Source organism: Xyrauchen texanus, chromosome 1, assembly GCF_025860055.1.
Source record: "Xyrauchen texanus isolate HMW12.3.18 chromosome 1, RBS_HiC_50CHRs, whole genome shotgun sequence".
In the NCBI taxonomy this organism is placed as follows: domain Eukaryota; kingdom Metazoa; phylum Chordata; class Actinopteri; order Cypriniformes; family Catostomidae; genus Xyrauchen; species Xyrauchen texanus.
In genome coordinates, this window is record NC_068276.1 from 17086417 (window position 1) to 17157941 (window position 71525).

Below are 71525 nucleotides of genomic sequence, written 5' to 3' on the forward strand. Positions count from 1 at the left end.
CTAACTCGTCCTAGAGCTTTCAAGCTAGATCCACTAAACTTACGATTTTCACAGACAAATCGGGGCCTGGGTAGCTCAGCAAGAAAAGATGCTGACTACCACCCCTGTAGTTTGCAAGTTCGAATCCAGGGTGTGCTGAGTGACTCCAGCCAGGTCTCCTAAGCAAAGAAATTGGCCCGGTTGCTAGGGAGGGTATTAGTCAAATGGGGTAACCCTTGTGGTTGCTATAATGTGGTTCTCACTCTCAATGTTGGTGAGTTGTGCATGGATGCCGCGGAGAATAACGTAAAGCCTCCACACGCACTGTCTCCATGGTAATGCGCTCAGCAAGCCACGTTATAAGATGCGCGGATTGACTCAGACATGAAGGCAACTGAGATTCGTCCTCCACCACCTGGATTGAGGCGAGTCACTATGTCTCCATGAGGACTTGGAGCGCATTGGGATTTGGGCATTCCAAATTGAGGAGAAATGGGGAGAAATTTCTGAAAAATTCCATACACTCACATTAATAGAACGTTCAAACAGGGCAATGGAATGCAATTCAAAATCCAACTGTCAGAAATTCAAATGTAAACAATCCAACAAAATGCTTTAAGTTCATCAAACTTGACACTTTAAAAATTAGACTTGAACTTTCAACAAGGCTTTGTCATGCCAAATAATTCATCTTGACAAACTTCACCTATCTAGTAACAAACTGTAATTGCTGAGCCGTTAGGTAGATACAGCACTCATTGTTTAGTTCCCATGGCAGTAACTGTAGGATTTGTATTGTTGTAGTTGTTTGACAATTAGTTTTAGAAGTCATAAACCAACATAGTTTTCCTCCTTCCCTAGCCAGCTACTCCTTGTAGAGTGTAAAAAAGGGGTATGGCCAAAATCATTGGCCCCTGAAGCATTGTTCTGTGCTGAAGCAAAACACTTATTAATATTTTGCACTTTATCAATTGACTCTGTTATTAATTTTATCTGACTCCAAGTTACGTTGAACCTCTAATTTAGCTTTAAGCTCTAATTGATTCTGATCATTCTTTTTGTGTAATCTTTTTAAGTTATTGATTACTCTGAATCGTCCTAACATTCATTATCCTTTCATTCGGGTCCCAATTGTCTCTCAGAGTCATATGCTGGCTGATTAATTGCATAGATCTAATGGACACAAAATCGCCAGTACCTTTCATAGTCAGCGGTTGCAGGGTTTACTAATGTCATTTGGTTCGGCCGCCTACTGCTTGCTCATAACCAGATGACCGGTTTTATTTAGTCATGTTTCATACAACTTGCTATGATGATGATAAGCATTGACTGGTAGTCCTACGTGGTTTTCTCCTATTAATAAGCTCCAGTAATGATCATTATCCTGGACATAAGTTTGCAGTAACAAAAGGCATCCCTCGAATCTACCGGTGATAAATTATTTTAGATTTTGCATTTAAAACGTAAGATATAAAATCAATCAAAGCTAATTTTTCACACATGATCAGAATGAACAAACATTCCTAAATATAAAAGACAAGTCAAAGAAACATACCTGGCAATGGAAAACTACACACAGCAATTGTGTGGGATATCTGACTACAGACTCCCCAATCTCCATCTCTCCTTAAGCACCAAATGATTCTATTGTTATTTCAGATGTGTTGATGCTATCCAGGATTTGATGTGCAATTTAGAGAGTTGTAAGTAGACCTTCGAAACTTGTGATTGAGTAGGTAATTTGATGTTTACAAAGAATGCACGTAATCTAATGGTTCCTGTGAGAGATCTGGGAGGAGGGCATGCCCCTGATAGAATACAGTATTTTGAAATCTTACTTGTGATTTGAAAAATAGACCATTTTACCAGTTGCACTGAGACCTCATCTTGAATGATCCCAAACATGTCTGATCAGAAAACCTTTTACATTAGAGAACTAGTCATAAATTAGTTTTCTGTGACCCGAAAGTGACCTAAGGTGTGAGAGGGGGCGGATGTGAGTGAGATTTGCATTTTATGGTCCTTAATCAGTAGGGTGGGTTGTCTCAGGTGGAGATGCTCTTCTGTGTGAGAGTTTTTTGACAATATCTTCTTCTTTGACAGTACTACATCAATTTGATTAATATTTCAGATGTCCATATTTTACATTGATTATTTAGCCATCCATTTTTATATTGTTCTTGAGTGATGATAGAATGATATTTGCATCAGCCAATACTTTGCCTTTTTTTTTGATCAGCCAATTAACAGCTGATGTATGCTCTCTCTATTTTTTCCATAGAGCTCACTTCATTCAAATGCTTTTATTCCTCTATTTTATATTAGCACATACCACCCTGAATTCCTCAGTCGGGATGGGCATCGCAGAAAGCTGGGAAGGAAGGCATGGCGCTCTTCCTGCATGAAACTGTGTAATGTGTTGTGGCAGTCTGGACCAGAAGCTATTGGAGAAGAAGCCACCTGCCGTCTACTTAGGACAGGCATGACTTTTGCAGCCATACTGTTTTGAGATAAAGTGTGCATACCTTTTTCTTGAATCACTCTTGAAAATGGATGCAAAGAAGCTCAAATGATTGAAATCACCAAGCCAAATGTCTCAAATGTGTGTTTCAGTGTTGGACTGGGAGGTGGATCAGGGTCTTGGAAGTAAACATCCAGTAGAGGAATACAGTCACTGTTATAAGAGGATCATCACAGACCTTCTGTACAATCTGAGGAGTGAATACGCCTCTCAGTTTATAGACCTACACAAAGGAAGACCTGAAATCAATCAAAACTTGCATCAAGCTCAGCAGCGCTTTATTCACAACATCCACCTCAAGGTGTGTGTCTTTGTATGTGTATATTTTCTCGTAAAAAACTGTTGTTACTGGCATTCATAAAAAGTAGTGATTGACTGGTATTCCTGCCTACCTCCCGGCCTATTATATAATGAATGCCAGTCTATTTCTTACTGTGGCAACTCAAAAACAAACACAAAGACAATGTTAAGCTTCATTTAACGAACCATATAGTTTTCAACTGTGTTTGATATAACGGAAAGTGATTTTCTAGAACCAATTTAGCAATTTATCATGATTACTCAAGGATAAGGTGTTGGAGTGATGGCTTCTGGAAATGGGGTCTGTCTAGAGTTGATCAAAAAATGACTTTTCAAATAGTGATGGTGCTGCTTTACATCAGTAATGTCCTGACTATACTTTGTGATCAGTTGAAGGCCACTGTGGTGAATTAAAGTACCAATTTCCTTCCGAAACAGCAAAATCTGTACATTATTCAAATTTTTGGGCTGTCAGTGTATATAATTCAATTTAGAACACTTGATTATCTAATTAAAATAATAAGTGAGGGATAAAATGTGGAAGAATACTGACAGCAATGAGAGATTCAGATACAGCAAATTCCAATGAGGTGTCAGTGATTGTTTTTGTTGCACTTATAGAGGTCGCTGTTATTCTATAAACCAAAGCATTCTAACTGTACAATCCTTAAGTGCCTTCCACAGAGGAAAGAGAAAACTATAGGCAACAATCGGCATAGATTTCTTTTCCAATGAATGAAAAAAGCTAAAATAATATCATAAACATCCCAAAAAGCAACTATCGTCACAGATGAATCGATAAAACCAATATATCTCTAAGCACAACTAGCTTCATTTTAGAAAATATTTATGACTTGTGACTAATTAAGGGACAAAACTTATCTTTAAATGTGAATGTATAAGGCATAATTAATGAAAATTATTGTGTACATATGTAAACATGCTTTTCAAGCTGAGACACACTAATATACATGAGAGAAACGTCAGCTGGGGAAGAAAAGGCTTGAGTGCGAAACACAACAGATCACATCAGTTCTACGCTGAACGCCTCTGTGCTCATTTCCAACGCACTGTCACTGCAGCCGTCAACAGGTAAGAAAACTATATAGCCCCTCTATTCCCCTCATCTCATGTTACTTTGTCACTGTCTGTCAAGTTAGAATAATAAAGTGTGGCTTCAGAGTTATGCAGGTCAGTCTGCCTAAAGGCTCCTTTGATATGAAGAGGAGGGAGGTCTCTAGAAATCAAGTTGAAGAAGAAATTCAGTGTCATGCCAGATTTGCGAAAGCATTGTGAGTTACACATCCAAATGTGATTTTATATTCATCAGTTTTTCAAAATTGTTAAAGGAATAGTTCAACCAAAAATGTTATTTTCTCATCATTTACTCACCCTCATGCCATCCTAGATGTGTATGACTGTCGTTCTTCAGTAGAAAACACACGAAAAGATTTTTAAAAGAATATTTCAGCTCTGTAGGTCCATACAATGCAAGTCAACAAGGTCCAACACTTTGAAGCTTAAAAACATATAAAGGCAGCATAAAAGTAAACCTTACAACTCCAGTGTTTAAATCCAAGTCTTTAGAAGTGATATGATAGGTGTGGGTGAAAAACAGATCAATATTTAAGTCCTTTTTTACTGTTAATATCCACTTGCAAACAGCCCTCCTAAGCGCTTTGCTGTCCTAAGAGTTCTTCTTCTGTTTTTGACGATTCACATTGTTCATGCATATGCACCCCCTACTGGGCAGGGAGGAGAAATTATAGTAAAAAAGGACTTAAATATAATTATTTATTTTCTGATATGGATTTAATCACTGGAGTCATATTTATACTTTTATGCTGCATTTATGTGCTTTTTGGAGCTTCAAAGTTTTGTTTCTGTTCTGCAGAATAGAGTCATACACATCTGGGATGGCATGAGGGTGAGTAAATGATGAGAGGATTATAATTTTTGGGTGAACTTTTCCTTTAGAAATTGATCCTTTTCTAATGGTTGTTCAAGTTTGTTAGACTAAAATATCTGTTTATTTTTATAATAATGTAACTTTTTTCTTTCTTTCTTTTCAGAGTACAGGGTTATGCATTCAGACAGGACTTTCTGATGGAAGTGAAGCGTGTACTTGAAGCGTCCTCCTACTCCAGGAGATCTGTGCTGTTACTGGGGGAACCAGGGTCTGGAAAGAGCACCACACTTGCAAAAGTAGCACAACTCCTACCCACCTGGATATCTGGGTAGGCAAACAAATGGAACCTGAATGTAAACATTGTACGGTAGTTTAAAAAACTGAAACATATGTTATTGTAATGTTTTGGGGTTTGGTCTAGTTTAACCTGGATTTAATCAAACATTATATGTAAAGAGATTCTTTTGTGGGAAAGATTAGTAGTAATATTGGGGGAAGACAAAGCATTAAGTGGTCTAGATCTGTTTTTTTTTTATATGCCAATTTGGTTCATTCTTAGGGATGGGAAAGTGCTGACTTGCTTTGTGGGTCTGACAGCTGACAGCAGAAACGTACGTCTGCTTCTCCAAACCCTGTGTCTGCAGTTAGCCAACATCTGTAACCTCAAAACAGAGATATCTGAGGTACATGATTACTGATTAATCAAATATTCATAAGGTCTTTTACACCGTATTGGATACATGATATTGTGTGTTTGCTTATCTATCTCACAGATAGTGTTGCACTATGAAAAAAACAGCAGTCTCTGTTTCACAGCAATTTTTTCTCCCACAGTCGCTGTCAGAGCTGTCCAGTGAACTGTACTCATTGCTGGGTCTGGTGACAGAGGACCGGCCCTTGACTTTAGTGCTGGATGGCCTGGATAATCTGAGTGAGGAGCATGAGGCTGATCTCTCCTGGCTTTGTCATATTCTACTGCCACACGTCTTCACCATCCTCTCTGCCAGCACAAATTCTATATGCGCTCATGTACTTCAGGTAAACCAGGGATGATCCTCAAACTGGTGCAGTTTAAGCATGAATCTCACAAAATTATCTTGAGGTCATATTTCACCCCAAAATCTAAAGAAAAAAAAAACTATAATATTTGGTACAAAGAAAATGAAGCCTATTTTTTAGGAACATTTAAGGAGTAGTTCACCCAAAAATGAATATTCTCTTTTCATTTACTCACCCTCAGGCCATCCCAGATGTGTATGACTTTCTTTCTTTTGCAGAACACAATTTAAGATTTTTAGAAGAATATCTCAGCTCTGTAGGACCAGATATTGCACACATTACAGTCCAGACAGGGTCCAAAACTTTGAAGCTCCAAAAAGCACATAAAGGCAGCATAAAATAAAGCCATACAACTCCAGCAGTTAAATACATATCTTCAGTGATATGATAATGTGTGTGAGAAAGAGAACAATACTGTATTCAAGTCCTTTTTACTGTAAATCTCCACTTTCGTTTTCACATTCTTCTTTTGTTTTTTTGGCGATTCACATTCTTCATTCATATCGCCACCTACTGATCGTTACTTTTCAAAATTGGAGATTTATAGTAATAATAGGCTTAAATATTGATCTGTTTCTCACCCACACTTATCATATTGCTTCTGAAGACATGGATTTAAATACTGGAGTCATATGGATTACATTTATGTTCTTTTTGGAGCTTTTATTTAAAAAAAGCAGAATAAATTAAATTCAGTACAATAAGTACGGCAACGATGTTTAAATGCTACACAATTTAAATGAGATTTTGCACACAAAAAATGCATTAAATTACTGAGAATGAGATTTTTTTGCATTGCGGTAAAGAGAATTTGTTGGAAGATACAGTAAATGTGCCCGATTGTCATGAAAATAATGTCACAATGCAAAAATTCTTAATAGTCATAAACTAGGATTTATTTTCTTAAAGCAAAATATTATTATTTATTTAATTTGACTTTGTCTTGTCTCGCTTTGTTCTCTCTATCTCTCTCTCCACCCTTTCAGTCCCAGGTTGAAGTCTCTGTCGTTTCACTACCTGCTCTTAGCAGTGAGGACATCACATCAGGACTGCAGTCCAGGCTAGCATCAGACTTTCGTCGACTAACAGAATACCAGTATAACCACTTATTCCAGTCCTGTCTGTCCTGTCCATCCCCTCTCTACCTAAACCTAGCCTATGCCGAGAGCAAGCAATGGAGTTCCTTTACTCCCAAAGAGAGTCTCAGCATCCCAACGGACCTACAGCAACTCTTCGTGGGCATCCTGGTTCGTCTGGAGCAAGAGCATGGGGCATGTTTGGTGCGACGTATGTCTTTGCTAATATCACTCTCCCGTGCTGGTGTGACTGAGGAGGAACTTCTAGTGCTGTTGGGGCAGGATGATCATGTCACTCGAGAGATGGCGGTTTTGCATCATCAGACAATACCTGTTTCCGAATACTCCCCAGTGCCTTATGTGTTTGTGGCACGACTGTTGCGTGGTCTGAGGGATTACATTACAGAAGTGGAAAGTGATGGTACATGGGTGCTGCGCTGGACTCACACAGAGTTCGGCTGCATCACTCTAGAACGATACGCACCAACAGAGGACTCGAGGAAAGCTATCCATGCAGACTTTGCAGATTACTTTAATGGGAATGTTCCGAATAACCAGGTTTTTCAGCCACTAGCCTGGATCAGGAAGGAGAAGGGCAGGAGGATCTACTTATTTAATTTGCGCAAACTCCACTGTTTGCCTTATCATTACATTCACTCAGAGCAGATTGTCCCTTTACTCAGTCAGTGTCTGTTTAACTATGAGTTCCTGCTGCATAAACTGTGGGGTCTGTCCATCTACCATGTGGAGGAGGACCTTAAAGCTGCCGTCTTACCGGATAAGTATGATCACCAGACAAGTGTGTGTTGGTGCCTAGGCATACGCTGCAAAAATCATTTTCTTAATTAGATTTTTGTTTTATTTGCCAGTAAAAATATTTAAACATTCTTAAAACAAGATTAATTTACTTGAAAAGCAAAATGGCACTAGGTTATTTGTCTTGTTTTCAAATAAATCAAACTACATTTAGTGCAATTTATGCTTAATACAAGAAAAAAACTATTTGCCAATGGGTTAAGAATTTTTCTTTGCTTGCTTTAAGCATAAAGTTTATAAAATGTTCTCAGATTTGTCTGAAAATTGACAAAGGAATAGTTCACCGAAATGTTTAATTCTCTCATCATTTACTCTCCCTCATGCCATGCCAGATGTGAATATCTCAGCTCTGTTGGTCCTCACAATGCAAGTGAATGGTGACCAGAACTTTGAAGCTCACAAAGCACATAAATGCAGCATAAAAGTAACTATGTAAAAGTGACTCTGGTGGTTAAATCCATGTCTTCAGAAGTGATATTACAGGTGTGGATGAGAAACGGATCAATATTTAAGTCCTATTTTACTATAAATTTTCAGTTTCACTTTCTTCTTTTGTTTTTGTTGATTCACATTCTGTATGCATATCGCCACATACTGGGCAGGGAGGAGAATTTATAGTAAAAAAGGACTTAAATATTGATCTGTTTCTCACCCACACCTATCATATCACTTCTGAAGACATGGATTTAACCACTGGAGTCTTATGGATTACGTTTATGCTGCCTTTATGTGCTTTTTGGAGCTTTAATTTTCTCTATATCATTCACTTGCATTGAATGGACCTACAATGCTTAAATATTCTCCTGAAAAATCTTAATTTGTGTTCTGCAGAAGAAAGATAGTCTGGGATAGCATGAGGGTGAGTAAATGTTGAGTTACATTTTGGGTTGAACTATCCCTTTAAAATCTTATGCCATTTTGCTTGTCATGTATATATCTTGTTTTGAGACTGTTTAGATACTTTTACTTGAAAACAAGACTAAAATACTAATTTAGAAAATTATTATTATTATTTGCAGTGTAGCTTTTAGGGGCATAGAAATATGTATATCTGAGGTTTAAGGAATAGTTTACCCAAACATTACTATTCTGTTCATTTACTGACACTCAAGCTGTTCCAAATTTTCCATGACACACAAAAAGCAACATTTCAAATTATGTTCATGCTGTGCTTTCCCATACAATGAAAGCTTATAGTGACCTAAGGCTGTCAAGCTTTAAAAAGGACAAAAACAAACAAGAAAATAACATCATAAAAGTAATCGATGTGTACTGTAGCAGTCCAAAGCATGCAGCATATATTATCCAGGGGCTGTCAGGGTCCAAAAAGCACCTTAAAAATAGTCCATGCCTTCAAATTGAGATTTGACAGCTACAGTGGAGGGCAAGTTTTCAATGTGATTTCAGGTTGTTCCTTTCACAAAGCTATCGTATGTTTTCAGAAGACTTTTGATTTAACCCACTAGTCTTATAGGCTACTTTTATGGTACTTTTTATCCTTTTTGGAGCTTGACAGCCCCTGGTCACTGTTTGCTTTCATTGAATGTAAAAGAGAGGCCTGTTTATTCTGCTAAATCTCACCTTTTGTTTTCCACTGAAGAAAGATAGTCATGTATTTTTGAGTAAATGATGATTGATTTTTAATTTCCAGCTCTAAAAGTGTTTATTTGTAAATTAGATTGTATCCAAAATTGCTTAATTCGTATTAGAAAGCAGTGATTTCTTATGCAGGTTTCAGCGTAGACATGCTGAGACAGTGGATCTGTAAGTGTGTGTGTTTTTGTGTATGTTACAGAGAGCTGCTGGATGTAAAAGTGCTGGCTCAGGTTTTGTGTCTCTCTCGTTCTGTTCTCCTGAATGATCCCTGTCAGTTGGCCTCTCAGCTCCTGGGTCGTCTGCAACAGATCATTGACCAAGATAAGCCTGTTACTTCAGGTATACACACACATCGCAAGACTTGAGACATCTGCAGTTGAACAACACATGAAACAAATGTCTGAAGACAGATATTAGGCCTGACTCAATGCTGGATATAATAACTAAGTAATAAGGTAGGAGAGGCCTTGCTTTGTTGTGAATATGGTTACAGCTAAAGGGTGTTGTTAGACATGGTGTGCCGTGCCTGCATCCGCTTCAACTGTGATTATGTTCACAATATGTCACAGCATTGATCATTTATATAATACTGTAGTTCACCCAAAAATTCCCACCCTCATGTTGTTGACAATAGACAAAAAAGTTTTTTTACAGTGAAAATCTTAACTTCTGCCATGGCTCCCGTTTGTGCGTTTATGAGTCTGCAAATGGAAAATCCTTTAAAATTACTCCTTTGTGTTTTCAGACAGATTTGGAATAACATGTGGGTGATTAAATTATGACAGTATTTTCATTTTTGGCTGAACTATTCCTTTATGGACTTAATTTTCTTTTTAAAATGTGATTTAAGCTAATTTAATGTATTAAGTGCCTTCTGATTAGAAAACATGCCTCCTGACATGTAAACCTAGTTTACTTTGTCCCTATAGTGTGCTGCAGAATAATATTCACAGTAGGTGGGTAAAGGGGTGTATCACATACTAAACGTATGGTTACGGTTGCCAACCATCCTGTATAATATGAAATCATCCTGTTTTAAAGGGATAGTTCACCCAAAAATTTAAATACTCTCATAATTTACTCACTCATGCCATTGCAGATGTGCATTATTTTCTTTCTTCTGTTGAACACAAACAATTAATTCTAGAAGAATATTTCAGCTCTGAAAGTCCTCACAATGCAACTGAATTGTGACCAGAACTTTGAAACTCAAAAAAGCACATAAAGGCAGCATAAAAGTAAACCTTTTGACTGTAGTTAAACCCGTGTCTTTAGAAGCGATATGATAGGTGTGGGTGGGAAACAAGTACATTTTAAGTCCTTTTTTACTATACATTTTTACTATAAAATGTGCACGAAGAATACTAATCGCCAAAGTGAAGTTTTATAGTAGAAAAGGACTTAAATATTGATTTGTTTCTCACACACACCTATCATATCTTTTCTAAAACATGGATTTAACCACTGGAGTCTATTGGATTACTTTTATGCTGCATTTATGTGATGTTTGGTGCTTCAAAGTTCTGGGCACCATTCACTTGCATTGTATGGACCTACAGAGCTAAAATATTCTTTTAAAAACCTTAATCTGTGTTCAACAGAAAGTCATACACATCTGGGATGGCATGAGTAAATAATGACAGAATTTAAGGTTTTGGGTGAACTACTCCTTTATGGGTTTAGAATTGATTTCCATCTTAAATCCATAGAGTTTGTCCTGTATTTTAAAAAGCTGAGAACATACCTGTATTGTTTTTACAAATATAATTTTTTGTTTATTTTTATTTATTTTTTTGTTTCATCATAATCATTTTCACATACAGTTGTCAAGAGAGTAACCCGTATATGGTTGGTGGAAAGTTGGCAACCCTAAACATAGTGTGTGTTTTGTTCTAGGTGACCCAAGACAATATTCCTTTCTGCATGCTCTGTTAGTACAATGCAAGAGCTCATCTCTGCCAGTTCTCGTGCCCTCTTACACCTGCCTGCTTCCTCCAGGTGGACTTGTACACACATACCTTTCAGGTATGTGTATTTCAATTCTAGGACTCTGATTCCAAACGTCAACATTCAGTCAATGATTTTTGGTTCATCTCCATCTAAGACCTGCTTCTTATAGTAATAAGTATGAAGTACTACTGTATGCTATGCATGCAGGGTTGGGGAGTAATGAAATACATGTAACGGGATTACATATTTAAAATACAAATATAAGTAACTGTATTCCACTACAGTTACATTTTAAATCATTGGTAATTAGAATGCAGTTACATTCAAAAGTATTTTAATTACTGAAGAGATTACTTTCCATTTTATTGTCATTTGTTTCATTTAATATTTAGTCCTTTCAGATGGAAATCGAAATGCGATCCAAAGTGCATTTGAACAGCAGTGAAACAATTTCTTATGATGTTTTACATTCATACGAGCAGACAGAGAAGTACGTTTGCAGTAAGTTTGGTGCAGAAGAAATAGAAGTAAACTGTCAGCTTTATGCTAAGCTAAAATGCTTTTTCTAGCCATTTTACATGCACATGTGACCAGACACGATCATATTTTTTTATCAAGAAAATCCACATTGGATCATAATTTCTTTTTTCCAGTAAGACCTTTAATATTAGGGCAAAAATCATATTCTTGATAATAATTTTTGTATTGTTTTCTTGTAAAAATCTAAAGAAATCCTTAAAACAAGATACATTTGATTTAAATTGTTTTAGAAACAACACTGCACAAGATATTTAGTTTTTTCAGAGAATGTATTTTTAACATGTATATTTTCTCTTCCATGAACCGGCAGAGTTTTTGTAGTCAAAACAAGTGAAAAAAAATCTTATTGACCTTGCGTAATCTAACGTAATACATTATTAATTACATTTTAAAGCATGTATTGTGTAATCTGTAGTGGAATACATTTCAAAAGTAACCCTCCCAAACTTGTATGTATGTAAAAGTTAACTGCTGTGTATAAAATCATACATAACTTTATTATTTTAATGACCTGCAATGGATTTTGGCAAAAGTACATAACGTTCAAATAAGATGTTCTTTAACACATAATTACCAAATGGTATTGCCTTTACATCCTGGCACATATTTAATGGAATAGTTTTTCAATATTCACTTCCAAAAAGAATAGATGTAATGAAAGTGAATGGTGACTGAGGCTAACATTCTGCCTAACATTTTCTGTTCTGTTCCACTGAAGAAACTTAAGTCATACAGGTTTGTAACAAAAGGAGGGTGAGAAAATGATAACTTAATTTAGATTTTTGGGTGAATTATCCCTTTAACCAGGTCACATGAGTGCTGTGACAGCCCTGGCTCATAGTCGACACCACATAGTTTCCTGTTCTTCTGATGGAACGCTGAATCTATGGCATCTGGACAACCTAAGCAGGCCAGTGCAATCTTTACCCAGAGCTCAGGGCTCTGCAGCAGACTGGGCAGCTGACTCACTCTTGCTCTGTCTGGAGGACAGTGTGCTGGTGCTACAGATGGGCCACTGGCTGCAGATGAGAGAGGTGAATTCTGGGAAGGTGCTCTACATGGAGAAGGAGGCTTTGGATGTTCCTGTGGTTACATCTGCCTGTGAGGGCCGGTTGCTGGCGGTGTTTTATGATGGAAGTCACCTGGTTAAGGTGAGACATCAGGCAGACATGTACTGTTAATTCCTACATAGATATTGTGAATGCATTTAATCAGATTTATCTTCGTGCATGTATTTGTACAGCGTTTAAAGGAATATTTTAGGTTTAATACAAGTTAAGCTCGATCATAATGTTGAATACCACAAAAAGTTATTTCAACCTGTCCCTCCTTTTCTTGAAAGAAATGAAAAATCTGGGTTCCAGTGAGGCACTTACAATGGAAGTGAATGAGACCAATCGTTCATATACTCACTGTTTCAAAATTAAAGCCACAAGACATAAACAATATGTGATGACATGATTTTAGTATGATAAACATTTTCTGTCTAAAGTTATATAAACCGTAAAATTGCTGTAAAAATGACACTTTGAAAAACTTTACAGCTCAAATAATACTCGAGTTTAACAGAAGAATTAATGAAAATGCTTTTATAAAATTATAAGCTTCACATTTCTGTTTAAGCCCTTCAAAAACTAGCCCCATTCACTTCCATTGTAAGTGCATCAATGTAACCTCAATTTCTGCTTATTATAAAGAAAAGGAGGAACAAAAAATTAAAAAATTACATTCAATGATAAATATTCCTTTTAAGCAAATTACCAGTTATTTGTCCATTAATTTCCTCTCTCTCTTTGTTTCTTTCACTTTGTTCCTCTGTTAGGTGTTTGATCTTGTGGCCTCCTGTTCGCTGTTGTGTTTGGTAAAGATTGCCCTTGAGTTTGAGCCCATTCACAAAGATCACTCCATATTGGTCTCTCACCACTCTGTTAAAGACTATGTTCTCTTCGCTTACAGGTTCATTTGTATTATTTATAATAGTTTGTTCTTAAATAATATTAGCATTTTTTAATTATAAGATGGTTTATATCCAGTTGCCAGCTATGTGAGAAAACTATGCTGCTGTTCCTGGACTGATTTCCAATATCTGGTCACACAATGACCTATTGTATTATTTAAGAGTTGGCTTCTCACCCAGTGTGTGTGTGTGTGTGCTTTACTAGCTACTGGCATTCTCATGATGGTTTCGTGTAACTCTGTAACTTAAAAACAAAAGAAGAAGAAACGAGCAGCCTTTCCAAGGAATTTTTCTCTCGTTTCAGTGCATGATTAAAAAGCTGAGATTATTCAGGAATGATGATTGAAGGGAGTAATGAACCTTTCCTCTTAATGTGATTAAACAGGACAGAACACATTTGCACAACCTAACTATACCTTGAAAATTACATTAAATGAAAATATGTAGTACTTTTATTTTCTACAGAAGGTCATATTATGTGACTTTTGTTTGTCAGTTTATGTCATTTCTGCCAGTGCAGCTGTTTTATATGAGATGCATTCTAATGAACAAAAGCTAAAGTAGTGAAGTGAAAGTGAAGGATTGCGAAACACTCCCAGGCTGGTTTGTGTTAATGTTGTGAGCTGCTGTGGTAACAGAGACACTAACAGACCGTTAACAGACCACAGAGACAGCACTGCAACAATCAGGGTCTGAATGAAACTAGCTCTCATGCTATTTCTTGTTTTTGTTTTTTCCATTATTTCTCATTGTTAGGGATGGCGGAGAGGCAGCAGTGTTCAATGTGAAGGGTGGAGCTGTGTTGTCCACTCTGAAAGCACAGCACCCTGCAGCATCTATACAAGCTGTTGAAATTAGCTCTCAGTATTTACTGCTATTTTGCAGGTAATATTAAATATTGACTTATCGCACAGTCACAAGTTGCCCATTATCCCTATACATGTTAAATGTGCATTTCTAACAACAGAAAGACTGATAGAAAGACAGACAGACATACAGATGGATAGGTAGGCTGACAGATAAATAAATAGACCGACAGTCAGACAGGTAGGTACTGTAGACAGACAGTAGGTAGGTAGGAAGGTAGATAAACCGATAGATTGATAGATTGACAGGTAGTTAGACAGACAGGTATGTAGGTAGGTAGGTAGGTAGGTAGACAAACAGACAGATGGGTAGATAAAAAGACAGATTGGTAGATGGATAGATAGAAAGGTAGGTAGGTAGACAAACAGACAGACAGGTAGACAAACAGACAGATGGGTAGATAAAAAGACAGACAGGTAGATGGATAGATAGAAAGGTAGGTAGGTAGACAGACAGACAGGTAGGTAGATAAACAGACAGGTAGACAAACAGACAGATGGATAGATAGACAGACGGGTAGTTACTGTACAGTAGGTAGACAGGCAGATGGATAGATAGACAGTTAGGTAGGTAGACAATCAGACAGATGAATAGACAGACATTTTTGCAATTTTACTGCAATTTACCAGGTAGCATGTGTGAAAGGGGCTATTGACCATCATTATATCTATGTCTTATTTTACAGATATCCCTATAAGAGACATAATGAAATCATTCACATCGAACTCTTCAGCGCAGCATCATTTCAGTACCTACGCTCTTTATTGGGTTGCAGTCAAGACTACATTTCCCAGGTCACCATTGCTGGGGGAGGTTCCCACACTGTGGCCTTTTGCCCCACCCCTCAGAGCGGCACAACAGAGATTATTACTTGGAACCTTGAGACTGAAGACCATAAACACATTGCACGCTTCCCTGGCCTGCTGGCTGCTGGTTAGTCAACAAATCTGTTGAGCATTATTGCCGCCAGCATTGAACAGCTTTGTGACACTTTAGTCAAAACAAACTCACATGACTTTCATGATAGTTGATTTGCATGATAGCATGATAGATGCACTGTGGAGCACACTTGGATATTTCACATTTAATATGTAAAGAACATGTCCAAGTCATACTTTGCCCCAAAATCAAAAGATTAAAATAAGAAGTTATATTTTGCATTAACAAAATTAAGCCTATTGTAGAGCCATTGCTTGTGTATTTTTTTGCATTGTGACATTATTTTCACATAGCATATTAGAACAGTTTTGGCCATGTCCATCCATTCTTTATGATTTTAATTAATTCAGCCATAAGCAATTATATGTTTATTTGTTTTAGTTTTTTGCCTGCTTCTTCATTATGTATTAGGTGTGTGTTCTGACCTGCAGTACTGTGTGGGGTTCTGTGCCGGGGAGCAATACTTGCGAAAGTGGAACTTGGCCTCCAAAATAAATGACCAAACACTTACATTCAACGTGCACAAAGTACACAGTGATGGCACAGAAGAGATCACGCCCATGCACAAATACCCTAGGTACAAAGTCCACTGAAAAGCATGCACACGGCTAGTCCATCAGCAGTTTACAGTCTGGTAATTTGGGTTTGAAACAACATTACAGTGACTAATTGATGACGGATTTGTTTTTTGGTGAACTATCCCTTTTAATAAAACAGAACTGTCTCCCCCGTTTGTTATCTTTCAATTGAATTCAATTGTATTTGTATAGCACTTTTCACTTACTGTACAAAGTGTATTATATCTGTCTGTGAATTAAATTAAAGGTTTTTATTGTAGAAAATAAAATAAAACATTCCTCTGAATCAGGTATGTTGTGTGTCGAAGCACCCGGCCCGGTACTGTGAGAATATGGAATGTGGCGCGGATGCGATTCAAGGGTCGTCCTGTACAGGTGGAGCATGGTCTGTTCTCAAGTGCAGACATTACTCTGGTACGAGACCTGAAACTCTATATACTGTCTGATCGCGGTACCACCAACTTCACTGATACTCCTACATCTGTCTATCAGGTACACACTGTTCACGCTGGAAATACCTATTGTATTACTATATGTAAAGTGATTTGATTAGTGGGCTTATATTTAATTATGTCTAAACCAAGATAGGGTCCTTCCTATCCAAATGAAAATTTGAAGAAATTTGTCAACATTAAAAATATATAAAGAACATTGTAATTCAAAAAATTATCTTAAAAATGTGTTAAATTATCATTTTTATTCCTTTATTTTCTGGATGTGTTATAGACATTGCTTGTGTATGACCTTCTTAAAAAGAGTTACATTAAGAAACAGACTGGGCTGTTCATCGTGCCCTGCCCTCAGCAAGACTATCACCTCTTGGAAGGTCAAATACTGTTGGGCCTGTCAGAAACACGGTATGAACTGAGCAATATTTTGTTGCTTCCTCATTCAGGAAATAGAAATGGAAAATTACTGTATTGCTTAGTCCAGTTTGAGTAATCATAAAGTTGCATGGAAATGGTAAGGTGACGGTTATTTGAATGTTATGTTTGAATGCTTTGGTATATTCTTTAGGGATCATTTGATATTATGGGATCTGGACTCTGGCTATATTAAAGGACGGATCAAGACATCCTACAAAGAGTCCCTGCTCTCCAGTATGGACAAAAATTCTCATATTATGTCCACCAGTGAGAAGACAGGTATTAAAATAGTACATGAGCCTAAATCATGAAACTTGAGCTTGCTAGTACATTTAGTGAACAGACCATTTTTTATTTGTTTTTATTTTGTTCACTCAAAAATTTAAAAGTCTCCCATCATTTACTCACTCTCATGCCATCCCAGATGTTTATGACTTTCTTTCTTCCGCTTAACACAAATTAAGGTTTTTAGAAGAATGTCTCAGCTCTGTAGGTCCATTCAATGGAAGTGAATGGTGACCAAAATTTTAAAGCTCCAAAAAGTGCATAAAGGAAGCATAAAGGTAATCCATTATACTCCAGTGGTTAAATCCATGTTTTCAGAAGTGATATGATAGCTGTGGGTGAGAAACATTATTAATATTATTACAAATATTCAAGTCAGTTTTTACTGTAAATCTCCATTTTCACTTTCACATTCTTCATTTGTATTTGACGATTCACATTCTTCATGCACATCACCACCAACTGGGTAGGGAGCAGAATTTATAGTAAAAAAGACCTTAAATATTGATCTGTTTATTGATCTACACACCTATCATATCACTCCTGAAGTCCAGTCTAATGGGATACTTTTATGCTGCCTTTATGTGCTTTTTGAACTTCAAAGTTTTAGACCATGTTGACTTGCATTCTAAGGTCCTACAGAGCTGAGACATTCTTCTAAAATGTTTGTTTCTGTTCAGCTGGAGAGAGAAAGTTGTGCACATCTGGGATGGCATGAGGGTAGAATTTATTTTCATTTTTGTGTGAACTATCCCTTTAAATAAGCATATACCTCCATATGCGTTGCAAACTAAAACAAGCGATCCTCAAAGGTGAAGTATGTATATCTGCGAGAAGGTATTTTAGGTATCAAGAAACATTTCACCTTTAATTTAATTTGTGTAGGCCTGATTATGCCATGGGACAAGCGCACTGAGACCCAGACAGCAAAAAGGAGGCGACAGGAGCGTGAGCTGAGGCGAGAAAGAGATGAACAACAACGCTTTGAAAGAGACAAGTTCAACTCCATAGACCAATATCTTCTCAGTGGAGATGAGCAGGTATCGAGAAATCGAATTGAATTCAAGAGACTCTCGCTCCTTGCTGATTCTGTCTTTGAATCAGTCTCCCTCTCCTCCCCTTCAGGTGATCATATGCTCATATTTTGCCCATCATCTCAACGTTTTCAGTGTGGTTTCTGAAGAGCACTTGCACACACTTGAGGACCGTTGGTCCCTCTTGAGCCTCCGTACTGCAGCGCTCACTCACACTGGAGGGTACTTGGTTGTGTCCAACTACAGTGAGGCCCAACATGCTCCATACGTCACTCTCTGGGACACACAACAAGGCCGGGTATGCTAACATCAGGGGCTAAACTGTTCGAGCTGATGTGTATAATTGTCTCTACATTCAAATTCTTTCTTATATCCCAACATAATTTATAAAGTAGAGCCGTCAAATTCATTTAGAATGTTAAGAAAAAACAGGATTTGTGCACAAATGCACATGTACTGAATGGCCACACACACAATGAAGATGGCATAAAGAAATAAACCTTCCTAATCCCCTGAAACACTGCAACAGATTGTTTGATATAAGTGGGGAGGAATGGATTTGTTGCAATGGACGTGCAAATTGGGCCATTTTGACTGCTTGAAAAGGCGATAGAGATTCATTTGTACACTGTTGCATTTCTACAAGCATAATAAATTATAATTTGTTGGAATATAGTTGGAATATTCTAAAATGGCAAAAGTGATTAAAAAAATAAATAAACCGCCTCGTGCCGCCCTCCCGCAAGATGCCGCCCTGGCCGAATGCCCATGTCGCCCATGCCTAAATCCGCCGCTGGTTGTTCTGATTATATCATATGAAATTAAAACATTTGCATTCATTCATAACAGAGTTTTCACTGTGGCGTGAAGAATCATTTTCACTAGTGAATCCCTCTGTATATGGGTCATTCCAGAATTGGAGGACAATTTAGAATAAACATGTCAACAAGACATGAGATCAAAACAATCAGATCAAATATTCAATGGACAAACTTATAAAATAGTCATATTACAGTAGGCTGACAACCTGGCATTAAAATGATTGAGCATATCAAAAATAGTCATGAACTGATCAATATTTTAGAAAGCTGATGTTGTAATGTTCAGATTTAATTTTCGTGGCTGGCCAGAGTATCCCATACCCAGGGCCATAGCTAGTGGTAATGATTCTAGGGGCCCAAAGGTCCAGGGGGCCCCACAACAAATTCTAAACTGTATTCTTTTATAGGAATGGGGCCCAGCAATGTACAGTCAGGAGGCCCAGATTACCTGCCCATACCTCTCTTGCGATGGCCATGTGGCGTGAGGTAACGTTCTTTGGGGGAGGAATGAGGGTCAGCACATCCTCGAAGGGATACCAAAGGAGATTGTCCCTCAACGGCCAGAGAAAAAATAGTTTACCCCCACTCTATTCGTATATTTCACCTGGCAGTGGGTCTCATTCACCTCGTGGATGATCCCACGGTAGATGGTGTGGTCGTACACCAGGGCACACCATTTCCCCACAACATCTGGACTGTGTCACTGCACTTCTTCTGCTGTGCTGTGTATGGGGTCATATGTGGGATTAAAGCTGAAGCACTTGCTGTTTTGGCAATCACACTCCAGATTCCCTGTTGCAGAACACATGCAGCTGACGTTGCGGTAGAGAATTTTCCCAGGTGAAAGAGTGACCACCTGGTGAATCCTCATTGTGGACGGTACGGCTGGAAGGTCAGCTACATTTCTTTTAGCTTGCTCCTGAATGTAAAACAATTTCAGATTTGATTGTCCCTCACTCAGAGCTTGGTACAGGGACAGTGCCGTGGGGATATCAACTCCCTGGCTGACAAGCCTGTCGGCCTTCCTCTTCAATGTGCCACCCACACCATCTGGGGCACCTTTGCCATGGGTGCCTTCAAAGTAGTTCCAGGTTCCTCATGTACTGTAAACACCTTCTTGACAATTTCAGTACAAAAGAGGTACAAATGAGCACTCTGCCTGTACTGTGTGCAGAGACCGTCACTCAAAAAATGTAAGGTTGTCACATCTGTGGATATCTCTCAGATTTCTCTAAAGATCGGCTCCAGGTGTTGCTATATGGTAGGTGGTCCCTTCAATCTGGTCCTGATACAGTGCAGAAGGAGGTAGGGATAGAATTCTCCCTATCATGCTTAGACTACCTGGTGGCAATAAAATAAATAAAAATGGCAATTAATATTCTGGACAATATGGTAAAAATAGAGGATAAATAAAGAGAGGACTTACCTTTGCTCTACCCATGGTGTTAGCAAATGGCTTGATGATGTCCTTTCCTCTGTGTCATGTGACTCACTGGTTTTTTTCTGTGGAACACAACTTCAGTGCATAATTACTATTATTTAAAATATGCTGATGATTAAACAAATTATTTTAACAATTAATATCAACAAAATCGTACCAAAGAAAGTTGATATAAAACATATTTTAACTGTTATATTTGATATGCAACTTGGTCATCAAGAAGGTGGGAAAAGAGAAAAATGCCATTTTAGGAGGTGCTCGAGAGCTTGGTGTTTTAAATAATATTTTGGAACATCTTTTTTTCTGCAGCTATATTTAAATTTTTGGCTCAGTACAAGTATAATTTACACAACAAGTGCATGTTTTAGTATTTTGTGCATGGATTATTAGAAATTTCATGTGTGTGACAGAAAATGTCCTCCAATTCTAGAATGTCCCATATTTGCTAGAAATCTTTTTTAAAACAACAGTTCTGGAAGATCTGGAAATAAAGCGAAGCAATACAGAATAATATTGCAGTCTTCCTCGAATGTCATGTTTGTTATTTACACAAGTGTTGTAGGGAAATTACGCTGCTGTATAAAAAGCTGCTTACTGACCGAGCCGGGCGTATACAGAAGTGAAAGCCGTGAACACATCTTATGTAAACCGATTTCAAAGCAGTTCTCTCACAATAAAAGTCTTTCTGGTGTCCATTTAAATGAGCTCAGTGACTATTATTGCAGTTCTGTTTGTTGATGTTAGAGGCACAAAAATTACACACTTCAGCTTTAAATAAAATGTCAGACAGTTCTTCTCGATCATGTTCTCTTTCGTGAAAAGGACGTGGACACGTTGCTTCCATAAGTTCAGTAGTTACAGTAAAAGCTTATAATTTCATGAATATTTACTCTTAAGATGCAATTCATGTCAGAGCATCTCATTCTTGTATGTACTCTTGATGCTGAATATGTTCTTTGTATTTAAAGGTGCGGAAAAGATTGAAAAATGAACCTGGAATCTGTTGCATCGCTATTACTGCAGATGCCTGTAGAGTGGTTTTCGGCATTGCAGGATTCAACAAGTATGCGACAGCCCAACTTCAAAGTTCAAGACCTGCTAATTCAACCTTCATCCTTAAAGGAACAGTTTGCACAAAAATGAAAATTCTGACATTATTTACTCACCCTGATGTTGCTCCAAACCTGTATAATTTTCTCTCTTCTGTGGAACCAAAAATGTAGATTTAATAAAAAGTCTTCACATGGTTTATTTGGGCCATAATGCAACGGAATTGTCTATCAAGCTTGCAAAAGGACAACAACAACAACAAAAAACTAAACAAAATACCACCAAAAAACCCTAATTAAAGGTGTACTCGGTAGTTTTTTGAATATGTCATCGTGGACACTGACACCTAGGGGTGTGGATGCAGCATCATTCAAATACAATCATTTTCAGGTACAGCTGGCATTGTAGAAATTTGCTATTCATAGTCAGCCATGATTATTTTAACCATGAGTGAAAATGTCCAACAGCAGGGTGTTTACTGAGATTAAGCAAGAATTGTATGGCTGGTCATGTGATCCTAACATGGTTGCCCCATGAAGTGAACAGCTGTTAAAAGTTTAATGATATGACTGGAGTCTTCATCTCATGTGAGTGGTCATGATTATATATATATATATATATATATATATATATATATATATATATATATATATATATATATATATATATGTTTCAAAATGACCCAATGTTCATTTCTTTGGTAATAAATCTTTTACAATTTATAAATGACTGATTACACCTTTAAAGTAACCACTATGGCTGTCTGAAGCGGCACGATTACTTTATTTGATGAACCGAATAAAAAAGTAAGTCTTTATTTACTCTCAAATCAAATATTGCGGCTTCGTTGATAACATCAAACCTCATTGGTTCTCATGACGACTTATGTGTTCCAAAGAAGAAGTAAGTGGTTTGGAGCGACAGTAAATAAGTAAATAAATGGGGTGAGTAAATAATGAAATAAATTTCATTTCTGGGAGAACTATTCTTTTAAAGTGACATTACAGTAGAATATTAACATTGAAATGTGTTTCTATTTCAGTCTGTATTTATTTAAAATAGCAAGTGGTAATTAACTTTTTGCTAAAACTTAGATTGAAAGTGTGGGAGCCATTCAGGAGGAAACACAAAACCATCTCAGGTTATGGAAGTTTAAGTCTCAACTGGTCCAGCCTGCTTTTTATCACCGAAGGACAATCCAAGGCTATTTTATTAGCAGGTACAGTAAACCTCTGCGCATACCAGTGCTGGTTTGCCCTAGATTCTATCAATTAAATCTGGGCTGAGAAAAATACGAAACTTTGGTGACGTCTTAAAATTATAGTGTCAGAAAGGCCTTTACCTCTGCAAAGTGGGACTGAAACTTCTTAAGTTGAATGAAGACAGCGTTAACATAGAATTAAACTTTTCAATACTTTGAATAATTTCTTCAACAGATGAGGTGAGCATGTGGGACCTTGACGTAGGAACAGTATTGTCTGTCTTCACACCTGACTCCAAGATCCAGACCCTCTCAGTACTTGGACTAGACAACAGTACCCTGGTTTTGGGCTTCAGTGATATGCCCACCTTAATTAAAATGACAGTCAGCAAGCAGAATGCAAGCACTAAATCCAGCACTGCTAAAGGAGAGGACATGTTTGGGGAATCCAGCAGTAGTGAAGAAGAAGATGATCAAAAAGAATCAATAACAACACTATTGGCCAGAGACACATAAAATAGATATAGAGTCTTTTTGAAAAGATAATTCACGTGATTTAGGTTTTGATCAGAAACGCAACATATCAGTCATAATTTCCCAATTGTTTTTCCACATAGGCTACCAACAAATTACCAGAACTTCCCCGCCTTCCCCTTTAGAAGTCATGAGATCAAGAGGTCACAATAAAGCAACAGGTCTCAGCAAGCATGTGTCATCATTTGTTATATTATATATATATATATATATATATATATATATATATATATATATATATATATATATATTATTAGACCTTTTGAATGTATATTGACCGGACGGGTGTAGTAGCATGTTTATATCCGACTGTCAGTCCGGTTTTTAGTAAGGCATGTCTGAACAGCCTTCTTCAACTGTCATGCATGAATAGCGCAAAGCACTTTTTCACTTCATGCTTTTTTGTCACATGAATGCTGAGCAAAATATTAACAACTTCCTGTTTATTTCAATCTGTAAGGAGTTTTGACAGTTAAATGTGCATTATGAAGACAAATAAAAACGCATCGATGTTATTTTTATCATTAACTCTTTTCATCACATTTTCTTATTTTAAAAAAAATAAAATAAAAAAAACGTGCGGACATTTAGGCCTACAGGGCTCTAACATAGTCGAAGTGGACTACAAATCTCAGTAAACAATAAATGACCAAAATAATAATAATAATAATAAAATATTAGAAAGTATGTGGTAGAAAATGTCCCATAAAAGATTTCCAAATTTTCCAACAAGAAATGCAGAAACAAATACAAATTGCTAACGCGTCATTTTCGTTTTCTACAAAACGAGACTTTGGGGGCCGTTTGAATCAAACGCGTTTTTGCGGTTTGAACTCTGGCTTAATAACACACACACATTGCATTGTGATTGGGCAGTCTCTCAAGGCTAGTGTGGAAACTTCCTTTATCAGTGCAGCGCTTTCGTTTCTGAAGAATAAACGAGCGAGAGAGCGCCACACTTTCACCAGCAGACATTTGCGTTGTTTTACAGTTGACAATTTTGAATACAGTTGAGTTTTTGAAGGCAGTGCCAGCTCATCGGAATAAATGCGAAAATGAGAAACGGATTACTATTAATGATTGCACTTTTCATTGCTGCAACAGGTAACGTATTTAATATATCCATTAGCATGCTGTGAACACTAACTTCAGATATAACCTTCAGAAAGATATTTGTAAGGTAAACCCATGATACGGAAGGCCTTGTGTGTCTGTTTTCATTTAAATTGTTTGAAAGTTGCTGTTTAAATTAATGAGCATTCTGTTGGACCCTTTTGAACGTTCTGTCCATTTTAAGTCTATGGAATTGTTTTATGCAATATACCTTTTTTCAGACTGTGATGACGCGTTCACGACTTATTTAGCAGCGTAAATCTCGCATTTTTTTATATTATAATTTTTTTAAATACTGAGTGTAAATTTATAACATTACGCTTCGTGCTATATTACCCTGGAATTACTTTAAAAAATAAAAATAAAATTACCACAGCTGCGAAGGGGTTTCTATTGCAGCTGCTGAGAGAGTGACAGTAAATTTGGCAACTTCTACCACTTCACTGTCTCTATCCACCGCTTAAGTTTTTTCCTCTTCTGGAAAGTCGTTCGAACGTAAGATTTTTTTTTTTTTTTCCTTTTGGTCTTGGAGCGAACGGGTAAGAGAAAATACATTTACTGTGATTTCCCATTCTCTATCATTCACTGCTGTCGATGTTAACCCTGCAAACGTTTACTTCCGTGTTCCAAAACCCTAGAGTATGAAATAGGTCTGTATTCTCGTTTACCAAAATGTTTGTACATGCGCAGTAAGTGGTTACAGTGTGAGTGTTCCCATTGATAATGGTATAAATATTTGGGGGGTTGTACGTGCTTGTTTTTATTATTTTATTATTTACCACCCCTGGTTGAAATTATCTCCTCAGTATAGATTTAGAAAAATCCCTAAACAAAGTCTGTAGAATAACAGTATTTTGCCAACATAATGAAGAATCTTTCTATATTGCCAGCTTGTGTGCAGAACAAATGGTGGCCCCTGTGTTTATGTTGTCATTTTTTATCACACTTAATCTGTTCTTATATTCTGTCTATCTTTCTCTTCAGCTCTCACCTCTGGTCAATATGGTGCAAATAGTAAACCCAGCGATGTGAAATCAAGCACAGCCCATTCTAACAGCTCTGCAACAACAGTCCCTGCCCCAAACATCACAACTGTAAACCCCAATATGAAGACTACTCCACACGTAACAACAGGCCCTGCCCCAAACACCACAACTGTAAACCCCAATATGACGACTACTCCACACGTAACAACAGGCCCTGCCCCAAACACCACAACTGTAAACCCCAATATGACGACTACTCCACACGTAACAACAGGCCCTGCCCCAAACACCACAACTGTAAACCCCAATATGACGACTACTCCACACGTAACAACAGGCCCTGCCCCAAACACCACAACTGTAAACCCCAATACGACGACTACTCCAAATGTAACAACAGGCCCTGCCCCAAACACCACAACCGTAAACCCCAATACGACGACTACTCCAAATGTAACAACAGCCCCTGCCCCAAACACCACAACTGCAGCACCTACCTCTGCACCAGTGCCAACACCCTCAACCAACCTCACTGTAGGGAATTATAATATTAGTGACAAGAGTGGCAATCTGTGTTTTCTGGCTCACATGGCAATCGAGATCCGTGTGAACACCAGCCAGGTAAGAGGTTTTCTTGGCAGTTTTCTGTTGGTGGGACTTTGGCCTAGAGCCAAAAGTGATTCTCTCTTACTTTAATCTACTTAAATAAATGGCCTTAATTTTCATTCACATTTTAGTTTATGTAAGACTTGATATTCATTCTTTTAATATGTCCAAAATTTCCCCTTTACAAACACATTACCTTTCATTCAGAATAATTTGTTTTTCTCTAGGTTAATGGCAGATTCATTGTTCAGCCACACCAAACCAGTGCCAGTGGGAACTGTGGTGAAAAAATCTTTCTCAATTTCAAGCAGGGTAAAATTGCACTGCAGTTTAGAAATGTAAGTCTGTTTTTTGATTTTCAAAAATATTTTAAATAATTTTTTAACTCTAAACAATTTTTTAATGAATGATAGAATTTAATAGAAAAGTGAATTACTTAAACTGATGCACCACCAATGTTAGGTGAACAGTTATGTCATAAAATAATGCATTCTAAATTTTCATGAACCATAGAAATAATTTTTTTTTCAGTCTAGTACATTTTCACACCACTATAGTTCCCCTTCTGTCACTCACTCAATATTGTGTTGAATGTAGTGACACAAGGGGTCTTTCTTGAGAGCCTCATGTACCTCTGAACTTGAGAAAAGGCCAATGAGAAATTGGCAGACAGAATTTGCATGTCCCGCCCCCGGAAATACGGGTATAAAGGGAAGCCGGCGTGTGTCTGACAGTCAGATTTTTTCCTCGGAGCTGAGCGGTTGTGCAGCAGCAAGCTGAGTCTCACTACTGTTCCACTCACCTCTATCAGAGCATTGCTGTTGGATCTACGGCGCGTTACCAGCAGCTTTATCAACCCCTGGGCGCTTCGACAGCACTTCTGTAAAAGCGTGTATACCTCTAAAAGAGAGTATTTTCATTCACAAAAGAGCAATACACAGCAGGTGTTGAACGTCCTTTTCAGGATGCGTCTTTTTAAAGATGTCTTTCTGCTTCTGTGTAGTTCCTGGATGCGGATGTTTTCTCTCCACTCCTAATGGTCAGAAGCGCTGCCTTGCGTATCTGGGCTGCGATCACACTGAGGCAGCATTTATGAATGGTTTATGTACTTATTTCGAGAACATAGCCATGGCAACATTGCGATCGTGGCTTTCTCCCTTCCGAGGGAAAGCCACTTAATCCGCCCACCCACACCGTGCCTTTTTCCTACGGGATTAAGGCCGGCGATGAAGGCGATTTGGGGAGAGCAACGGGCTTGGTTTCGCCGGGCAACACCCCTCACGGCTAGTCGATTGGTTCATCAGGTCAGGGCGCCGCTCATAGGGTTTCACAGGGCGCATACATGTTTTCCCACATTGTTAATAAAAGAGCGATTTCCTCACTTCCTGGGTCTTCTACCGGGTGCACGCCGTTCTCTCGGCACCCCGGCACCAAAAACCCCAGTTACTTCACCTCCGGACCCATGACTGCCCGGCAGGCCAGCGCTGATGAGTTCTGAGGATGTCTTCACAGGACCTCCTCAGTCTCTAACTTACAGAAGTGCTGTCGAAGCGCCCAGGGGTGTGGACTGCACAGTGTGCAGAGATTGAGAAAGCTGCTGGTAACGCGCCGTAGATCCAACAGCAATGCTCTGATAGAGGTGAGTGGAACAGTAGTGAGACTCAGCTTGCTGCTGCACAACCACTCAGCTCCGAGGAAAAAATCTGACTGTCAGACACACGCCGGCTTCCCTTTATACCCGTATGTCCGGGGGCGGGACATGCAAATTCTGTCTGCCAATTTCTCATTGGCCTTTTCTCAAGTTCAGAGGTACGTGAGGCTCTCAAGAAAGACCCCTTGTGTCACTACATTCGTCACAACGTCTTATTCCCTCCATCAGCAAACGTAGGTTACAACGATAACCATGACGTTCTTTTGAATAGGTGTCACTACAGCCATGGCCAAAAGTATTGGCAGTGACATAAATTTTGTGTTTGCAAATTTTTCTGCTTCAATTGTTGTGGTGTTGATTCACATTGATTCTAGATTATTGTGCAGAGTGATCAGATGCATTTTAAATAATTGCAAAAAGCTTAATTGGCTAAAAAAAAATTCTTTATCACAAAAACCCAAATTTCACAGTTTTTTGGTCCTGGCACAAAATGACCAGCCAACATAATTTCACTAATCATATCAGCAGCACCTGGGAAAGTGTGAACGAGTACTAGTCAGGTGAAATCAATCAGTCATTCTGATTGGATTATAAGAGCAGACCGTTTGCTATAAAAGGAGAGAAGAAGTGCTTCCAATCATTGTGTTCTTGTTAGCGACGGTTACAATGGTTAAATTGCTGCAAAGAATATTGCATCTGAAATAACCATTTACTGGATCATCAAAAACTTCAAGGGTAGAGGTTCAACTGCAGTGAAGAAGGATTCAGGATGTCCCTGTCCAGCAAATGCCAGGACCGTCTCCTCCTGAGGAGTCAGCTACGGAATCGTGTCACCACCAGTGCAGAGCTTTCTCAATATTAGCAGCAGGTTGGTGTGAGTGCATTTTCATGCACAGTGAGGTGAAGACTTTTGGACAATGGCCTGGTGTCAAGAAGGGCAGCAAAGAAGCCATTTCTCTCCAAGATAAACATCAAGGACAGACTGAAATTCTGCAGGCAGTACAAGGATTAGACAGCAGAAAACTGGTGCAAAGATATTTTCCCTGATGAAGCCCCCTTCCGACTGTTTGGGACATCTGGAAATCGATAGTCTGGAGAAGAAAAGGTGAATGCTACCATGAGTCCTATGTCGTGCCAACAGTGAAGCATCCTGAGACCATCCATGTGTTGGGTTGCTTTTCATCCAAGGGAGTGGGCTCTCTCACAATTCTGCCCAAAAACACTGCCACGAATAAAGAATTCTATCAAAACGTCCTGCAAGAGCAACTTTTTCAATGATCCAGGAGCAATTTGGTGATGATCTGTGCATTTTCCAGCATGTCACAAGGCAAGAGTGATAATGAAGTGGCTAGGAGATCATTACATTGAAACTTTGGATCCGTGGCCAGGCAACTCCCCGGATCTTAATCCCATAGAAAACCTGTGGTCAATCCTCAAAAGGCGAGTGGATAAACCAAAGCCCACAAATTGTGATCAACTCCGAGCACAAATAAGGCAAGAATGGATCGCCATCAGTCAGGATTGGGCCCAGAAGCTGATATCCAGCATGCCAGAGCGAATTGCAGAGGTTATGAAGAACAAGGGTCAACACTGTAAATATTGACTCTTGACATAAATTGAGTGTTTTTGCCAATAAAAGCCTTTAAAATGTATGAAACGCTTATCATTGTTTTCCAGTATACTATAGAAACCTGAAAAAATAATCTACAAATACTGAAGCAGCAAACTTTGCAAAACACAAAATGTATGTCACTGCCAATACTTTTGGCCATGGCTGTACAGTAGTATATATTAAGATTGTGGTCGTTTATGAGAAAAAACCTTGTTTGTTTAATAGAATAAAAAAAAGGGAACTTTGACCCTTGAGGAGGAATCATAAAACACAGTGTTATTTATTTTCTACCTGACAAAACTTAAGCAACTTCCCAGTAACAACTTGACCAATAAGCACAAAGGGAGGCACAAGGTGCTCTTAGTAGAAAGATCACGGTGACCCATATCTTTTACCCATATCAATTGCTGCAGTTATGTAGATAGTGCTTGATTTATCGGTAGTTGTGTACCATAATAGTAGTTCAAGTTTTTTTTTCTATAACAGATATGTATAACAGATATATAACATGTATGTAAACAGCATTTTGCATTTTTTGACAATGCTGTGTGATTCATGTGAAGAGTCACAGGTCACACAAGTCACATGATTGGAATTGTACTTGTATTTTTCTTTTTGCTAATGGTTGTGATTTTTCTTTGGATTTTCCAGAATGCAACATCAAAAATGGTCTATGTCGAGACTTTGGAGTATAACTTGACCTATGCTTTTAAATCTGGAGGTACATTTCCTACCATACGACTAACATAATTTGCATGGTTAAACAACCACAGCACCACACATATTACATTTATATTCAGGACTTTGGACTTTATACCTCTGTATGTACACTATTTTTGTGAAAGTTACCTAGGCAAAGTAGGTAAATATTAGTATTGGTTTGGCTGTTTTAGTTTATGTAAACTGTTGATTGTGTTTATGGGACCATAAACCTTTGCTTCACAATGGAAGAACCAAATGTTTTAAAGGCTGAATTCTTTCAACTAAAGCTAATTAAATGTTTGTTTTGTATTGGGATTTAAATATAAATCATTAAATTGTGATTAAATCATCTTTTTAATGTTACTTTTCACATTCTTTAAAGTCCAAGATATTAATAGCTAAGCTTAAACACACACATGCACGTTCATATTACACAGTATTTTCAGCCATGCAGTTCAACCAGTTTGGCAGCACATGCTCTGTAAAGGGAAGAACAGGGAAGTATTGGTGTTATTGAATGCTGTAGTTACAGTAAAGGGTGTTTTTCTCTAATAATGAAATGTCCCTGTGTGAGTATGTTTCATTCATTTCAAGACATATGGATCTCCCATGAAGACTCACAGAGATTAGTATATATCGGCCATTTTATTAATTTTACATGTTCAACAGTTTCAACACCTCTAGTAATTTATGCATGGGCAAGTGTATTGAACCTATTTAAGATTGTTATAAGGTTAAGGATTATGTTCAGATTAAGTATAGGGTGAGATTTAATACTATTTTTATAATTGATGATTTTTTTTATCACGTATCATATTGCTCACATACCCACCAACACAAATATCTAATGATATATAAATTATTTACATTTTTTGTCATGAAGTGGCAAGCAGTTTCCGTGGGAAGAATGAATCTCTTTGGCTGTTTGCCGCGGCTGCGGGTCATTCATACTCCTGCAAGGCTGAGACAGTGAACATGGGGAGCGGTGTTTATCTGGATCTCTCCAGTTACAGGATTCAGGCCTACAACTTTAAGAGCAATAACTTCGGCACCGGTAAGTACACCCTCTATTTATGTCATATACAAGCAACATACTTGCAAAGACCCACAGCATGTATTTTCATATGTACTTTCTATGTAATGTAGAAATGGCATTGGATATTTTGTATACAACAGTAACAATTTAACAGTATGTGGTTGTTCATATTTTATTACCTTAAAAATTGCATTCATAGGTGCATTTATATAATGATAATTACATTCTGCATTTCTGTAGTCATGCAATTAGTATTCAAAATCACGTTAACACTTCACAAGTGTCACGATTCCCTGTGTTTTGCCTCTGTCATCTGTTCCCCATTGACTACACTTCCATTAATTCCCTGCCCTCATCACTGCTAGCTGTCTTCCATTGTCCTCACCTGTTTTTCATTTACTCATTAGTCTTTGTGTACTTAATGCCTTGTTGTTTGCTCATTCCATGTCAGTTGCTGTATGTGTTTGACCTCCCATGTATTACCTGAGCCCATCGTAGATTTTCCTGTGTTCCTGTGTTTTGCTTGTTGTTGATGCTTCCTTTGTTCCTGAGTTTTTCCTATTGTGGATGTTTTCTGTTCCTGTGTTTACTGTTATTTTGTACTTTTTTGTTCCATTTAATAACATTTTCACCGCGCATAGATCCAGCTCTTGTGTTTCCCTTTGCACGTTACAGAACAACTGAATGCAAAATGGATCTAGCACTGTACTTCACTGAACTAAGCCAGGCAGATTTATCCATAAGGGAGTTTACCCACTGTTTTTCCCTGTCTCCAAGTTGTATGATCCATCACTGATATCAATGCGTTGGGCCACAAGAACCCATCCTCACAATTTGTCAGTGCCTACAACTGTTATGGCCAACAAGCCAACGCCCACGCCTGCCACGGTCAACGAGTTGGAAGCCTTGTCCGTCCCAGAGCCTGCATTGCCAACTTCTGCCTCCCAGAGGAGGAGGAGATAGGCTTCTGTTTCCAAGTCTCTGTACACGACCACAGAGGTTGTTTCCAAATCTCAGCCCATGTTCATGACCACAGAGTTCATCTCCGAGTCTCGGCCTATGTTCTCAACCACAGAGGTCGTTTCTGAGTCTCTGCCCATGATCATGACCACAGAGGTTGTTCCAGAGTCTCTATCCATGCCCATGACCATGGAGGTTGTTTCCAAGTCTCTATCCATGCCCATGACCATGGAGGTCGTTTCCAAGTCTCTGTCCATGCCCACGACCATGGAGATCGTTTCCAAGTCTCGGCCCATTTTCACGAACATAGAGGTCGTATCCAAGTCTCAGCCCATGTTCACGACCATGGAGGTCGTATCCAAGTCTCAACCCATGTTCATGACCACGTAGGTCTTTTCAGAATCTCTGCTCATGTACACAACTACAGAGGTCATCTCCGAGTCTCAGCCTATTTTCATGACCACAGAGGTCGTTTCCAAGTCTCTGCCCATGATCACCACCACAGAGGTCGTTCCCGAGTCTCTGTCCATATCCATTACCATGGAGATCACGCCTGAGACTGCTCATGTTCGCGACCACTGAGGTCATTTCCCAGTCATCCTGGACTCTTAGTCTCGAGCATGCCATGGCTCTGCCTTCTATGGCTTCACCCCTCAAGCCTGCTATGGCTCTGCCTTCTACGGCTTTGCCTCTCGAGCCTGCCATGGCTCCGCATTCTACGGCTTTGCCTCTCGAGCCTGCCATGGCTCCGCATTCTACGGCTTTGCCCCTCGAGCCTGACTACACTTCCCATAATTCCCTGCCCTCATCACCGGCAGTTGTTAATAAATGTATTAACTACTTATTTACTCTCCTTTACACTTTCGTTAAACACTGGTGAACATGAAATCAAACAACTTGCCTATGTAATTAATATGTAATACATAAAATTCATTGTAATCTGTATTTAGTGTTTGTAATCTAATTGTGTAATCAAGATTACATGTAGTCCATTACTACCCAACACTGGCTATTGGAATGTACTGCCTTCTTTAAGGCACACAACTTTTTTTGCAGCACCGTGCCTACCTGTGTACAACACTGTGGCAAAACTGTCATAGCAATGAAAGGGAACTGGTTAAACCAGTCCTTAGTTCATGTTTTCATAAGATCCAGCCAGGTTACTCTATTCTACTTTTGTTAGAAAGATGTTTGCCTGTTATAAGTCCAAAAGGAACCTGAAGAACAGTTCCCTGCATGCTATTTTTATAAAAATGTTGTGGTAGATGTTAATTACAGTGCCTTGCAAGTTATGTATTTATTTACTTTTATCTCAGTGGAACCTGAAAAAAACTCACAATTTGTTGTCATTACTTGCAATGAGATTTAAGTTCATAAGAGTTCATAAGTGCTCTGTTTGTGTGTTTGTATTACAGCTGATCTGTGCAAGGCTGATCAAACTGACTACCGTGTTCCCATCGCTGTGGGCATCATCCTCATCATTCTCATTGTCATTGTAGTCCTAGCTTATCTTATCAGCAGGAAACGCAGAACTGATGGGTACCAGTCTCTATAAAGGCCAGCAAGCCCTCACTTTTTGGAAGTACCACAAGCAATTCCAGTTTACAGGAATGTTTATGCTGTAATGTATATCTTAAATTAATGTTATTGATGAACAGGGATGGCCTAGGATATTTCCAAGCAAAGTTTAAGTGAAATGCAGACATGCCACATCCTGACAAAAGCTGCTGTTGCCATCAAGATGTATTTATCACTAAGATCATAATATATCCAGACAATAAATGGCTCCCTTAGTACATACTACATTTGGCCCACTTTCAAGAACTAATTGCCTTTTTAAAGAACCTAATGTAATCACATTTTAAACTGACTTTACAAAGGGATGTTAATTATCAGCTGTTGCTTAAGTGTAAGTGTAAGTGCTGTTTTCTGTGTGGTGCACTTCTAATGCACTTTCTGTACTGAACAATATTAATTTGATTAATATGTGCATTAGTCTTTCCAAATAGGCTTTAAAACATGAAGCAAAAATGTATAGGGATACATCAAAGGGAAGTATTGATTTATATAGCTACTTTCTAACTAACAATAGAAAGTTTTTTAAGCAAGTGCAACCCTGTATTCATTGTGCACTAAGAAGAATACTTTTCTTGCCTTTCTTTTTAAATATTTTTTTTCTGTTGTCAAACTGAAGAGCTTTACTGTCCTGTATTTTAAACAGAAGCTTTCACTTTAGCTGAGCCTTAAAATACAGAAATGCTCTGATTAAAGGGATTCATATGCAAATGAATAAATTTGTTCTAAAAAAACGAATAAAATCCCTTTGGAAGCCCATCGTTGAGTTTTTATTCGATATGTAGCACAAAAAAAACAAACAATGCATTGCCATGTTAATGCACATTGAAATTCCACATCAGACATTTCAGATGCCTTCATCATTAGTGTGTTAAGTACATTTACATTTATTCATTTTTCAGAGTATTTTTAAGTAACTTACAGTGCATTCAATGTGTACTTTTTATCTGCATTTTCGTTCCCTGGGAATAAATCTATGTCAATGAAAAATTAGTTTAGGCTTAATTTGTAATTTTCACATGTATTGTTTCTGAGTATTTTAAAAATAGAATTCCTTTGCACTCAAAGAGTTTGCAATTCTATACTTTACAAAATACTAGGTGATTCATATACGGCACCTTCCTAAATGGGCTATTTTTTAAGATTGTTATCAACAAAAAGTGTTCATTTCAAAAACAGTGACAAAACTTTCACTGCATGGTAGACCTCCAGTCTTTCTGCCAAGAGTGAATTAATGAGTGACCAATCAGGTTTGGTAACAGAATCACATATTTAGTTACAAAAAAATTAAATATGTATATAGTGTAGTATTCCCCTGTAAAGTAGCTATTACAGGCATCCACTTTGACTGGCAATGAAACGTATCGGTTACCTAACGTAACCTCGGTTCTCTCTAGATGAGGGAACGAGTATTGCGTAAGCTAGCTTACGCTACGGGAAAGATTCATCTTTTCTGAGATATTGAAGCCAAAAAATTATCCTTAATTTTTGTATCCATTGTCAACGCAGTGCGGCAGCTGCAGACCTTGAGCAGGCTAGCTAGCGAGCTCATAGGTTGCTCTGCGGCAACTGCTGCAGCCTATAGATCGAGCTTGGGCGTAACTCGCATCCAATGAGAGGCGTCCGGCGCTCACTGCAACAAAGCCCGCCAAAATGGGCGTGACTAGAGTGCATATAAGCGTAGTTCGTAGGCTGGAACCCTGGTTTTCATTGACTGAAGCAAAAAGTCGCCGTGGCGCTGAAAGCACGGCCGGCTACGCAATACTCGCTCCTCATCTAGAGAGAACCGAGGTTACGTTAGGTAACCGATACGTTCTCTTACGAGAGGTTCTCTCAGTATTACGTAAGCTAGCTTACGCTTACGGGAACCCATTGTCAACGCTGTGCGTGCCAAGCATCCACTGTATGAGCCCCAGGGAATTAAGGGGGACCGGGGAGCCCTTATGAGTGGGGAAATAATATTTGGCCGGCAAGAATGCGGGTCATTGATTGTGTAATACATAAGCACATAGTGGGAAGGGAATCGACAGAGCGGCGGTGCCGGTCTGTGTGGAATGTGTTCCATCAGTGCAGCTCACCAGGGGAGCTGTAGCGTATTAAACCGCTAGTAGTTTTGCCTGCAGAGCGGGCACTTCCATATTGTAAAATCTGACAAAGGTGGAGGGGAAGTCCATCCCGCTGCCACACATATGTCGTGAATGGAAATCCCGCTGGACCATGCCCACGAGGATGCCATGCCTCTAGTGGAGTGAGCCCTAATGCCCAACGGGCATGGCAGGTCTTTTGACGCATATGCAGCAGCAATAGCGTCCACTATCCATCTAGATAGTGTCTGTTTCGAGGCGGCGAGACCTTTGGTGCGCCCTCGAACGAAACGAAAAGCTGCTCAGAGCGCCTGAATGCGGCGGAGCGTGCAGTATACAATCTCAGTGCTCTGACCGGGCAAAGGAGATTGGCGTCGCGTCAGCTATCGGTGCTGGCAGCGCCGATAGGGAAATGACCTGTGCTCTGAAAGGAGTACCGATCACCTTGGGAACATAGCCGTGTCTAAGCTTTAAAATGACCTTGGAGTCACTTGGTCCAAACTCAAGACACGCAGCGCTGACAGACAGCGCGTGAAGGTCTCCCACATGTTTGACTGATGACAGGGCAGTCAGAAAACGGTTTTGAGTGAAAGGTATTTCAAATCCACGGATTGAAGTGGTTCGAAAGGGGGCTTTCATAGTTTCGAGAACTATAGAAAGATCCCAGATAGGAACCGATGGGGGTGCGGGGGTTCATCCTTCTAGCTCCCCTGAGGAAGCGGATGACCAGCTCGCTTTTACCCCATGACTGGCCGTGCAGGGGTTCAGCTGAACGCCGCAACGGCCGCCACATACACTTTGAGCGTGGATGGGGATCTGCCCTTATCCAGCAGCTCTTGTAGAAATACGAGCAGCGACAACACCCCACATGTCCGCGGGTCCAGGTCTCGGTCGGTGCACCATTTTGAGAACACAGACCATTTTGACGCATAGAGTCTTCTCGTGGAAGGGGCTCTAGCGTGTATGATGGTGTTTATTACTCCTGGCAGAGCGACGGGTAGTCGCTGATCACCCACGCATGCAGCTCCAGCTCTGGGTGGGGATGCCAGATTGTGCCGCGAGCTTGAGAGAGGAAATCTGCTCTCACTGGGATGGGCCACAGCGCTGTCAGTGACAGCTGCGTAAGCTCCGGGAACCATGTCTGATTCTCTCAACGCGGGCTATGAGGAGCACCGAGTGACGCTGCTTCCTGATCCTCTGCATTACCTGTGGCAATAGCGAGACGGGAGGGAAGGCGTAAGCGGGCCTCTGGGCCAGTCCTGGGCCAGCCGTCCTTGCTTTTCGAGAAAAATATTGGGCAGTGAGAGTTCTCTTTGGACGCAAAGAGGTCTATCTCTGCTCTGCCGAATAGGTGCCATAACGTCTGGACTGTTTGAGCGTGCAGGGACCATTCCCCTGGGGGAATATTGTCTCTGGACAGTCTGTCCAGGCCGCCGCTCAGGTGGCCTGGCACGCGCGTCGCCCTCAGCGAGCGCAGGTGGCACTGGGACCAACTCAGTATGCGTTTGGTCAGATGGAAGAGGTTCCTGGATCTGACACCGCCCTGACGGTTTAGGTAGGATACCACAGATCTGTTGTCCGAACGGACCAGGACGTGGTGACCCTGAATGACCGGGAGAAAGCACGAGCGCGCACTCGACCGCTATCATTTCCAGACAATTTATGTGAAGGAGCTTTTCCTGAACTGACCATAGGCCGAAAACCGGAGAGCTCTCGCAGACCGCGCTCCAACCTGTGTTGGACGCGCCTGTCGAGATGACTTTTCGGCGAGATACAGCTCCCATTGTCACTCCCCGCTGATACCATTCGGCCACTGTCCAGGGCTGCAGAGCTGAAATACAGGTCTGAGTCACCTTGATGGGCTGGCGGCCTGTGGCCCAAGCCCAGCGAGACGCGCAGGTGTTTAGCCAATGCTGAAGCGGGCGCATGTGCAGTAAACCCAGCTGAAGTACTGCTGCGGCTGAGGCCATGTAGCCTAGCACTCTCTGAAATTTCTTCAGAGGTGTGAGGCTGTTCATCTGAAATGACGTGGCTAGTCGTTGCACACGGCGCGCGCGCTCTGTAGATAAGCGAGCCGTCATTGCCACTGAGTCTAGTTCTATTCCAAGGAAGAAAATTGCCTGACTGGGCTGTAGTGAGCTCTTGGTCCAATTGACTGCAAGGCCCAAACTGTTCAGATGACTGAGGAGAACTGTCCTGTGAGACAGAAGCTCCGTATGTGATTGTGCCAAAATCAGCCAATCGTCCAAATAGTTCAGAATTCGCAAACCCTGACTCACGAGGGGTGCGAGCGCCAGCGTCCATGCACTTCGTGAAAGTACGGGTGCTAAGGACAGGCCGAACGGAAGGACGGTGTATTGATAAACCTGGCCGTCAAGGCGAATCTCAAGAATGGCCTGTGACGGGATTTATCTGAATCTGAAAGTATGCATTTTTCAGATCGAGAGAAATAAACCAGTCCCCGGCGCATCATGCGCGAGGAGTTTGCTGGTTGTAAGCATTTTGAACGGTCTTTTTGCAAGCGCTTTGTTCAAAACCCTGAGATCTAATATTGGTCTGAGGCCGCCGTCTTTCTTGGGGACAAGAAAATAACGGCTGTAAAACCCCGACACGCTCAGGGGAGGCGGCACTCTTTCTATGGCCCTTTTGCACAGAAAGTTTGCTATTTCTGAACGAAGCATGCACGCTGCTTCCGTGTTCAAAGTAGTTTCGAGCCGCGCTCTGAAGCAAGGAGGACGGCGATCGAACTGTAGCAAATAGCTCTGTTTTATTGTGCTTAACACCCATTCGGATATCCCTGGAATATCTTCCTACGCTTTGAAGCGTAATGTTAGAGGGTGAATGGCCAAATCGCTCTGATTGCCGCACACAGCGCGCTGAACAGAATGTGTGAGTGCGCTTACTGTGCTTATGCTGGACTGCTCGCAGACAGCATGGACAGGCTGTTCTGTGAGTGACTTCCGATTGAGGTGAATGGGGAAAGAGTCACGCCTGTTAAGTGATGCGCAAGCATAGCCACGGGCACGGGACTTACATACAGAGAAGTGTTTGCTGGCCGTGTGACAGAGCGGGCAGAGAATGGGCGCACGACGTATTCGTGAGCGCATTTATTGACTCTAACACTCGAGCGGTTCAGTAACCGCTTTTGAGTGTGCTCTGATGGGGACATGGAACGTGTAATGCTTGTGTGTAGAGGTGAACACTAGATTGTGGGCACATTTTCTACACATAAGGCTGGTCGGGTGACAGAGCGGCCAGAGAATGGGCGCCGCGACGGATTCGTGGGTGCGCTTATTAACCCTAACACTCGAGCCGGTCGTAACCGCTTTATGTGAGTGTGCTCTGATAGGGACACGGGACGTGTAATGCTTGTGTGTAGGGGTGAACACTGAATTGTGGGCACATTTTCTACACATAAGGCTTTATTTTGGGTCGCCGTAGAAACGGCGTTTGAGTGCAGGCAAGCGGGTAATATCACCGGCTTGTTGGCTGCTGAATCCACCACTGCAGTAGCCTGAGAGAAGGGGACTGACAGGGGGCGTACGGGACTTACATACAGCTGGCCGTGTGACAGAGCGGGCAGAGGAGGGGCGCGCGCATGGGCTCGTGGGCGCGTTTATTAACTCCAACACTCCAACACTATATGAGTGTGCTCTGATAGGGACACGAGATGTGTAATGCTTGTGTGTAGGGGTGAGCACTGGATTGTGGGCACATTTTCTACACATAAGGCATGTTTACTCTTTACAAGATTTCTTTGGGTCGCCGTGAAAACGGCGTTTGAGTGCAGGCAAACGGGTAGTATCACCGGCTTGTTGGCTGCTGAATCCACCACTGCAGTAGCCTGAGAGAAGGGGACTGACAGGGGGCGAAGCTTTGATGGTGGTCCGGCCGTGGCGGGACTGAGCCGTCGTTTTCTCAACAACGCTAGGAGGACTTCGGTTGCTCAGGTTTCAGTACAATCTTAGGCCGAGGCCCGCAGGGGGGCGGCAGTCTGCGGCGGCTGTCTGAGTGCGATCGAGGGCGGCCGCCCTGTCGATGCTGAGAAGTCTGGCTTGTTGAGCTGGGCGCTGTGAAGAGGCTCGTGCAGAAGGCTGGTCACGTGGGCGGCCTGCAGCGGAGCTAGCGCGACGAGGCAGAAAGAGATTCATGGCTTGGGCTTCGAGAAACGGTCAACAATGCCACTCACCGCGGAACCGAAGAGACCGGACAGAGAGAGCGGCGCGTAGTGCGTTCAGCTTCTCCCAAGTCGGCTAGTCAGATCTGAAACAGCCTCTGTCTGTAAGACGGCCATGGAATGCAGAGCAGATGCGGCTTGGCCGGCGGCGGTATAGGCGCTGCCAACACAGGCGGAAGTAGTTCTGCAGGCCTTAGACGGAGCACCAGCTTAGACCGCCATCTCGCGGAGGGCGGGCAAAGGTGCGGCGTGGAGTCTGTTGGGAGCCTGCTCAGGGGCGGTGACCACTCGAGCCCGAGGCGGTCGACGGCCTGTGTGAGGAGGCGCTAGTTCCCCTCGACTCGGCGCTGGTCCTGCTGGATTCCTGGGCCGAGGAGGAGGCGTGTGAGCCTGACCACTCCTGCTGTCCGAAGCCATGATGGAACAGCCCTTATCCTCCGCTTCTCGTCCGAGATGGCAGCAGAGCAGCCGCCGGCGGCAACTGCGCGTCCCGGTGGGCGGGAGGGTATAGGCGATGCTCGAGGGAGGGGCTCCGGCGAGGCAATCGCTTCTACCACTGGTTCCGCAGCCTTTGAGAGCGGCGCTTTTACTGCGCAGCTGAATGGAAGGCGCGCGGCAGCTTCGGTCCTGAGCGCTTCGAGTCGAGCCCGCAGGGTCGACATCGGAAGCTCCTCGCAGAGATTGCATCCGCCTTCAGCGAGGGCGAGCTCTGCATGCCCCAGTCCCAGGCAGAGAGCGCAGATGACGTGGCGGTCTCCGGTGCTGAGAGGGGCGCAGCATGAGGCGCAAGTGGAGCGAGGCATCTTTAAAAACACGCTCGTACTCTTTTGTGAAGTTCATAAGAACTAGCTTGCTTTAAAAAGGATACGTCGCCAGATGGCGTAGCTCGCAGGACGGCTGAAGGTGGCGAAGACGGGCGGCTTCTTCGAGCGCTGTCCACGCTTGCTTGATGCCCCTCGAACGGCGACACGGCTTCCAGTTCAGAGGTGCGAAGAGCTTCGTTGAAGAGATGAAAATCAGGGTTCCAGCCTACGAACTACGCTTATATGCACTCTAGTCACGCCCATTTTGGCGGGCTTTGTTGCAGTGAGCGCGCGGACGCCTCTCATTGGATGCGAGTTCGCCCAAGCTCGTCTATAGGCTGCAGCAGTTGCCGCAGAGCAACCTATGAGCTCGCTAGCTAGCCCGCTCAAGGTCTGCAGCTGCCGCACTGCGTTGACAATGGATACAAAAATTAAGGATAATTTTTTGGCTTCAATATCTCAGAAAAGATGAATCTTTCCCGTAGCGTAAGCTAGCTTACGCAATACGAGAGAACCTCTCGTAAGAGAACTGGATTTATTGAAGAGCACGTGGAGCACAACACAGAGCGAAACTGCTGGAACCAAAACGCACACTGATTTACTCAGATGTTTATCCAACGGTGCCACCTAGTGTCAGAACAAGTGATATGTTTATGATTTGACAACCTCTGTTAACAATTTGGTGGTACAGTAGCCTTCTTTTTGTTATATTATATCATATTATGATGGCTCACATTTATGTGTGCTTTATTAGTTTTCATTTTAAAGATCATTGTGAGGAAGAAAGTTGTCCATATTTAAAAGAGGAATGTCTCAAACCAATGCACTGAATGTGTCATGTAGCTAATGTATCTCGTGTCTGTGATTTATGTAGCACGCATACATCTTTATAGTGGAAATTTTTCAAAAAATGTAAACCAGAGTTGAACTTGTTGAAACCCTTATTCAATCACGCCAATATTCTGATTGGTAATGGTGTCTGAGCCCCGCTCCTTTAGGCGTGCAGTTGGGGTATATAAGCGGCCACTCAGTCACCATTTCTTCAGAATTTTCTTCCTTCAAGACTATGAATTTCATCTTCATCTTGGAACCCTTCCTCTTACAGTGGACGGAACTTCTCAGCAAGAAGCGAACAGGATGACTCGTCGCCTGTGCTCAGTGCCTGCACCAAGAGACTTTCCACTCCCCTGTTTTTCCGGTGAAGAGTTCTCCACATTGCTGTCAAAGACACTCTCGGTGAACGGGTACTTCGCTTCAGATGCTTATTGTTGATCATTGTGGCATTTCTGCAAAATTCTACCTGCTGTCTGATAAGCACGAGAGTTGTGTTCACTGCCTGGGCGGCGCACACGCACATGCAGTATTCATGGAGACAGACTGAGGGCATGAATCTCCAGATGTTGCGCGCTAGGATTGATCTCATACTGAGGGAAGATCCAGCCTCTCATGCCCTCCCACCTGCCTCTTCTCTTTTAAGTCCCGAGGGACCACATGATGAGGCACGGCGGGGCAGTAAGTTGGAGCTGGAAGAATTAAAGAAGGTTCTCGTTCTGGCACAAGCCCTGCGAGCCTCCTGAACTTCCGATCTAACGTCCTCACCTGTGCAATATGCCCGTGATGAGCTCCAGCCCTCTGTTGGAGCACTCGGCCTCATTACATTTGGCGGCTCTGATGATGGGGATGATGCTGTGTCACTCACAGCATCAGGCGAGTGGTTCACAGAGGATGTTTCCGCCTCTTCCTCCAGTGAGGGTGAGGTACAGTATGTGCAAAAACCATGGATAAGGAACATCTTTGAATTCTCGAGAGAGCAGTTGAAGAGCTCAGTCTTGAGTGGTCACCTCCAGAAGAGCCAGAAAAGACTTGGATGAATGTTTTTTGCAGTCTGGACGAGCGCACAATTCTTCCCTGAGGTCTACGCGGAGCTCTAGACCTAGCGTGCACCCAACTTTTTGCGCACTCAGGTCGTAGATGCTGCCGTCCTCACTAAATTGGACCCCGCAGAGGAAAAAGGCGACTCAAAGCTTACCCCGGTGGAACAGGCGTTCGCAGCTCCCCTCTGCCATAATACTGCCATGGATGGAAATCCTGCCCCGCCCACCCCTCCAAGCTGTGTCGACTGAAATTTGCACTGGCTGGAAGAGCTTATACAGCATCGGGCCAAGCTGCTTCAGCACTCCACAGCATGTCGGTGCTCCAGGTTTTTCAAGCTAATCTGAGAAAGCCGCCCTCCTCGACACCCCAGTATCACCCTGCGTTCTCTTTAGCAAAACCATGGAAGGCTTTTTAGAGTACTTCATTGCGGCACAAAAGCAGTTTTAAGTAATGAAACATTTTCTGACAAAGAGAAGTAGCACTTTCCCTTTCCCTGCAGGCTCCCAATCTTATTCCGGTCAGCGCCTGGCAAAGAATCAATCTTGTGCTGCTCCAGCACAGATGAAAGCTACTGTTGAGCCATCTAAGAAGCCATGCAAACTGTGGCCCAAGCATAAGCACCTGCCATCTCAGTGGAAAAAATGCGATAGAGACTGTCCCAGACTGCGACACACACAACAGGGTTTACAGCCATTATTTTCTTGTTCCGAAGAACGCTATCAGGCTTCAGCTCATTTTAGATGTGAAATGCTTGAATAGCCCACTCGCGAAGCGCCCATTCAAAATGATAACTCAAAAACAGATCTTATCGCACATTCGTCCTCAGGACTGGTTTGCGTCAATAGATCTGAAGGACGCATAATTTCATGTTCCAATTACACCGCGTCACAGGTGGTTTTTCAGATTTGTATTCGAGGGGACTGCGTATCAATTCAAAGTCCTTCTTTTCAGTCTGTCTCTGGCTCCCCACACGTTCACAAAGTGTATCGATGTGGCACTCGCCCCATTGAAAATTAATGGTGTGCGTGTTTTGAATTACCTTAACGGCTGGCTATCTCTTGCCCAATCAGAGGTACTATTGAACGAACACAGAGACTTGCTGCATTGCAATCTGAAAAATCTGGGTCTGAATGCCAACTGGGTGAAAAGAACACTTTTTCTAGCACCATGGACAGCGTTGGCCTCCTACAACAGGGTGTTATGCTGGGTCAAATTTTCAGAAGAAAAGTGGTGACCACAGATGCATCCAGTACAGGTTGGGGCACGGTGTGCGATGGATGCCCGACTTTCGGCACCTGGACAGGTGTGAAACGGGCGTGGCACATCAACCGCCTAGAACTACTGGCTGTCTTTGTAGCTTTGGGAGCTTTACATTCCGACATTGTGAATCACCACGTTCTGATTCGTTCGGACAACGCAACAGTAATAACATAGATAATCGCCAGGGTGGATCACCACAATTAATGAACATGACACAACGCCTCCTCCAATCGAGATTTCCTCCTCAAACAGTGACGACGATTTGGGAAATATTCAGCAAAGCGGAAGTCGACCTATTCACATACCTGTATGTTTGGCAGCAGGATGGCCTTCACAAAACACATTTGCAAGGTTTTATAACCTGGACATGGTGTCCATCTCTTCATAAGCCCTCTCTGTATTGAGCGCTTCTTACTTTCAATCAGGTGAGCCCAAATCCTTATTACTGGTGGGCTACCAACTATAATCAACACAGCCACCTAATTATATGCTGTTGAACTGCTTCTTTTAATGTCATAAGCACTCAAATAAGAAATAAAATCTACTTTCCCAACCTTGTTGAGAATACTGTGTATGTCTATATGGTTCATATAGATCCCAGACTACACTGGTTTCCACCTGGCATCTGCCATGTGGGACTATTCATATACACTTTAATATGACTTATAATTCATCACCTGTGGCCTGTGACTCCTTATGAATATCTCTATTTAGTGTTATAACTCTGGGAGTGTAATGTCACGTAGTGTGGCATGATGGGATAGCATTTCCCAAAGTACTTAAAGCAATGTTGAGAGAACCGAATCAATAGGGAACTTCTCCAGTTACACGTGTAACCTTAGTTCCCTGAGATGAAGGGAACGAGACATTTCCAAAGCTGGCCGCACTACTGCTTCAGAGTTTTATATGGCGAGTGACTATATAGGCCAACAGTGCCTAAAGGGGCGGGGCTTAGACATCATTGCCAATCAGAAGATTGGTGTGATTCAATAAGGGTTTCAACAAGGCCGTCTAGATGGACTTTCCCTTAGGGCTTACGGCAATGTCTCGTTCCCTTCATCTCAGGGAACCGAGGTTACATGTGTAACCAGAAATGTTTCCTTCTGAGGGCTTGTTGTTCTTATCTTCTGTATCAATATGCACAGGAAGTTATCTTTCTCTATGCTTCTATTGTAGGTTACTTATGAATACTGTCATGTGATGTTTTCTTTTTCTGTTCCATCTGTAATCATGAATTACTGTGCATGAGCCCCAGGTCAAAGCTCTCAAGAGAGAGGGGGGCAGAAACATTCCCAAAACCCCAAAACAGATTGGTGCATTCTGCTTCACAGTAGTTTACAGGCACACAGCCTTTTATGAGTTTTTTGGCCATAATAACAGTAGGGGTTCAATCTCTCATTGACTGGCAGGAGCCGCCATTGGCGGATCACATGACCTGCCACTGTCAGATGGGGAGACGACAGTCGCAGCTCACAAGAACTCCCAGTCTGTACTGGCAGGAGGAAGCCAGCTAATGGAAGGTCACGTGACCAGCCACTTTACCAAATGGCTCTAACTATTGACAACTGTCAGATTTATGAGGATTTCTAATCTCATATATCTATTTACAAAGCTCAGAATTTTGCTCCATTCCTTCTACTGTCACTCCAAGGAATTATAATAATTTATTCTCATGGATCTAATCTTATGCTGTGGCAGGGCAGAGGGCGGGGCCGGGTCGTGATTCCGCACACCCGGCCTCTAATCATGCTAATTAGCCCTCGAGAGGGATAAAGGCTGAGCGAAGATGGCAGTGCAAGAGAGAGAGAGTGATATATGGACAGCTGTCGGATACGTTTTATATTAAACTATTATTTAAATTGTCAAGCCAGTTCTCACCTCCACCTTGCCCATCTTAACCCCTTTACACTGGTGCCGAAACCTGGGAAGGAGGAGGGATGCACCGTAGTGGAGTTCTCATCCGCTAGGGGCCGGAGGACTGCCTCTGATATACCCGGGGAGGTGCGGCTATTGTCCGCTAGAGGGTGGAGATGTGGCCGGGGACAAAGCTACGATGTAACAGAGAACCGGCGAGTAAGTGTTTTTTTTTCTTCTCTCTTTCTCTTCTCTTTCTCCCACTGCCGATATGCGTTGGCCTTTCCCTCTCTTTTAAATTTTACTTTGCTTTTTAGGGGGTACTGCACTGTTACAGGGAGAACCCCTGTGTTTTTAATTATTGTTGTTTCTCTCGTAAAAATTTTACTTTGGTTTTTAGGGGGTAGTGCATTGTTACAGGGAGTACCCCCTGTGTTTTTAATTATTGTTGTTTCCCTCCCCCTGTCCGCTCCCAGATTCAGGAAGGTGGAGATGACTTGCCGGCAGACGGGGCAGAAGGCACTTCCCAAACTATTGCTCTTAGCCTACTGGTTGGTTAAGATCAGTCAGCCGCTATTGCTTTAAATTGCTTTTTCAGAATTTTGCATTCCTCTTTCCGCTCTTACCAAAAGGATTTATATTAATTTATTCCTATGGATGTATTCTTATACATTAAAGCCACTTTAAGGGATTTATTTGCTATATGAGCTGTCTAATGCCAATGATCTCAACTGCTAAGAAACAGCTGCTTGCACTGGTCAGTCAGTTCAGCCTGTTTTTTGCAGTATTCCTTCCATTATAACTCCCAAAGAATTATATCAATTTGTTTGTATGGATCTATTCTTATGCATTAAAGCCGTCCGGTCTGGATTTATTTGCTATTAAAGCTATCAAATGACAGTGATCCCAACTGGCATACATTTTCTGCTCCTGCTGATGCCACAGTTCAATCCGCTGCTATTGCGTTTAATAAAACAATTTTCAGCATCTATCTAGATTCTAACTCCCTCATTCTTCTGCCTGGCATAAATAAGGTAAATTAACACAGGCAACACTTTAAGTCAAATTAAGAATTTGACTCTTTTGACATAAGTAGTCTAATTATTCAGGGTGTAATAACTGGGCAGGATAATTTTAACCTACCTGGATTCTACCTTCCTCATTCTTCTGGCTAGATGGTCAAATAGTCATAAAAATAGGTACGGTGGAATCAGGTCACTTAATAAATGCAACACTATATGTTCCATAAAGCATTTGTTGTACTGAAATAGACAGTCTTTTTATTCAGGGGGTAATAAGTGGGCAGAGTCATTTTTACCCACCTGCCTGGATTCTACCTCCATTATTCTTCTGGCTACATGCTCAAATAGTCTTAAAAATAGGTTTGGTGGATTAATAAATGGAACACTGTAAGTCACATAAAGCACTCAATTCTACTGAAATAAACCATCGTATTATTCAGGGGGGGTAATAACTGGGCATGATCATTTTTACCCACCTACCTGGACTCTACCTCCCTCATTCTTCTGGCTGGATGCTCAAATAGCCATAAAAATAGATTTGGTGGATTAATACATGCAACATTGTATGTCCCATAAAGCATTTGTTTGTACTGAAATAGAAGATCTTAATATTCAGAGGGGTAATAACTGGGCAAAGTCATTTTTACCAACCTGCCTGGATTCTGTCTCATTTTTCTGTCTGCTCAGATAGTCATAAAAATAGGTTTGTATATTAGTACAAGCAACGCTATATGTCCATTTGGCATTTGATTCAAACATAGACAGTGCATGGTGCACTTGCACGCACAGGGGTAGGGGTAGGCTCCTGCCAGGTAGTTAGAAATAGGCACAACTTTTGTTAAGTGAATGTGTGCCCCTCTAGAAATTTCAAATATCCCCCCTAAATAATTCATCCTGGCACTGACATTGCTCCCTCACGAAGCTTAACTGGTCTTTGCGTCTCCATCTCGATGAGTCACAGTTAGTTGCGTCTCCCTCTCAATGCATCACCATTGTGTCTCCCTCTGGATTCATCACCGTTCTTTGCATCTCCCTCTCGATGTGTCATAGTTAGTTTAGTCTCCCTGTCAATGCGTCACCGCTCATTGCTGGATGCATCACCGTTCTTTGCATCTCCCTCTCGATGTGTCATAGTTAGTTTAGTCTCCCTCTCAATGCGTCACCGTTCATTGCGTCTCACTCAGGATGCATCAACGTTCTTTATGTCTCCATCTTGATGTGCCTCAGTTAGTTGTGTCTACCTCTCGACGCTTCACTGTTCTTTGCAACAAAAGGGCAATTATAGGGGGAATGATCTTGGCCACCATGTTGAAGGGTCGTTTCAAACCCAAGAGCTCATAAATAGCTGCTTCAAAGGGCCGTTCAAATGAGCGTTTTCTTAGGGTTCAGCTGATGGACACTTCGCTGCCAACCGGACCAAATAAATCTGCAGGTTTGCTAAGTGTAATGTCAATTAAACCAGCTGCAACTACAATCACAATCTGGTTCTATCCACAAAAAACATCTTCATGGTTTATAAAAGCTTTTAATAATTGTAATGAACTTTTCAAAATTAATTTTAACCTATGGCTTTCTTTTTGAAACTGACTAATGCTTGTTATTTTACTGACAATTCACTGGATCTGTTATTTAAAACAAAGTTTATATAAAATAATTATATACTGTGGCATTTTATTTATTTAATAATTGCACATACACTGTACATTTGTTTACAGGCCCATTTTTTATTCAAATAAAACTTTTTGCACATAAAGCTAACATTTCTTCATGAAATTTTAAATAATTTATCTTACGTTTACATTCTGAAAGCAGTTAGTGAGGCAAAATCATATATAAAGATTTCTGATTCGGTGCAGGTGATGTACATTAGTGTCAGCCTTTGTGCAACCCAGCGGCTCCTTTGTCTTTTATAGATGACGCCCCCATGTCAATAGGACTGCCCCTCATCCCCCAAGTGTTGAATGCAACTGCCTTGCATGTGCTTAAGTCTTAAACACTTATTACAAAAACATTTACACATTCTAAAGATTGTAAATGGTATGTATAACTTACACATTAATTGAATTCATGAATGAACTAATGAATACTTTATTGAATTTTTTCAGATGGCCTTTACAAGCGCTAGTTAATGAAAGCTCATTGGAACATTTTTAGGCATAATTCGCCAGCAACAACAAGCGTTGACCATTTGAGTTCAATGTTTTTTGCCTGTATGATATAGTCATATATTCTTATAGTGCAATTTCCCACTTTATTATCACGAAACCCGAACTGGATCTGTCCTCATTGTATGCTGCACGTGCGGTGATTTAGCTCTCAACATGTCCCGTGTGTAAAAAGGCTTTTATTCTGAAGAAAAGGAATTGGGAAGGACAGATGACGTTGCAGGTTTAACCAATCAGTAAAAATTTCCGTGTCACGTCCATTCAGTTATGCAAATCAAACCGGGGTGTTTGTGATGTCATCACAACAACATTCCCCAGTCAATATGGCCAATTTATATATATATATATATATATAAAAACTGAATACGGCCAATTTATCCACCTTATTTTTCAGCGAAACTGGCGCCACCATTATCAACCTTGAATGTGGACCGCTTTCGGTATCAGCCACTTCCAGCTATTTAAGCAATACAAAATTACTTAATTATGCGGTTTTATATTACAGGCTGGCAATAAATGTTGAGATATTATTATCTTTAATTACGTTTATTATTTTCATAAACTCATTGGTTTTGAGCGCATATAGTTTTATCGTTTATCGCATTTGCCATCGTTTTATAACACACTGTTGTACAGGCAGAATGATAAAATAATATGCTGACAGGACAGTCCTGGGTACCGTCTGAAATGCCTCCACAAACTTTAAACAATCAGCAGAGAGGGGAAAGATGCAGGGAAAATGCTGCTTTAACTTTCTTTGCATCAAAACTGCATCTTGTTTCATCTTGACAAAATAATAAACACATTTTACTCTCCATTCTTGTCAGAGAGCATTCTCTCTATGGGTGTATAGTAAACAGACACACAGATCAAACATTCAGCATGGCTTACGAAATATCGCCTTTTAAAATAAATAAAAAAGGAGTCATCAGAGGTTATGCAGGTACATATGAACAGAGGTTTACATGGAGACAAGAAAGACTGCATCGTCACGATCTCGGTAAAGAAAGAAGCAGATTTTATTACCATCTCTTCAATACAACCCACAGCAACAAGGAAATGATTTACGTACTCTTTTACTATAAATGCTGATGTTAGAATATTATCCAACGATGGCACATAATTCAGTTATTTATCATCATACACAGTTCGAACGCTGATGTAATCTAACTAAGAGATTGAAATCTCTTTCCATGCCACCAGCATAGAGAGACTGTTATCGTTCACGCATATGTTTGATGAGGCAGCTTTCTTCAGTTTCGGATACTTCTGGAACACTGTATTGGTTCAATTGCATTTTCTTGTGTATTGGTCCCTCTTTTTATTTCTATTAAATAGTTTGACAGTCGTTTATTGTTTTTGACTGCATTCAACAATGTTACACAAGCACAAAATGCCCTGCGTTTTATACCTTTTTAAAATGTCATTTTGCATTCGACATTGTGTGACTTGAAGAGCTAAGGGTTAAAATACAAAGCAATATTGTTCATTATACTACTTTGTCTAATTCTGCTGACTTTAAAACTGATCTGCGATATCAATGATGACTTACTGCACATTAAGTCAAATTTCCCTCTTAAGGGGGCCTGGGTAGCTCAGCGAGTATTGACGCTGACTACCACCCCTGGAGTCATGAGTTTGAATCCAGGATGTGCTGAGTTACACCAGCCAGGTCTCCTAAGCAACTAAATTGGCCCGGTTGCTATGGAGGGTAGAGTCACATGGGGCAAGGTTGGGAGGGTTTCTTTTGAAATGTATTCCACTACAGATTACAGAATACATGCTGTAAAATGTTATGTATTTTGTTAGATTACTCAAGGTCAGTAATGTAATCGAAATACTTTGGATTACTTCTTCAGCACTGGTAGATTTCTTTAATTGTTTTGACTATTAAAAACTCTGCCAGTACAGTAAGACAAAATACTCATGTTAAAAATACATTCTCTGAAAAACCCAAATATCTTATGCAGTGTTGTTTCTAAAATGAGATCAATCTAATTGAGCTTGTTTTAAGAATTTTTAGATATTTTCAACAGGAAAACAATAACAAAATTATTATCAAGAATATGATTTTTTTGCCCTAATATCAAAGATCTTACTAGAAAAAAAATTATTATGATCCAACGTGAATTTTATTGATAAAAACACATGATTGTGTCTGGTCACATGTGCGTGTGAAATGACTAGAAATAGCATTTTAGCTTAGTGTAAAGCTGACAGTTTACACAAGGTTTATTTCTATTTCTTCGGCTCCAAACTTACTTCAAACTTACTTCAAACCTATTTCTGTCTGCTCGTATGAATGTAACACATCATAAGAAAGTGTTTCACCACTGTTCAAATGCACTTTGGATCGCATCATTTATCCCATTACATGTATTCCGTTACTCACCAACCCTGCATGGGGTAACCTTGTGGTCACTATAATGTGGTTCTCTTGCTCTCGGTGGGGCACGTGGTGAGTTGTGCGTGGATGCCGTGGAGAATATTGTGAAACCTACATGTCTCCGCGGTAGTGCTCAATAAGTCGTGATATGATGCGTGGATTGTTGGTCTTGGAGGCAACTGAGATTGGGTCACTACACCACCACCAGGACTTAGTGCACACTGGGAATTGGGCATTGCAAATTGTGGAGAAAATGGGAGAAAGAAAATAAACAAAATGTCCCTCTTAAAAGAACAATAACACGAAACCCACATAGGTTTTAAACACCATTATTTTACTTGATGATTTTGATAACATTGTGCAAACAGTAGGCCTACTCCCTCATCCACATTCATTGATTTCTGGCTTGTTTTATAAAACACGTTCTGGGCTATTGGTGATCATTTTGGTCTGCATTTTTTTTTCACTTTCCTTGGTGCAAAGGGCAAAATGGCACGTTTACATATTTAAATAAATATTAGATCCTAAAACTACATAAAATTATATACTTTACCAGGAATAATACTTTAACGCTTAAGGGCTTGCTATTGGCTGTCATAGCATAATTAATGAGGTACACCTGTGCAGGTTATGGAGACTGTATGGTGGTGTTATTAATTAACATTTAAAAGTTATAGTTATGTTTAAAGTTCTGTTTAAAGTGAATTATAATGTTTTATGTTATGACGATTTTGTAATGTGTTGTGGTTCTTTGAGTCAAATGAGTATGGAATCAAGTAATTGATATTGTAAACAATGCAGCTTGTAAAAGCACTCAAAACGTCATAAAATGGTGTCAGTTGGACAGTTGACCAGTGAGAATCAGTCCCTGAATCATTGATTCAAGACAAGTGATTAATTATTTTTTTTATATATATAAATTTGTTTATTGGAACACATCACATCAAATGACATAAATCTTGTATGTTTGTGTGACCATCATTAATTATTTTATTGTATTTTTTATATAAACAGACATACATGTAGAAAAAGGTAAAAAAGAAAGAAAGAACAAAAGAAAAGAGAATAATAATAATAAAACATACAAAAATCCACCCAATCTCCCACCCCAAGTTGGTCCACCTTTCTCCATCAATGTATCACATAAAACAACTTGTATCTGTGCCGGTTAGAAAAATAGAAAAAAATGTCTTCTCTCTAAGTGGCAGGGGTCATAGCCACATTATCAAAATATGACAGGAGAGGCTGCCATGTAGTGTAGAATTTCTCAGTTGACCCTCTAAGTGAGAATTTGATCTTTTCTACCTTAAGGAATGACATTAAATCAGTCTCCCAAGACTTATTTTGGGTGGTTTGGGTGACTTCCAACGTAAAAGGATACATCTGTGGGCAATCAGAGAGGCAAATGCTAAAACATTTAATTTCAGTTTATTAAGTTCAGAGTGGTTCAGGGGAACTCCAAATATGGCAATAAGTGGACAAGGAGTGATGTCTGTATCTAGAGCCTCAGATATAATCTTGAAAAAGTTTTTCCAGAATCTTGTTAGTTTTGAGCATAGCCAGAAGGTATGGGCTAGGTCAGATGGGACAGAGGCACATCTATTACAGGCCTCACTAGTACCAGGGAAAAACTTCACTAATTTGGCTTTTGCTAAAATGCATTCTGTGTAGTACTTTGTATTGTATTAAGTTAAGACGGGCGCAGGATGAGGAGTAATTCACTTGTAATTTCGCACTGTCCCACCAAGAGTCTTGAAATTGGACTCCTAGCTCTTTTTCCCACTCCTCCAGTGGAGAGGGGTTGAATTGAAGGATATATGTGTATAACTTAGACAACATTCTTGTCAGGATTTCAGGTCTGTCAAGAATTTTTGGTAAGTCTGCAGGCAGAGACGGGAATGTGTTGCAATGGTCTTTAACAAAACTGCATTCCTGAAGATAGCGGAAGTTGCTTTGGGGTAAGTCGTGCTCATGGGACAAGCTTTTAAAGTCAACAAATGTCCCATTTAAAAACATATCTCAGAATGATGTGATACTTTTCTCCTTCCAAAGTGTAAATGCAGAGTTTAGTATGGAAGGTAAGAAATTATGGTTATGGCATAATTGGCCAAGGAGGATGAAATTATTTAGTTTGAAGTGTTTTCGGAACTGTGACCATATTTTCAAGGTTGACAGGATTACGGGGTTTGAGGTATAATTTGTGGCTGAGAATGGTAAAGGGGAGCATGTCATCTACAAGTGATGAGGTGCGGCAGGAGAGGGACTCCATTTTACACCAGTCTAACTCACTCTCATACCACCAGTTGAGTATTTTTTGTATATTTGCTGCCCAGTAGTAAGACAAGTGATTCATTGGGATTTGGAAGTATTATGAAAGAGCTAATTTAGCAATCGTCACTTGTTTGCTAGTGATGGCAAAAACAACGTTTTCTGAAACTTCTAGTCAATTGAACCAATTGCTTCGCAAAATGATCCACTGTTTCGAAGCGCTTAAAACGCTGCATGCTGAGGACATCGAAATAAAAAAGCTACAATGACACAATGCATTAGAATTCATGACAGATCTGAATATTTGCAGAATATGATAACCTCTCATTTAAGTTGGCCATGAAAACTATTTTAAATACCAAACAATTTATATATATTTTATTCTAAAACAACACTTTGTTTTGTTTTCAAAATATTTATATTTTTGTGCAATAAACATTTGAAAAAGAAACATTATTGTAATAAGTTTAAGTCGGTCAGTATGAGACTTAAACTCGCACATCAAGTGCTTAAAAACACATAATGAGTGCATTAACTACTACTCTGTACTGTACAGTATTATATTGTCAGCAATGTGGGTAAACTAAATAAAAAAGAACATAAGGCGCGTTATCATTCACAATAGTTTAAATTCTAGATTCACTTTTGTAAAACAAACAAATCTCTATGTCTCTCTTTAATGTCTTTCTAACAAACACAACATTTTGATTTTCTGTCCTTTGGAAACACAGCTGAAGGTGATTGATGGGGAAATTAAAATGACTGAATTCAAATCAGCAACTCTTGTTTGAATCAGTCTGATTTTATAGACCTAAGTTATTGCTGAACTGACTCGAGATCAGTTATAGTCTACATTTAGCACTGATTCACGGTTTCACTGTGGGATCAACGCCCCCTAGAGTAACCACGAAACGTTTCGAAACAGTTTCAATACTGTCTTGTAGTGTCCATAACTATTGTTTGCATTTGCTGAAGCCTGACATAAAGGGTGCTTGAGCGAAACAATTGCTGCGTCCGAAACCAAAGGTAGGTGTCACCTCACTGTCCTATCAGTCAATGACTTCCTGAAGATGTCCAGAAACTGGTTTTGGACAGGCTTCTGAGGCAGCATAAGGTCACATGGTTGCTAGGATCCAAAAGTGGATTATTGCCATCTGGTGTTCACTAAATGTAATGCATCTGCCTCATTCAGTCCAACCGAACCACAACGGTCTAATAATCTAGAACAAAATCAAGAGTTTTGGCAATAGTGTATATTTCAAAATCAAAATACTCATTTCTCACCAGAAATGGAATCAAAAAGTGGGGGGAAAATTACATTTATACACAAATTAGCCATCAACCACCTCTTCGGCCAGCATTTTTTTTTCCTTCAGCTCAACTGCCCTGGATCCGCACGCACAGGATTGTGGGATTTCATAGCCAGCGATGGATACATCTATCCTAATCCCTGCCGTCAAAAATGGATCATATGAAATAGACAGGATGTGCCGCGAACACTGGTTTCGGACACAGCCATCGTTTTGACCATTATTATCTCAAGAACAGGAAACTTTTGTAAAACAATGATTCAAAGCGGCTAGTAGTCACACCTTCTCAGTCAACACCCATGCCCATAATTTATTCGCGGAGTTTAGTTTTTTTTCTTTCTTTTTTTTCCAGTTTTTCCAGTCATGTCAGTTGACAAAAATAGTTTCATTTAGTTTTCATTTTAGATGTCGTGTATCACTGACTCTATGTCAAAAATTATGACATAATTGTTTTGTTTTAAAGCACTTAAATTTATGAATAAAACATTTCCCCACATGAAAGTGAGACAATCTTCTCTTATTATACCACCAAAAGTTTTTATAATAATTTCTGGTTAATGAATTTATCGAGGTTTTATGCATTTCAAAGTATCTGATGATTCTTTTTTTGGAATCAACGTTACATTTTAGATTTGATTAATCTATATAAATATGTTTTATTGTACATCATTTATTATTTTATTTTCGTTTCATTCTCTTGGAGATCTATATTATTATAGATTTAGCTTTTTTTATTTTTATTTTGTACTGGTTGTCAACAATCACAATATACTGTGTTTGCCTCCTGACCGAAAGGTGGCGCCCGCACATTTAGTGTTTGTCCATTTTTCCTCGGATGCGTCTATGTACAAACTAAAGATGGCCGAGGTTGACAATGATGGAGAGCAGAAGACAGCAGACAAAGACAATTTACAAATCTTAAAGGTTTGGACTGACCACTTATTTTCCTCTCCCTTATCGTAAAGTCTATGTAAGTTGCATTCAGAGGACAATATTGATGGTTATTATATGTGTAACGCATGGCTGATTATCCGCCTGTCACTATAACAACTGAACTGATACACTGCAGTTAAACAACTGCTTCATAAGATCCGAGCAGTGCCTTCTCTCTGTTTGACGAACCTCTGCTGCTCTGTGTAGCCAGATCGTGGTGTCGGTATTAACGATCACTTGTAAGGCTAATGTTATACCCCATCATTCACTTCTCACTATAATGGGACCTTTAATCAATGTAAATGAATGGAGGTCCTACTTCAAATGTTGTAAAAGACTTTCAGAATCTTTTCGGTATTTTGTTTTATTTCTATTTTTTTTTATGACTGTAATGGTAAAAATCAAGTTATAGCCGTTTTATTGTGGTAGATATGGTATTTTGGTGGAAGCTACATTATGTTCTGCAAGAGAGAGCAGGAATTAAGTAGAACCTTCACTGTGAGGCCCACAACATACTGTTAATTTCCACTTGTTTCAAACCTTTAATACATTACATTTTGTCCATGTTTTTTTAGAATGTCAAATGTGCTGGAATGTCAAATGTGCTGTTGTTTATAATCACACATTTCTCTCACAGGAGTTAGTAGATGACCTGTACTCCTTTAGGGACCGTTACTTTGAGACACATAGCGTTGAAGATGCTGGTAGAAAACAGAATGATGTTGCTGAAGAGATGGCCAAGACACTGGAGAGACTTGAGAAAATGGAAGGTGAGCATTGCGCCTCATCTTTGTTCTGTAGGTTGGTGGCAGCGTGATTTCCATTTTGTGTCCTCTCTCTCTTAACAGGCTTGAACAAACACAGTGCCCATTTCCTTCTGCTGCGGGGCCGGTGTCTGAACGTTGCCCCTGGATTCAGTCAGGCTGCTGAAGAGTGCCTTTCCCGGGCTGTTAAACTGGAACCGTGTTTGGTTGAGGGCTGGAACACACTTGGAGAGCAGTACTGGAAAAAAGGAGACCTGACTGCAGCCAAGACCTGCTTTACAGGTGCACTGCAGCAGGTAAGAATAAAGGAAATATATAGAGATATATGCCTTCTGTTATGCTGCTCATAAAATATATTAACCCTTTATGCAACTCTCCTCTAGAGTAAGAACAAAGTGTCTCTGAGAAGCCTGTCTATGGTGCTTAGACAGCTGCCACCAGAAGGGGATGCTCAAGAGCAGAGTAAACGCATTTTAGAAAGCGTGGAGCTGGCCAGGCAGGCTGTGCAACTTGATGTCACTGATGGGACATCTTGGTGTGAGTGAATTACAGAACTGACTAATTGTATTGAATGCTGACAGTTGGACATGTTGGGTATGATGCAAATATTTTTGGGGAAAAAATATGCCTACATGTTGTTTTGTTTTGACCCAACAGACATTTTAGGAAATGCATATATTTCCATGTTCTTCACCAGTGGTCAGAACCCACAGCTGTCTCAACAGGCCCTCAGTGCTTATGCACAGGCTGTAAGTGTTATTTTTCTACCTTATGTACAATCTCTCAAATTAGCAAACACATTAATGAGCCAAAGTTAGTTGTGTTTGTTAAATTTCTGTCTGTGTGAAAATTGACAGGAGAAAATTGACAAATCATCCTCAATGAATCCTGACCTCCAGTTCAACAGAGCTACGGTAACAATTTTATCCTTCTCCCCCATGTCTTTTAGATATATTAGGCCTGTCAATCGATTACAATTTTTTACCAAATTAATTACATTGCATGTCGAATAATTAATCAAATTAAATGCTTACATCATTATTTGCTGAGAAGTCCCCCAAATAAAGATTATTCATATAGATAATGCATAATTATTCCAGCCTGATCTCTTGAAATTCACGTGAAATGTCCAGCGGGAGACACCAGCAAAAACCAGTGAAATCGTGTGGTAATCATTACATTGTCATTTAGCAGACACTTTTATCCAAAGCAACTTAAAAATTACTAACAATTTGTCATAATAAAGTCTGTAATGATATCTGCAATATCGCACTGCCAAGTTCTCAGAGTGGCTGGAGTAGCATTGATGCTAGCCCAGAAGAAAGAAACAGACAAGTAATTTTTTTATTGGAAAATAGTAAGTGGATTGAGTGTGGATTGTAAGTGCTCGTGGAACAAATGTCTTTTCAGCTGGTTCATGAATGCTGAGATGGTATCAGAAGATCGTGTGGAGGTTGGACGCTCATTCTACAACAGAGGTACAGAGAAAGTCAATGATCTTGACTTTGTGCCTCTTTGCAATGGGACCACCAGATGCCGTTCGTTTATTGACCGCAGAGAGTTAGTTGGAATATAGACCTGGAGGAGTGAATTAAAGCAAGAGGGTGCTGTTCCATTGACTGTCCTGAAGGACAGAGTCAAAGCCTTGAATTTGATGCGGGCAGTTACTGGTAGCCCGTGAAGTGAAATCAAGAGTGGGGTGACGTGAGCCCTCTTTGGCTGATTCTGGACCATCTGCAGTGGTTTAATCATGCTACCTGGAAGGCTGACCAACAGGGCATTACAGTAGTCTAGTCTTGAAGTGACCAGAGCTTGGATCAGGAGCTGTGTAGCATTTTCAGACAGGAAAGGTCTGATTTTCCTGATATTGTAAAGCATTAACTTGCAAGACTGGGCAGTTGATGAGATGTTGGCAGCAAACTTAAGCTGGTCATCCACCACTACTGCCAGCTTGGTTGGCATTAGCATAGTTAAACCAAGATGAAGAGAGAGATTGTGGTCAACAGACAGGTGTGCTGGGATCACGAGGAGGTCTGTCTTGGCAAGTTTAAGATGAAGGTGTTGTTCCTTCATCCAGGCCGAGATCTCCAGGGGGCAGGCTGAGATACGAGCTGAGATGGTGGGGTCGTAAGCCTAGAACGACAGGTAGAGATGCATATCATCCGCGTGGTAGGAAAAACCATGTGCTTTAATGATAGATCTGAATGATGTAGATTGATGAGAGAGAAGGGGTCTAAGCACTGATCCATGAACATCAGTGGTTTGCAGTAGTTGGACACCTCTCCTCTTCAGGTGACCAATGAAGGATCTGCCTGTGAGGTATCAATTAAACCATCCAAGTACAGTTTCTATGATACCCAGGTCAGAGAGGGTGGACAGGAAAATCTGGTAGTTCACTTTGTCGAAAGCAACAGACATTGGAGTTATGATTTTGGAGTTCGCTCTTATCTGGCGCAGGGTTTCAGCTACTGACAAGAGGGCAGTCTCCGTTGAGTGTCCTTTTTTAAGCCATACTGATGTCTGTCAAGTTGGTTGTTCTGTGAAAGAAAAGCAGGCAACTGGTTGAATACAATCCTCTTGAGTTTTAGACAGAAAGGGTAGGCGAGAGACCGGTCTGTAGTTATCAACTACTGTGGGGAGATGTGTTGGTTTTTTGAGCAGTGGGGATATTTTAACCTTTAATGGGTTGGTAAAGTTTACAGCTGTAAGATACGTGTCGATAATGTGTGTGAGTGTGGGGAAGAGGCAGCTTGCAGAAGATGGGAGGTGATAGGGTCAAGGAGACAGGTGGTAGGATGGTTAGAAGCATTTTGGAGATCGGAGTCTCTGAGAAGGGAGAGAAAGAGGAGAACTGAGGATGTGATGTGGGAAGTGGGTGTGTGGTTTAGAGAACTGACTGCTGATTCTCGCTACTTTGTCAGTAAAAAACTTGGAAATGTCATCAGCAGTCAGAGATGAAGTGGGAGGAGGTGGAGAAAAATAGAGAAGAGAAAGTCAAAAACAGTTTATGGGAATCTGAATTGTTAGTGATCTTATTCTGGTAATAATCAACCTTAAGCAACCTTTCCTCAGAAACACTAGAGGAAAATGAGGAGAGAAGAGATTTGATCTTGTTCAGATCAGCAGGGTCTTTTGACTTGCACCACTTTCTCTCCTCAGTCCCCAAAGTCCCCACCATGCAGCGAAGTGCCATTCTCAGGGAATGAGGACAGCAATACATCTAGCTCCTCAACAAAGTTGCCTAGTTGACCTGGAGGACGATAGATGACCAAAAATTTAATGTTAACAGTGGCAGTCATGGCATGAAGACCGTGTCAGACAAGTGGCAGAAATGGCATGATATTCGAAAGATGTGTTATTGCAGAGATATCAGATAGTGAATTTTCATGAGTTGGACATGAGTAAACCAGTTCACCCACCCCGTCCAGTGAGACAAAGCTGCATTACTACCTCTGGATGTGCATTATTTTTCAATAATTCACCAGTCCGTTGTCAATTATTCCTTGCATATCCACCTTTTTCCTACATCCTGTGACGCTTGGTGCGAAATGTGGGAGTTACTTCCGTTCAAGTATCAATTAAACACAATTGTTGTTGTTGTGGTGTATGTCCATTCATTCTTTTGTTGCGGTGTTGGGATTTTGAGGAGGGGGAATCTGATTTCATGATGACATACATCAGTCACTATGTCAGGGTGTTACTGCAGGATAATAAACTGCAAATATTTATATATTTGACTCTCCAGGGCTGGAACAGGGCTAAAACAAAGTGTGGATATAGGTCCGACTATGCAAAACTGTAGTTTGAAGTTATCTCTTTTCTTTGCATGATACATTGACTCCATTTATATGCCTATGTTGGCTTTAGCTAGCTAGCCTGCTTTATTAATTGCTGTTAGCTAAATTTGGTGGGTAATGACAGTAGCTGTTTATAAAATAGACTCTACATTTGTTGACACAATTCAGTATTGATGTAATTCCATCACAACTGACATGTGCTATTGTTTTATACTAATAGAACTTATTTTCTGTTTAACCAAGTTACATTATACTTAGGGCTGGGCGATAAAACAACATCGATATATATCACGATAAAGAAACTCCACGATAAGCTTTTGAGGAATATTTACTGCTTGACGATAAAACACAAGCAGTTCGGCTTTCTCAGGCTGCGTTTCCACTGGGGCGGACTAAATCTGCTCAAAGGTGCTCACAGCGCTAGGAGAGAGCTTGCTCCGCACCGCTGCCAATCCTATGATCCACCTTTCGAGCATGATGCTAGGCTTTCATAGGGATGAATTGAAAACACTCTCAGCTTCGCTCACAACGCGCCTGTGGTAACGTAGGGTCAGACTGGATGAACTTGCTAATTATAGCTACCTTGCTAACTATTAGGTTAAGTTGGACACCAGATTGATTCCGTCTGCACCGCAAGACTTCATGACAACGGTTGTGCCCTCTCATCGTGAAGAGCACGACAGAACAACAGTTATGTGGACAACAGCTCTGATCTTTCTGCGCTGTAATCTTGAATATTGTTCTCTAGCACCAAACATGCATAATGTCTGCCCTGTCCCGCTCCGCACGCTTTGCCTCTTTTCCCTGAATGTGTGTAGACATGAAGAGTCGCATGAGTTAACGTGGTTTCAAAGCACCTTTTAGACCAAACGTTTTCCCCTTCTTAATGTATCTTTATTAATCAGCATGTTACGGGCCTTTTAATAATAAACAAATTGATTTCTGTTCTAATTTTGTGAAAATGAATAAGATGTCTTGAATGGATAAGGAAAGACTAAAATTACTATTTGGTAGACTAGTCTCTCACTTTAATGAAAATATACAAATGTTTTTTACATAAAAAAAAAAAAAAAATCTAAATTGTCTCTCGGGACACCCCTGAACCCACATTCAGCATCATTCCACAGTCACAAGGGCTTCTGTGCCCCATACTTGGGTATCTGAATCTAAAGAAATATAACAAATATTTCATTTTAATGTAAAAATATTCCAACAAATACTGGACTGATGTCACTATGCTTCAGAACAAACAGATGATCTTATAACATTCATTTTCAATTGATAAACTATCAAATATTTTTATATTTTGGTAAAAGATCCCATAGACCCCACTGCTTTGGCCGTCTCTGGACCCCCTGTGCAGGTTTGTAGAGACTATTTTGACTGTTTAGAATTAAATTTTTCTTCTTTTCTTCCATCAACTTTAAAAAAAAGTAAATGTATATCGTGATAAATATCGATATCGAACAATATGAAAAAGATTATCGTGATAACAATTTTGGCCATATCACCGAGCCCTACTTTCACTAATGAATGGGTCTTTTTGCATTATCTTGAACATTGTCTAGCATTCATTTCATGTGTTATTGTAGGTTAGCTAAAATTGCACAGATCAATCCTTATGGCACTATATTTCACATGCTTTGTAGTCATGTAACCTGTCCAAGAAGAAGAACGGCAATTCAGGGTCGGTTTTGATCCCCAAAACCGAACGAAGGTCTCTCAAGGAATAAAATTTCCCTGCCGGTTCACTCTAGTTTTCGCTCAACCATGATCACGTTCCCACTTAGCCAGACAGGATTCAGTAAGTTGCAGTCTGTAAGACACACACGGAAGCGAGGCTTGTTGTGCGACATTGCAGAAAACTTTGCGTTCACAAATGTATGTTGATTCAAATATGGGAAGCACTTTCGAATGTAATAATCTGAGGTTCTGTCCAGGGATGTTTTGCCACATTTCTGTATCTGTAAAACTGAGCTGTAAACTTTTTATCCTGCGGATTATTTCGCTCTTGTTGCTCAGATCATCAAATAGACATTGTGATTCCAGAAAAACGTGTTTAACTAGGTACCCATCACTGAATGGTTTGCCGTGTTTGGCAAGGAGACATTTTGAACATTTTGAATGTTGCTAATGTCACAGCCTGAGATAATTTTAAACTAGCTCGCATTATATTCAGTTCCGCAATCACATTTTTTCCAATCACATTTTAGTTATCTTGAGGGCTCTGTGCTGAGATCCAGGCAGATATTTCATGTCAAGTCTTTCATGGGTGGTATTGAAATGTCTTTTGATATTGTAGGTTTTGCGTATGTTATTGTACTTTCCTACAGAGCAAACAGAAAGGCTGCCCATCTGGATCAGTGACAGTAAACTGGTTCTTCCATTCTTCCAGCACTCTTCTACCTTTGCTGCTGATGCTTCAACTCTTCTTGTGTGCATGTGTTCCTTCGTTGGCATTTTCCTCATTTCGTTGTTCTCCCCTAATAACAAATATAAATTTGATCCCTAATTTTACCGAACTAATGGCTGCTGATGACTGTTTGAATTCTGCCAAAGCGCGCGCTTGCATGTGCTCGTTAACTGTGTAATTGCGTGAGTTACATGCTCACATAGTTGGTCTGCGCATGTCTGCAAATAATATATGATCACCCAAATTATTTTATATGACGAATATACATTGTAGTCCAAACTTATATTTGTTTAATATTTTTTTATTTAATTAATTAAAGAGGAATAACTGAAAGTTATTATTTAAATTTGGGTGGCATATTTTGGGCCACACTTTCATGCATGGCGGGCCACAGGTTGACATCCAATGCTCTAGATTATATAAGGGGTCAGGAACATTTTTCACCAAGCAGCCAATTTTACTTTTTGTTTGATGCATTTTTTCAAAAGACCCATAGAACAAACTAATAATTTACTATTTTCAAAAACAAAGTTCTTCAATAAAATAAAATGTTTATATTGCCCATAAACTACTCAAAAACAAATATGCAAAAATGTATAGGTAACATGTTGCAATACTACACGTGTTTGTTCGGGTCTCCATAAAATTACTTCATATTACAATTGTTCGTGAAACATTTAACTTACCTTTTGGGCTGGGCGATATGTAAAAAATATTTTAATGATAATCGCATTGAAAATATTGTGATATCTGATTATATGGTCAACCCCCAAGGTCAGTGAATATTTTTGCTTTATTGATTTTGCTTTAGAAATGTCTTTTGTGTTTCAATAAATTAATAAAAATTTTTAATTCAAATTACAGTTTAAACTAAACGAAAAAAGCTATTAAAATAACGAAGTGGTTAAAAAATAGTATATATAACCACCTCCCTAAATCCAAACATTTCCCGTCTCCAATTTGCCAGCAGCAGGAAAAAAATTAATAATATCCTACAAATTAAGAACTAAAGAAAATTATAAATGTAAAGGTAATAATAATAATCATCATAATTAATGAGCCAAATAAATTCCCTTGTGTTCCCAAAAAATGCTGCCAAATGTGTGTTCTTATCTAACGTGTTTGTATTGCGTTTGTTAATACAATTAATGCTGCCACTCCTCCACCTTCTAGTGGATGAAAGCCGCGCTTGCCCGGGCTTGCCTATAAACATTCTCTCTCTTTCTCTCTCGCACCACCCTCCGCAGTCGGATTGAATCCCTCTTGGAGGATTGATTAGCCTGATGAGGGACCGGGTGTGTAGAATCACGACCCGGCCCCACACTTTCACAACGATTTATCAGTTTTACTGATTAATCTGTGCTGATGTTTCTTTTTGGATCTATAGGTTATCGGCCAAAATCTATGTCGATAGTTAGTTTCTCTTTTTTTCGTGTTCCTTTGTGCTGGAGTCTACAGTTAAAACGAATTGGTTCTACAGTATAACAGCGGCCTCTAGAAGTGAAATAAAAACGATCACTGACACCTCGTGGGGATTTGCTAAATCTAATCTTTCACCATTGACCATATTCACCCATATTTGTATCCTCGCTTCAACGCATGATTTGTTATTTTGATAAGATAATAAATTGTTTTAAATTGAAGCGAGGGCATGCAAAGAAAAATGGTAACGTGCTCTGTCAGGACATACATCATATCTTCAACTTCAGATCTTGTGAATAATTAAACTTATTCCTTATTAAAAAAATATATTTACAAAACCCTCTATCTGGTGAATATATATATAGGTTATAAAAGCTTATTTTGGTAAATATGTACATATAGAGAGCAATGTTACGAGGTGAAGTCTGCATTTCATTATAAGTCTTTATCATGAAATATTTCAGGCTTGTTTATAGTTAAAGTCCCACATTATGCATCTGGGATTTTATTCATTTTGCACTCCTGTAGCCTCTGTGCCTGTCATAGTAAGGAAAGACAAAGAATTGTATGCAATTTTATTTTCCTTTGTGCCTTCACTTGCCATGGGAAACTGCTTCTCTCACCTAAATATTGCCATTACAACTCAATGCATTGGTTGGTAATGTGGATGCATGACGTTGTTAAAGGAAATTTAAATGCTTTCAAGTGATTGCATCACTTCAGACGACTTGGAATGTTTGTTTGTATGTTAAGTGCAAATGTTTTTTGTCATTTTTGAACCTAGAAGTTGTTGTTTATGCACAATGCTTTTCATAAGATCAACAGGTTCAAAGGTTAAAATTCTAATTTTCAGATAATCGATTACTGTTTTTTTATGGGTTGGATCACTTGACAACAGAATTACTCAAAATGGCTGAAATATCTGCAAAATCCACTATCGGTTGACATGACGTTATAATGCCTTTGTCCAAATTCAGCGTCTTTACCAGATCCCTTCAAATGCGAATTGCTGCCTCTGAAGTCATTGACTTACTGGGTGTTGTGGTATCAATGCAGCTGCCTTGGCGTTTCATGCAGCCAGAGCGACTGATATCTTCTCTTCTTGAGTCATTACTAACATGTAACATTAGTATTGTTAATGTGAAGAGAGACCTGTAGGGGGAGGGGGGGTGGAATCTAACTTTCGTTCGGTCCAGGCAATCAAACCAAGCCTTAGTTTTACACTTCTATACCGATAAATGTCCCATAGCTACCTAAGACACCTACATATTGTTACTTTCACCAGTTGTTCCAGTATGAGGAGATGTACAGTTCAGCATTGGATGGATACAGTCGTGCTGCCATCCTTGACCCTGCCTGGGAAGAACCTCAGGAGAGAGAAAAACAGCTTCTGAATTACTTAGACCAGATTACAGCATTAGTAGAGAACAAGGTAAGTGAGGTGGAAAGACATTAGTACCTTTAAAAGCTGCTTTTCAAAAATGTTTTTGTTTGTTGTTTTGTGTTCTATTTCCAGCAGTTTTCAGTGGAGTACAGGCAAAAAAAAATGTCAAACTTCCATAAGAAATATTATAAATATTAAACCGCCACTCTGTTTCACAGGGAAAAGTAAAAGCACGGCGTCTTCGTAACATGCTCTCCTCCATCAGTAGCTCCGCCCTGGGCCCGTGCTCCTCCCCTCGGTTCCGCTCTCCCTCAGGTAGCATGGGAAGCCTGGAACCCCGCAGCCTCTCAACCCTCACTCACGGACTTAACTCTGGGATAGCAGCCCTAGGAAAAGTGGTCTTCAGCTTGGCCTCAGAGGGCCGTATGGCCTTGTGAGTTTTTTACTGAACATTTCTAAGTGTGTAACGTCTGTAAGCCCATAACAATTGCTGGTCTTAGTTAAATGTTTGCTCTGTTAACAGTGATTTTTTTTATTTTTTTTAAAATAGTTATGCTTTGTCTTTCAGCACATTTGGCATGGTGGACAGCGAAGAGACCTGTTGCTTGGTCATGGTGTACAACACTGCAGACAGCTGGGGTGTTTTAATAGGAGATACTGTTGTCATTCCTGAACCGCAGATTAAACGGCACAGTGTTACACATAAAGATAAGGTTTGTGCACTAAACGGTATCTTTATTCATTACACTTTACCAAATTTTAACTATAAAGACCCCGGTATACTTCATACAAAATCGAATTTATCGCTTTCTATTGGAACTTTCAAGAAAACTTATTACCGGCTGCTAAACACCTTCCTACTGCCATTGGTCCACATCATTGGTAGGTGTGACCTGGAGCGCCACCTACTTTAAGGCCGATATCTAATTTCCATTCAGTTAGTTAAAATCAGTCAACACGAACACATCGATGTGTAGAGTTATCAGCGAACTGGTGCAAATTTGCATACATCTGTATGATCGTTGACTTGGAGACATTTTCCAAAACCATGTCGTGCTATGTTTTTTGTTTAATTAGTCTAAAAAAGGAATCAAATAATCTTAAGTGCCCATTTACTCTGTCTGGAGCCGAAAAGCCATTCACACACATCTCTAATCATCTATTCTTTTGTTTGTATTCTACCCATCAACACGCTTTTATACACCCATCTCCACAGCAGTATCAGTGTCTTCATAAATTACAATAACAGAGTGTAATCTTAACATATTATGGTTGCATAAAGCATGTTAGCGCATTAGCACCATGAATGCAGAATGTAAACATGACAAATTACACATTATCTTCTGGATATATATCACTTTATATAATCATCGAGTTGTTAAGACAGCTTCTTTTATTGATCTTGTCATTTCTTCTCATAGAATGAGGCATTTTTGTTTTACATGCAGTCTTGTGCGTCCTCTAAATGCCTCCCACAACGGTGCTGCCGATATCTGAATGTTTGCAAACAGTATTCCATTGCGCAGCTATTTCTAACTTTTTTTTTACCATTAAACGAATACATTTGTCGTGAGTCTACCGGGGCCTTGAAGTTCTTAGTCATTAATGCAGACTATGTAATGTAAATCTCTTAGAATGTTTTCTTGACTTCTCTCTGTACAGTCGTATGACTTCCGAAGTATGCGTGTGGACTCTCCTTTGCTTCTCATTGTCAATGGGAAAAGGCAAGTGATGAAAAGCCAAAGTGCAGCCTTTGTTACTTACAAGCCACAGAGTGAATGAAAACCAGCATGAGTAGGTAGTGTTAAGGGTAGTTTTTTTTCTTTTGTATATATTTTGTAATGTTTTTTTACTTCCAGTTTTTCAAGACAAGAGAACTCTTTGTACATATTTTTCCAATTGTTTCCCATTTTAATTTTCCTCTTGTCTGTTGTTAGACTTTGTAAGATTGTGCTGCTGTTTCATACTTTGTTGTGAAATTAAATTACGTTAATTAAATTACGGTGTTTTAAGTTTAACTTTTACTTAAAACTGTTTTAAGTTTTTGTTTAAATACCCTAATAAAAACTGAGAATTGATTACTGTTTGGAAATACCTTCTGAGTAAATCTAATTCACACAGAGTTAATCACACATATTTTAATTCAGTTACTTTCCAGAACAAGGTTGCTTGAATTAGAGGAAACATTTTCAGATTACGTGTTTACACCTTTTACAAACAGTGTGTGACCACATAAATAATAACATTTTACAATGAACATGAAGAACTAAACATTAACAACCAGATCTGATTGTACAATTAGAACTTAAATCAGAATGACTAAATTAAAGAAAAAAGACTGATACGTGCCAACACATGTCAGTTTAACAATCAATCTTAAGTTAATTTATTGCTAAACAAACTGAAACACTGAAAAACAAAACAAAAAGTTAGTTTTTCTTAATAAAAGTGTGGGTCCTGTCCCGGGATGGTGAGCAGAACTGGAAGAAAGCATTAGTATTTTCTGGTCCCACTGAAAAGAACCGGTCACCCTCTGGTGCTAGGAAGGAAGGACTGCTATGGGGAGTGTGTTGTTTGGCCAACCCTGATGACAATAATCGCAAAGACACATTTCATCGATCATGTCTTAAAATCAGGGATGCAAACTCATGAAAGGTGAGAAAATAATTGAAGTGTTCTAGATATATGTATTTATTTGATTTGTTTATTGTATTTAAAGCTATTTTGTTGCATTTCAAGCTTTTAAAGTGTTTAAGCTGAAACTAACCCTTTCAATAAGTTTAGTCAAATTTGTTCAAAAAGGTAGTAACTAGCTGAAAGGTGGGTAGTTTGCATCCCTGTAAAATAGTAAAATATTCAGATCTGTACAACTGTGGTCTCTGTAAGGGATAACGAACTGTTGACCTAATTTAGATGAGATTGAAATAGACATGCAGTGCACAACTAGACACCAAGCTCATCAGGATAAATGGGACAAGTTCTGTCAATTATTAACAGAAAAACAAAATGCACTAAAAATGAATCATTAATATAGTCGCATAAGTGGACTAGTTCCAAACCCTGTATAGTTTCTACTCGTCCCTCTCTCTCCTAACCTGTAGTGAAAGGGTTGGGCATGATGTCTTTCTCTCCTGTCCCCAGAGTGTGCATCCGCATTGAGTCAAAAAGTCCCTGCAGCTTCTGGTATTGCCTGTTTCGTTCATTCAATCGCTCCAAAACCTCACTGTACTTCCGCTTATATTCCTCTAGCACCTGGAAAATAGACAAGATGAAGGAATTGAGGAAACTGTCATTACTTTTTATATAACTGTCTTTATACATAACTGTCATCAGTTCAGATGGCTGTAGAGTGATGGGGAGGTAAGAAAATACAAAAACATTGATCCAATGCTTCAAGATAAATAAAGAGGAAGATAAAGAGTATTGGCATTGGCTTGATGGGAGGATCTAATGAGAAACGACGCATCAAAGACCTTCTTTAATGATGATATCTCCCCTCTTAATGCGTTTAACTCAAGCTCTCTGCTCTGGTTCTGCTGGGTCATAAACTTCTCCATCTGAACCACTTGTCCTCCAGCTTGGGACAATTTGTACTCCATTAGCAACCTCTCCTGGTGCACCTGAAAATAATAAGAACCACAAAATAAGAGTGTCAAGAGAGGCGTTTACATCACCCAATGTTTTATATCAGTTGTCACAATGCAAACCTGCCATTTATTGACAGTGACTTGACAATACCTAATAAACTAAAATAGAATACATTCTTAAGTTTAAAAAGGGTAACATTATACAATATGGTTCATTAACATTAGTTATTGCATTAAGTGTTATGAACTAACAACAATAGATTTTTTATAGCATTTATTAATCTTTTTTTAATGTTAGTTAATGAAAATAAAATTGTTAGTTTATGCAGGTTCATAAAGCATTAATGTTAACAAACCCAACTTTTAGTACATGTTAAAATGAACATTAACCAAGATTAATAAATGCTATAGAAGTATTTGTGGGAGGGCGGTGCCATGTTCTACACGCCCGGCACCGCCCTCCGCCCTGCCGTAGTATTGTTAATATTAATAAATGGAACCTTATTTTATAGTGTTACTAAAAAAAGTCATCTTTCACTACATATCTGTTTTTAAAATGTAAAATAGGCTATTTAAATTGTTATGTAACAAAACAATTAATGACAGTGCAAAAATGGAAAAGGTACCAGAAATTGCCAACATATAAAACACATATGACAACTTACCCCAACCTGACATATGCAAGTACTATTGTACGGAGAACACATTTATACCTTTTGGTTAAAATTGGCCTTAAAATAGTTTAACCTTGAATTAATGTTTAATATATCTTCCCATGTGGTGTTATTGTGTTCCCTATTATGAATATTTACACTGGCAGACAAAAGTTTGGAATAATGTACAGATTTTGCTCTTATGGAAAGAAATTGGTACTTTTATTCACCAAAAAGGCATTCAGCTGATCACAATGTATAGTCAGGACATTAATAATATAAAAAATTACTATTACAATTTGGAAAAAAATTCCAGAACTCCTTAAACTACAAAAAGTTCTCAGAAAAAAATCCTCCACGTGCAGCAATGACAGCTTTGCAGATCCTTGACATTCCAGCTGTCAGTTTGTCCAGATACTCAGGTGACATTTCACCCCACACTTCCTGTAGCACTTGCCATAGATGTTGCTGTCTTGTCTGGCACTTCTCAGGCACCTTACAGTCTAGCTGATCCCACAAAAGCTCAACGGGGTTAAGATCCATCACACTCTTTTCCAATTATCTGTTGTCCAATGTCTGTGTTTCTTTGCCCACTCGAACATTTTCTTTTTGCATTTCTGTTTCAAAAGTGACTTTTTCTTTGCAATTCTTCCCATAAGGCCTGCTCCCCCGAGTCTTCTCTTTACTGTTGTACATGAAACTGGTGTTGAGCGGGTAGAATTCAATGAAGCTGTCAGCTGAGGACATGTGAGGCGTCTATTTCTCAAACTAGAGACTCTGATGGACTTCTCCTCTTGTTTAGTTGTACATCTGGCCTTTAACATCTCATTCTGTCCTTGTTAGAGACAGTTGTGCTTTGTCTTTGAAGACTGTAGTTACACCTTTGTATGAAATCTTCATTTTTTGAGCAATTTCAAACATTGTACAGCCTTCATCCTCAAAACAATGATTGACTGACTTGTTCAGAGGTTAATTTTTTACCTAATATTGACCTTAAGACATGCCAGTCTATTGCATACTGTGGCTTCTCAAAAACATTTAACATGATTACTTGAGGATAAGGTGTTGGAGTGATGCTGCTGGAAATGGGGCCTGTCTAGAGTTGATAAAAAAAAAATACTTTTTTCAAATAGTGATGGTGCTGTTTTACATCAGTAACGCCCTGACTATACTTTGTGATCAGTTGAATGCCACTTTGCTGAATTTAAGTACCAAATTCCTTCTGAAAATCTCTACATTATTTCAAACTTTTGGTCACCCGTGTGTGTGTGTGTGTGTGTATATATATATATATATATATATATATATATATATATATATATATATATATATATATATAAAGCTTGCAGGATAACATAAAAAAAAATTAAGACTAGATGTTTAAAACCACTGCTTGAGAAAACAAGCATGTATGCAACTCTATAAACACCAAACCTGGTAGGTCCAGAACTCCAGTGCTTTATGGCAGATCTCCAGAACCGTGTGAGGCTTCAGCCCGACTAGAACCATGGACTTGTACCGCTCTGATGGAGCCAGCTCGATCCGCATCACGTCCAGTTTGCCCGAGAGCATGGAGGAGCATGTCGGACAGATGGCAGGTGTGCGGCTGAACTCATCCGAGCCGTGTTGATCACAGAATATATGACAGCAGGCCGTGACCCATGCAAACCCACTCAGCCTGGCCCGGCACTTGTGGAAATTACACATCAAGGTGTATTCGGATACAGACATGGCTGGTTTCAGGGGCGAAAAAGAGATACAAATAATGTTAATAGTAGATGTAATAGAGGTTTTAATGATAGCGAAAT

At 40.0% G+C, this 71525-nt stretch overlaps 4 protein-coding genes across 4 annotated transcripts in view; 3 read left to right on the forward strand and 1 right to left on the reverse strand.

The window, feature by feature from the left end:
• The first annotated feature begins 9248 nt into the window (after positions 1-9248).
• Positions 9249-23472, forward strand: si:ch211-212k18.6 (uncharacterized). The gene is made up of 15 exons (XM_052136747.1): positions 9249-9595; positions 11153-11281; positions 12554-12897; positions 13569-13702; positions 14460-14588; positions 15256-15503; positions 15921-16086; positions 16378-16579; positions 16814-16944; positions 17105-17232; positions 18124-18278; positions 18364-18570; positions 21503-21597; positions 22679-22803; positions 23021-23472. Exons 1-15 carry the CDS (start codon positions 9406-9408, stop codon positions 23299-23301), a joined length of 2664 nt encoding a protein of 887 aa, XP_051992707.1. The 5' UTR covers positions 9249-9405; the 3' UTR covers positions 23302-23472.
• A 721-nt stretch (positions 23473-24193) lies between these two features.
• LOC127650313 (macrosialin-like) lies at positions 24194-34319 on the forward strand. The gene is made up of 6 exons (XM_052135652.1): positions 24194-24423; positions 25417-26039; positions 26252-26362; positions 29939-30008; positions 30873-31043; positions 33401-34319. Exons 1-6 carry the CDS (start codon positions 24375-24377, stop codon positions 33538-33540), a joined length of 1164 nt encoding a protein of 387 aa, XP_051991612.1. The 5' UTR covers positions 24194-24374; the 3' UTR covers positions 33541-34319.
• Positions 34320-55608: 21289 nt separating this feature from the next.
• On the forward strand, positions 55609-67532 carry LOC127649764 (tetratricopeptide repeat protein 5-like). The gene is made up of 10 exons (XM_052134996.1): positions 55609-55688; positions 56335-56467; positions 56546-56757; positions 56845-56998; positions 57119-57210; positions 57319-57375; positions 65379-65525; positions 65696-65910; positions 66046-66190; positions 67140-67532. Exons 1-10 carry the CDS (start codon positions 55623-55625, stop codon positions 67257-67259), a joined length of 1341 nt encoding a protein of 446 aa, XP_051990956.1. The 5' UTR covers positions 55609-55622; the 3' UTR covers positions 67260-67532.
• Positions 67533-67906: 374 nt separating this feature from the next.
• The window catches only part of LOC127645037 (E3 ubiquitin-protein ligase CCNB1IP1-like), a 4164-nt gene continuing 545 nt past the window's right edge, over positions 67907-71525 (reverse strand). The window contains exons 2-5 of the mRNA XM_052128550.1: positions 71152-71450; positions 68951-69097; positions 68573-68729; positions 67907-68061 (exon numbers count right to left, since the gene is read on the reverse strand). Of these exons, the coding sequence (XP_051984510.1) occupies positions 67907-68061; positions 68573-68729; positions 68951-69097; positions 71152-71448 (756 nt within the window). The 5' untranslated portion in view covers positions 71449-71450. The remainder of the gene's footprint in view (positions 68062-68572; positions 68730-68950; positions 69098-71151; positions 71451-71525) is intronic.

What these genes read in the sequence shown, in the direction of transcription:
- si:ch211-212k18.6 (XM_052136747.1), top strand. Translation starts at nt 9,406, where the DNA reads ATGCTGAGACAGTGGATCTGTAAGTGTGTGTGTTTTTGTGTATGTTAC. An exon ending in CCCTGGCCTGCTGGCTGCTG is followed by an intron (nt 15,504 to 15,920) that starts GTTAGTCAACAA and finishes ATTATGTATTAG; the next exon opens with GTGTGTGTTCTGACCTGCAG. An exon ending in GGCATTGCAGGATTCAACAA is followed by an intron (nt 21,598 to 22,678) that starts GTATGCGACAGC and finishes GCTAAAACTTAG; the next exon opens with ATTGAAAGTGTGGGAGCCAT.
- LOC127650313 (XM_052135652.1), top strand. Translation starts at nt 24,375, where the DNA reads ATGAGAAACGGATTACTATTAATGATTGCACTTTTCATTGCTGCAACA. An exon ending in ACTTTTCATTGCTGCAACAG is followed by an intron (nt 24,424 to 25,416) that starts GTAACGTATTTA and finishes CTTTCTCTTCAG; the next exon opens with CTCTCACCTCTGGTCAATAT. An exon ending in TTGCACTGCAGTTTAGAAAT is followed by an intron (nt 26,363 to 29,938) that starts GTAAGTCTGTTT and finishes TGGATTTTCCAG; the next exon opens with AATGCAACATCAAAAATGGT.
- LOC127649764 (XM_052134996.1), top strand. Translation starts at nt 55,623, where the DNA reads ATGGCCGAGGTTGACAATGATGGAGAGCAGAAGACAGCAGACAAAGAC. An exon ending in CACTGATGGGACATCTTGGT is followed by an intron (nt 56,999 to 57,118) that starts GTGAGTGAATTA and finishes TTGACCCAACAG; the next exon opens with ACATTTTAGGAAATGCATAT. An exon ending in TCAGTGCTTATGCACAGGCT is followed by an intron (nt 57,211 to 57,318) that starts GTAAGTGTTATT and finishes GAAAATTGACAG; the next exon opens with GAGAAAATTGACAAATCATC.